This window comes from Musca vetustissima, unplaced genomic scaffold (genome assembly GCF_032173495.1).
Source record: "Musca vetustissima isolate MV318-11 ecotype Yass unplaced genomic scaffold, APGP_CSIRO_Mvet_v1 utg53149, whole genome shotgun sequence".
Classification (NCBI taxonomy): domain Eukaryota; kingdom Metazoa; phylum Arthropoda; class Insecta; order Diptera; family Muscidae; genus Musca; species Musca vetustissima.
In genome coordinates, this window is record NW_026887371.1 from 36,488 (window position 1) to 87,896 (window position 51,409).

Genomic DNA, 51,409 nt, shown 5'->3' on the forward strand with positions numbered 1-51,409 from the left:
CCCGAGAATGGGGGGTCCCCTTAAGCCAACCAAATTAAAATTTGGTACAAAATAAAAGAAGAGTACAACAAAAACAAATAAGGCCCAGTTTCATAGGTGTCAAATAACTCTTTACAAATCTCTTTTTATTATGGTATGGTACTCCACCGTTAATTTTTGGGTGTGTTTCAGATTCAGATTATATTTTCTTTCATCAAATTTATTACACATAGTTATTTATTTAATAACTTGAAACTAACAATATTTCTTATCATCTATTTTATTTTTTTAAGTTTATATCTCTAAAACATAAAAGACATATAGATTTTCTATAGACTAACTCTTAGTTTGTAGGCGAATTTTCAAAAAAATTGTTTTCAAAGGTCCGTCATTTTGTTAATTCTTTGAGCGAAGTCAATAATAAGCCAGACATGTACTCTTTTTAACACCGTTGGAATTTCCGGATTCCGCCATATATTCGGTATATACATTATATACAGATTTCTCTTATTCTAAAAATTGATGGAGAATACTTTTCTCTCTTATACCATCCTTCTAAAACGAAGGATATTTGATCAGTAATAATGCCGAAGACATTATATACCTAAAATGCCATGATTTCAAGAAATTATAATTCGAAAATGATCAAAATACTTGAAAAGGGGGAATATTGACAGAAAATGATTTCGGAGAAATATTCCATAAACAAATCAGTGACTTCACGAATTATAAGGAACATTATTCGTACTGACGAAGACAGTGCATAGCGGTAAAAAATACCCATTTAAGATTTTACCTCAAGAACAGAGCGTGGACGAGCTATGGCAGCAGTCCTACTTACCCGGAAACTATCCAGAAAGCCAGATTGCCATTCGCAAAAGCTCATACTAATTGGAATTCCACTCAGTGGAGAAATATTATGTTATCGGATGAATTAAAGGTTAAAATTAAAGACTCAGACATGAAAAAAAATAACCGTGAGAAAGTCCATAAACGAAAAGTTCATGCCTTTCATCATAGATAGCAAAATCTAAAGAGTTTGACAAACAAAGAGAAATAACCTCTTCCCAAAGGTTCAGATGCGAGGAATAGTATATCCAAGGATTAAAGTGAGCTTTTATAGATTCAATTCCTCTTAGGTGTGTTAAAAGAAAAAGTAAAAAGTTGCTATTGTTTTGGCCAAGCAAAAACTGGGTCAATTTAGTTTTCCATTGAATATTTTTTATTTCAAAATAGATTTTGTGTTTACATTTCTTGTTTTGTTTTTTAAATTACCCATTTATTTCTGAGAAAAACTTTCATTATAAGTTTATTTTTATACCCTACACAACTATGTTGTCAGGGTATTATAGCTTTGTGCAGCCCCAAAAGTTTGTAACGCCGCGAAATATTGGTCCTGAACCCACCTTTAATCATATCGATCGTCATATCTCGACTAGCTGAGTCGATCTAGACATGTGTGTCCATCCGTCCGACCGTCTGTCCATTATAATTTGTAAACACGATAAAGGCCACAGTTATGGACCAATCTTCACGAAATTTTGCATGTAGGATGGGTTCTGGCCAATGAAGACCCCTATTGTTTTTGATAAAGATCGGTTAATATTTAGGGGATGAAATGGACCAAATGCTAAATTTTTGTCGGTTTTTCTGGTCGTTCCAGAGGTCGCAGTTATGGTCCGAACATGTTCGGACCATAACGGGGCTAAGAATAAGCATGCCTGTTTTTATAAAGATCGGTCAATATTTAGCGGGTCAAATGGACCCTGACTTTTGTGTGAAAAATTAAAAAAATTATTCTGGGACGTATATACTTGCTCCTGAAGGATATATATTCGAAATGTTGATAGTATGTCCAAGATGATTTGTTGACCTTCAAATTGATACCAATTATATGGCTGTATGTACTCCGATGCGGGAGTAATACGTAATTAAGTAAAGGTGACTATGTGCATATTATTACTATTACTCCTTTAGAGGACGGAAATGTCGCGCTAATCGCTTTGAAATTGTACATGAAGTTCCGATTATGGTCAAGGAGGACGCTTATATTTTTCGGTGAAGTTGAGATTTCATTCAGGGGATGCAATGAACCGAAAACTTTAATTTTGTCAGATTATATAGTCGCTTTAGAGGCAATTATTATATACAGAACATCATATATTTTACAAGGTAAAGGGGATCTGACCAAATACTTAGAGCGGCTGTTTAGATGATGATCGGTCAATTTTCCGAGGGTCAAATCAACCAAAACCTAAAGTAACCAATTTTTTATTGTATGGCGTAAAAATTCTCTTCAAGAAAAAAACATTTTGGAAAATATTCAAGACTTAGAAACAACAACTCCTGATCTATAATCTGTAAAAGGGTGCAAATATCACGAAATATTGCCCATGCTCAGAATATAGAACCGCCGAAAGTGTGCTTTTCGTGGTAGTTGTGTGGAGTATCATATGGTCGGCCTCGTCCGACTATACTGCTCCGCTCACTGGTTACAGTATATGTATTCATTTTGCAATATGGGTAGCATAAAACGGTACTCCCAATATTCGGTATTTTAAAGCTTTTTTGCACGTTTTCAACAAAATGGCTTCTAACTTAATACTTATTGAGTAAAAAAATCTCCCTACTTAACATGATAAACATTGGTTAAAGTATCCGGGTAACCCCGATATTCGGCATTTGGCTGTACTTTTATATTTTGGATGATCATTGTGTAGAGAATGTCCCTAACAATATTCGCCCAAGCTTCCGAATAGCTCCCATATAATAGCACTCCACATTATTCCAGGCTTAAAGGATTTGAAATGAGCCCACGTTGAATTATTCGAATTTTTAGTTAAAACCCCCGAGGTTACAAAAAAAATGGGTGGGATATTTATATACATGAATCTACCCTCACAATATTTTCCAATGTTGAAAAAATCAATCTTCTGTAAAATAGTCAATATTTTGAATTATAGTAATTTTTATTTAGCTGCTTTATACATAGCTGCACTATGGATTTAGCGGAGAAAACTTTTGGACCTTTTTCTCAGATTCCCTCTCAAATATTTCCTTTATGTGCATAATTCATACTTTCATACCATTCAAGATAACATTTAGCTGCACAGAGAATATCAAATTAAAAACAGACGTTAGGTCTATTGTTTTTAATGCCATAAATGTATGCGTTACGAACAATAATCCCGAAGTTTCATAATATGATATTTATATGGGGATATTAAACACATACACATACATACTGGAGACCAGAAACACTAAATTGCAACCACTTTTGGCGGTTGCAACTTATCCAACTTATCCAAAAATGTCCATCATAGAGTATTGCCATGAGTAAGGACAGGATCATAATAAAGGGAATATACCAAAAGTTGGACCTATACAGACAATTTTAATTTTAACAAATGTTGCGAACTACAAAAAGAAATTTCAGTAACTTTTAATGGGAATTTTATCTACGATCTCAAAACCCACGAACGTAGAGCGATGATATTAATAACGTATGGTACAGTAGAACATACGTCTAAAATCGCGCAATTTAGAGGGCAACGTTAGATGAGGATATACTTATAAATTACACAGAAACACCCCTCAAATGAAAAGTGAACTTATAAAGGCATCGAGATAAAGGTCACAAACGAATTCAAGTATTTGGGGGTTACATTCACCCCTAAGATGAAATTTCATAAGCATGTGCAGAACAGATGTAATGAAGCAAAAAACGCAATAAATGCTACTTGGAACCAATTCATAGGAAGAACGGATGTAGTAATGAATGCGAAATGGAAACTTTTTCTAGCTGTCTGTAGATCCATACAAACGTATGCTGCACAAAATTGGGGGTTCTCTTATTTCGAAGAGATAAACAAATTGCAGAAATACTTCTTAAAGAGAATTTTGCATGTACCAAGTTTTAAACCAAACTATGTGCTGATGCTGGAAACTGGTGTGGAAGACACTCAATTCTACACTCTACGACTTCACCTAAACTATCTAAGCAAAGCTATGTTCCAGTATTCAAACAAAAGACTTCCGAAGCAGCTATCAGAGTTTATACGTCGAAAAAATACGTCTTGGGCAAAAGAATTGAATGAATTGGCTCAACAGTTTAACATACCATGCTCACATATGATGTGCAACATAAAAACACGATTGAAGGAGGAAAGGTTATATAGAAAATAAAGCAGTCAAAGTCTCCGAATATACAAACATTTGAACCCGGACAGAGCCCAACACTACTTAAATGAAAAATGCACACACGAACAAATAGGTTGGATATTCAAAGTTCGCAGCGGAATGATCCCTCTGGCATATAGCACATTTCATTCAAAATCGACATCAAAAGTATGTAAACTATGTAATTTACATGCGATTGAAACACTGCAACATTCCATAGGAACTTGCCCCGTTCTTCGAGAATTCAGAATAATATATTTCCAAAAACCAATATTGGATGAAGCGGAAATAATTAAAATATTGGATGGTGAAGATGATGCCCACTGGGATAAGTTAACAAATTACTTGGAAAAAGCTATAAATATCGCCTCTTTTTATTAAATGAATTCAATTAAATTATATTTTTATATTGAGTGACAGACGTTTTAGTTAACATTGGTACAAACATATACAAGTTATTTATAATTGATGTTAAATAATTTTTGTGAAATGAATTGTAAACATATTTAATCAATAAAGAAGTACTACTACTACTCCTCAAATCCCATAGAATCCCATGTACATAAAGTTTGGTCAAAATCGGCCAGTAGTTCTAAATATGTGCAATATTTCGTCTGTCGGACGAACTTCAAACTATACAGAAACATTCCTCATTTCTCAAAATCGGTGTAGTAGTTTTTGAGTTTAGCGATCACGAACATACACGAGATTTATATATATATATATATATAGAAGAGATAAATATCCCTTTATGCCGAACACGCTAATAACATTAATTTTCGTGGAGACAAATCTGGATCCCTACATTTTTGAACCAGATTTTGAAGAAGACTAAAATAAACTGCAACAGCCACAAACAAAGATATATTTTCTTCTTACATTTTAGAGTTATCAGCAAAAAATCCATACCGTTATAATTCAAAACACCACTTATTGCCAATTTGTCCTTCATGTTCCTTTTTATACTCGCCAAGAGCTTTCATCACCACAAGGAATTTTCTACCTTGCAAAAACTTGTTACTACGTAAATGTAATAATAGAAATAACACATTGAAATGGGGATTAAGGGGACCCCCCCCCATTCTTGGGGTCAAAATTTTTGTTGATATAATTCGAATCTACACTGATTAAAGAATGTCTCTACAAAGTTTCAAGTGAAAATCTCAAGAACTTTTGAAGATATAGCCGATTTATTGTGTCAGCATCAAGTGACGGCTGAAGGGCTTCTCAAACATTAAACGCGTTTTTCTCTAAACCTTTTTTTGCGAATGGCGGGCACTATAACTCAAAAACTAATAATCCAATCGGTTCCAAATTTTGCAACGTTTCTCTGGGAGTGTATAGCTCTGGTATGAACTAGGATAAAGCCAATCGGTGAAGATCTTCCTTATTTTTTTGGTAAAAAATCGGCGATTTTCCAAAAATATTTTTTCAAAGGTCCGCCATTTTGTTAATTTTAGAGCGAAGTCAATAATCCTAGTTCATACGAGAGCCAAACATGTACTCTTTCTAACACCGTTGGAATTTACGGATTCCGATGTTCCAGTGAGGAGTTATAATGCCCGCCATCAAAAATAAGGACTTTTCTTTAATTACAAAAAACAACAACAAAACAATAACAAACATTTTTTGTAAATTATTTTTCTTCTCTTTTAAATCTTCAATTATATATGTATGTGCAAAGTTACAAACCTGAACAAGCATTTGTATTCATTTACCAGCCCATTGAAAATCTTGAAAAATTAAAATCGAGAATGGGTGGGGTTCCCTTAAATACCCCTTTCATTGTGGACAACAGAACGTTTAACCCATGGCATAATTATACAAGGTAGTGTAAAATAAAGTTTTATATCTGGTCTCGATTAATTTTTAGAGCCTTCTTAAAGAAAATTGAAGAATATAAATCGGCCAAAGACTAAATCATGGAAATTGTGTTGACCGTATAGAATCTTTCAATAGCCATATTTATCCTCCGCCGAGAATTGTGACAAGCACCAAGGGCCCGATTCCAATATAGGCTAACATAATCTCCTCGATTTTATGAGTAGCTGGGATTAATGGACAAATTTCAACACATATCATAAAATATGTGGACCAATCGGGGTTATAACTGAGCCTAGGTTTCCTGTGAATGTAGTTTTCTTGAATTTTTATTATTAAAAAGCCTAAATTTGAAGACCATTTTTGAAATGTAATATTGAAAATGTTTTTGACAATTTGCTTTACAAACAATAAAGAAAAAAGTTTAAAACCATGTGATTGTCACTTACACCTTATTAAATACACCTTGGTTCAGATTTATAAAATATATTTTCTTTAATTTTTTGAAAATATGCCAATCGACATACACAAAATGAATTTATGTGGAATTTATTTTTCATATTTGGTCTGTTCCCGTACTGCAAGAATCTACTCGATTGTATTATTTTCTTCGATATCATAAAGGAAAAAAGTGTTATCGGATTTAAAAATAGTAGATTCTTGCAGTACGGGAACATACCAATTATTTAAAATTGATAAATGAGTTCCAAATTAAAAAGGGTTGTTGCCATCATCAAATTTTCAAATGAGACTACCTTCTGTAATTATGCCATGCGTTTTACCTTTAACTTAGGAGGAGAAGTTTTAGAAACATATTTATGGACGTGGGGTAAATTTTACCCCTATACATTTTCTGCAATAACGTTCACAAATACTGAAATGAAGTGAAATATAGGGAAGAGGAACAATTGACCCCACTTCTAAAATTAAAGGTTAAGATCTCAGTGTTCCGGTGCTTACATTGTTGAAAGCCACATTGATATCTATCAGAAAGCTAATGCTTAAATTTCATATAAATGTGCTCTCGAATATTTACAGATGATTTCCATTTTTAAAAGCAATTTCAATATATTATCATAATTATTTGTAGAACCATTCCGACTTAGTAATATGATTATAAAAGATATTGACATCTGAATATATCCGCGAAATTTCTTACTCACAAATACTGAATATTAGTTCTGTTATATAAAGAACATGTACTGTTTACACTTCAAATTAGCAAGAAAAAACTATGAACCCTCTTAAGCAAGTTACATCATTCCAAACCTCAGAAAGTGCTAAAGAGCCAACATTATTTCAGAATTGTATTCAAAGTGTATACAAAGAAACGTATTCAAAAGACACGGAAGTTTCCAATGGACAATAACAATTGTGTGTTAAGAATTTGTCACACACATGAACATTCAATTTTTTACAAAGAGACACACATATTTAAAGGCAATTTTTTTCAACAACTAACAATGTGTTCTCCATTCAACATTTCTTTTTGTCAACTTGTAAATTCCCTGTATTGCAAAGGAATTTAAAAACATACAAACACACGACTAAAGTAATTACCATTAAACCATCATTTAATTGATTTATTTCCAAGACATTTTTTTGGAACCATTGCAAGTTTTTTTTTTAGATAACAAAAACAACAACAAATTATCAACTATCAGCGAAAAATTTCACTTCGAACATAGTTTCAACTGACAACACTGCTCCTCACGGACATATCGCGCGCTAACTCATTCGCATGTTTTAAAGAAAATACCCGTCAGTATGTAGTCAGTGAACAAAAGTGAAATACAAAAATAATAACAAATCTCCATCAATAAATACATTAAACAAAAAAAAATCGAATAATAAAGCAGCTGGTTAAAGAAAACAAAACCAGGAATGAAATGGAAAGCATCATTGATGGATACCAAAATAAAAAAAAAAAAAAACTAAATAATAATTGTAATCATAACACATTTGTAGGTATATAAATGGACAAATACAAACATATTAACACAATATACTTTGTGATTTTGTTTTTACATTTGTGCTCAATAAATTAGCAACATTTTTTAATCAGTAAAATATCACAAATTAAAATGTCTTTATAGGGGATTGGAGCAAAGAATAAGTACTCCTGTTTTGATAAAGATCTGTCAATATTTAGCAGGTCAAATGGACCCTGACTTTTGTGTGAAAAATCGTATTATTTGTATTCTATAACGCATATATTTACTGTTGAGGGACATAGACCCGAAATGTTGATAGTATATCCAAGAGGAGGTTGTTGGCCTTTAAATTGATACCAATTATATTGTCGTATGTACTCGGATGTGGGAGTTACACGTAAATATTTACAGATGCTTACGTATTCAGATATTATTTAGTAATCCATTACCACACTGAAGGGCGGAAATATAGCGCTGATCGCTTTGAAATGTTCCATGAGGTTCCAGTTATGGTCAAGGACAAAGCCTATAATTTCCGGCGATGATCAGATAATAATTTATGGATGAAGTGGACCAAAAACTTATTTGTTTTGTGTTTTTTTTTTGAGTCAGTCTATAGACCGGTCTTCTGCGCAACTCTTTGAAAGACCATGTTCCAATATGTTGTCTTCCACTTGATCTTTCCATCGAATTCGTGGGCTTTCCTTTCTGCGTGAGCCATCAGTTGGCTCGCTTTTATATGACTTTCGTGCTGAGGCATTCTCATACATTCTCAGCTAGTCAACGTAGTCGCTGCAGCTCAATACGTCTGATTATGTCGACGTCCGAGAATAGATGGTACAACTCATGGTTAATTCGACGGCGATATTTACCTTCGACGCAGATCGGCCCATAGATGTTTCGGAGAATTTTTCTCAATGGGTACTCTGCTTGAGCAAGATCCATACAACAGCATGGGTAATATCAGCGTTTTGTAGGGTGAGAGCTTGGTCTGGCGAGTGATAGCATTGCTTTTGATTTGCTTACTTAGACCATAGTAGTATCTGTTGGCCAAAACTATTATCCTCCAGATTTAAAAGCTGATGTTATTGGTTTTGTTTATGGCGGTATCGAGGTATATAAAATCTTTGACTACCTCGCTGTTGTTTTCTAGATCCACAGTTGGTCGAGTCTACTGGACGTCTTGCTCGTTACTACCAGCTTGGTCTTCTCGCCGTTTACTGTCAGTCCCGATTTGGCAGACTCCAATGTTCGGCCCATTATTTTGATGTCGTCGTCTTAGGCGAGTAACATATGCTGTTCGGTGTACAGTGTGCCATTTCTGTTCACATTTGCATCTCTAGCTGGATGTTAAATCGCTCAGACGACAAACTGTCACCTTTATCTGCACACCTTGTGCCAGTTAAAGTTATCCTGCATAGCCGTATTAATTTTGCAGGAATACCAAACGCAGACATGGCTTTAAACACCTCTGATCGGATTGGCAATCTTTGTAGTTAGCGAATAGGTGAAATGTGTCTATGTATTTTCCGTGGGTCTATTTCAGGATTTGGCGCAGTGTGAAAATCTGGTCTATGGTGGATTTGCCAGGTCTGAAGCCGCATTGGTATGGTCCAATAATGTTATTGACCATTGCCTTCATTCGTTCACACAGCACGCTGGATAGCACGTTATATGCGATGGTAAGGAGACTTATTCCTCTATAGTTGGCACATATCGTCTTGTCTCCTTTTTTGTGCACAGGATTCTGAGGTTCCATTCATTGGGCATTTATTCCTCTAGCCAAATTGTACTAATAAGTTGGTGCTTGCTCCTGATCAGCGTCTTACCACCGACCTTAAATAGTTCGGCTAGTAATCGATCGACACCTGTTGCTTTATTATTCTTCAGCCGATTGATTCCTATCCTGACTTCACTCTATACCGTCATATCTTATTGGTTCTGGGTCATCTTCATCACCGCCACTACTTGATACCAGAACCTTTTCAAAATGCTCCTTCCAGATCCTCAACACGCTATCTGTATCTGTCACGAGGTTTCCATCTTCATCTCTACAGAAGGATATGCCTGTGCCAAAGCCTTCGGTTTGGTGTTTTACTCGTTGGTAAAATTTCTGGAGTTCATTCTGACTCCTGTAAATCTTGATTTGCTCACGCTCATGTTTTTCTTGTTCTTTCTAAAAATACGTTTCTCCTCTCTCCGTTTCTCCCGATAATTCTCCATCGCATAACATGTTGTCTGTCTGCATGGTTTCCCTTTACGCTGCGTTTTTCAGATCAGTAGCATTACGTCACTCCTGATCTACCACGGGAATCTTGAAGATGGTCTTTGGTACGCAAGTATTGCTTTTGCTGCCGTTTTTAGGGAGTTGGCAATTCTCTGCCGTTTTGCTTATATACTATTATCGGGACAAGAAGTGCTTTCGTCAAGCAGGGGGGTAAGTTGAGCGGAGTAGGCCTCTACTACCTTTTGTTTTTGCAACTTTTCGAAGTCGAGTTTTCGTGTTACATTAGATCGTAACTTTGCTGCTACATTAAGACGAGTAGTACAAGCTTCTCGCATCGATAGAACGTCAAAAACACTGGATGAATGCCTTCTGTCTATCACAACACGATCGATTTGATTTCTCGTTGTTCGATCTGGAGAAATACAGGTGTTCGATATATACAAGATGCTCGAATCTGGTGTTTCTAACTACCATGCTTTTGCTGCTGCGAAGTCAATTAGCCTCATGCCGATGTCGGATGTTTCTTTATGAAGGTTGAAATTTCCAACGGTGGGGCCAAACATATTTTCCCTTTCAATTTTTGCATTAAAATCTCCTAGCAGAATTTTTATGTCATGGACAGGACAGCGATCATATGCTGTTTCAGGGCGTTCGTAAAATATGTCTTTGGTCTGTTCATCTTGTCTTCCGTCGAAGCAAATAAGACTGATGTAGAAGAACTTCGCTTTAATACGGGTTATAGCAATTCGTTCATCTACTGGGGTGAATCTAGAGACGAGGTCTTTTACTCTCCTATTAACCATAAATCCGCAACCAAATTCATGGCAGCTATAATACCGGGCGTAATCATCTGATTTACTTACGCTAGACCCTTACCATCGCATTTCCTATAAGACAATACTATCGCCTTTGTACTGCTTGAGCGCAAGGTGCGCACATTCCAAGTGCAGATTCGCAGATGACACTATAATACACCCCAACAGAGTGGCATTTTTCATGTTTTCTTCAACACTGCTATAAATTCGAGACCAACTGTAAATGTTGTGCCCAAACCATATTCACCTATTCCATCATTTAATCAAAACACTTCACACATATTAACTGTGTGATTTATTTGTAACAAAAAAATCGTATCGTTTAGAAAAAGTAAAAAACCAGCGTAAATAATTGAAATTTTCGACAAAAAGAGATGAAGAAAATTAAACTTTAATTTACAGAGATGTCTGTGACTGCTGCTGGTGATGATGATAGTGTGGCGGTGTTTTGACGGACGACGACGTCAAGTTTCTTTCAAATAGTTGCTGCCGGCACGACGGCCATATTAACTAATTGCCTTAATTGTCCGATGTTGGTTAGCCGGCCGGTATTATTTCCAAGTGACGGCATGGATGCTGATGGCGATTTTTGTTATGATGGCAGCAGCATCAACAACAGAGACGCGTTTTGTTGATGCTCTGCTCCGGAAGAAACGCAATAAATCAAACAAATGCGTAATGGACATGGTGAATATTCGTTTTAAATTAAATTGTTAACAATTAATAATAGTTGATAGTTTTCTACGACACATTGTTAATTTTAAATTTGTATTATATAATAAAAACATATTATTGACTTTAAAATATTTTTTATCTAAGGAATTTACACCTTCGCTGTTGCCAAGGAAAGTAATTGCATTGTGTGTAAGTTAAGATAATTGTGCTGTTCCAGAGCCTACATGGATCTACACATAAGGAATGCGAATTTTGAAATTAAACATTCGTAAAGTTCTTATGCCATTAGTTAATTATGTTGCCTACTTTTAGGCGTCCTTTATTTTAATGTATGTAGTTATCAAGATAGGTGAATGAGAAAAGCTGTTGTTGGTACAATGTGCTGTCAGTAAAGTTATTCTGATTTGAAAAAAATAAAAATCTGAACCGATTTCAAGGAAACATGTCAGAGATTCATTGATATTCACTTCAGTACATTGGACAAAATTATGCCGAAACCTCTGTGTGGAACAGTAGACCGAAGCCTCTGTGTGAAACAGTAAGCCGAAGCCTCTATGTGGATGTATTTATGTAGTCCTCCGATTTACATAAAATCGGAGGAAAATATATATGTGAGCTATATCCAAATCTGAACCGATTTTGCGCGAAACTTGGCACACATCATCGAAAGATATATAGAGGCAATTACATAAAATCGGACGAACATTTATATGGGAGCTATTTTTAAATCTGAACCGATTTTCACGGTATGCTATGCCATGAGGCAGCTCTTTTTGAGTGTTTGAGAAAAAAAATTCCGAAGCATATATGGGCGAATTTGAGTTATACCATCTATTCTCGGACATCGACAAAAGTATCGATCTGCAGCGACTACAATCCCGCAGCTAAAAAGGCGGCCACGAATTCGATGGAAAGACCAAGTGGAAGACAAAATTTTGGAACACGGTCTTTCAAATTGGAAGAGCTGCGCATAAAACCGACGCGCCTGGAAATATTTTTTAAGCTCGACTTATGGAACAAACGTTCTGTCACAAGCCAGCTAATTAAGTAATAGATTCAAATTAAAATTTCATACATTTTTTCTAAATTTTATATTATTTTCTGACGAACATTTATATAACTCTTAAAAATCACCCTTTGTCTATCTAGGGATCAAAAATTAGTTCAATACAGAATTGGGACATTATCACACGTTTATGTTGTCGTGTATATATGAAACCTTTATAAGCCGTAAAATTGTATTGCCTACATCAAGGCGTCAAATGATATAACTGATGAATGAATGTATAGACTGGATTATTAATCGCTTTTATTGCTTTGAAAATACTTTGAAACCGAAAGTTTTTGACAGAGCCCCTATGATTTTTGTGTACAAAAATAAAGAAATCCCAAAACAAAATCCCCAACAATATTTTAAAATCATAAATAAAAGAAAACCGGCACCAAGCTCACACACACCCGAATAAAACACAATTACACGGCAATTTTTAACGTAATTTCTAAATTGAAATTTCGCTTTTAATTTCCTTCAATCAAGTGTAACACACAGCGCAGCGCGATCGTACGTCATTTCAAATCCGGTTGTCAATGACACTCACTGTGTGACATTGTGTGTAATAGCCGACAAAAATCACTGAAAAAAAGAAAAGTGAAGAAAAACCGGCCCATGGACAGGTGAAAAATGCAATAATATTATTTTAATTGCTTATAATACTTACATACGTTTCGTGTATGCACACACACACGTGTACAAAATGTTATTGTCACACATTTTATTTTTTTGGCAACTATTACCGCAGACCGTTAGGCTATGTCAGGTCTTGGATACATTTCGTATTTTTTTTTAATTTTTTTAATGGACAACTAGTATTTTTGTTTACATATTATGTATGTTTATTGTTATAAGAAAAAACAAAACAAGTGTGTTTATGTGTATGTCTGTTTACTAAACAATAACAACAACAACAAAATAAAATACAATATATAATCATGCACATCTGTACATGAATTATACTAAGAAAAAGAAGAAGATATACAAAACCAGTTGAGTTACTTTCGCTAATTGCAAGTGAATGGATAATTCAGACAACAACAACGTTAAGTGCAAATAACGAAAACAGATAGTACCTTCGACATTTCGAAAATCAGATGGTGCCGTTATATAGCTGTCTAAGTTTGATTCATTTTGGTTCTGGACTATCTCAAAATTCAAAAATGCAACTACTGATACCGGCAGGTGTCGTGACACACTGTTGCAGGGCGGCGTTCTGACAGCTCCTAAAAATTTCAGGGGCATAGTTTTAAAGATTATGCCTAAGGTACTTAGATAGATGTCTTGTACACAGCATGCTGTTGCACTATTATGTTAAGAATCAATGTACTCTTTTGTGTCTCGTACCATCGCTCGTTACCGCGATACTGGTAGCGTAGCCCGACGTCTAGGAAGTGGACGGAAGAAAGCAGGAACATCAGCAGAAATGGTTCGAAAAGTAAAGAAGCGACTTGATCGAAACCCAGGTCGCAGTGGCCGAAAAATGGCTCGTGAGCTAAACATATCGCAATATTCCATTCGACAAATATTAAAAATAATGACCCCGGTGCATAATGACCCAACCAGTGCAAGAACTTACCCGCAACGGAAAGAAAATAAACTCAAAGGAGCAATAATGAAAATAAACTCAAAGGAGCACTTGGCCGAAAGTGGTGAACTGCCGAATTTAGTTTTCTCCGATGTGTTCATCATCGTTGTTGGTGGCCAACCGAAGGTGGCCGGCCATGGTAATGGTGTGGGCCGCATAACAACCGATGGTCGCTTTCCGCTCGTATTAATCGATCGTGGCATCAGAATAAATGCCGAATATTATCGCGAAAATGTTCTGGAGTGTGTATTAAAAACAAACATTTTGGCCACAAACCTTGGACATTCCAACAGAACTCAGTACCATCGCACTCTATGGTTACAAAATGAGGTTCCTCGCTTCATTTCCAGCGCACAATGGCCACCAAAATCTTCGGATACCAATCCGTTGGACTATTGTGTCTGAAGCATTTTGAAAAGCAAGGGCTTCGCCGGGAATGGGCCAAAATACCGCAGAGCAATATTCGGGCAGCTTGCGATGGTTTCATTGGACCAATTCGAACAAATCTAAACTTATTCTAAAACTTGATACTATTTCCGAATTTTTTTTTGCTTTCATTCAATAAACAAACAAGTGAAAAAGCGTTATGTTCGGCCGGGCTGAACTTTGGATATGGGGAACATACCAAAAAGTGTACCTATACCGACATTTCTACAAACCGATTGTGGTTCTAAATATTGGTCCTTGAACCCATGTCTCTTTTGACCAAATTTGTTTCAGAAAATTTTTATTTCATCCCAACTTCGCCCATCTTATAATTTCTTCCAAAACTAGTTCATGTTCGAACATGGGGAATATCAGTCCACCCCTTCTGGCACCTCCTTCACATATATGAATATATATATATATATATATAAGGTTAATTATCGAAACTTACAAACCGATTGTGGTTCTAAATATTTCTATAAAAATTTAAAAATTATGGCGTTTGACTTCGATGCATTTTTTATACCCTCCACCATAGTATGGAGGGTATATTAATTTTATACCCTCCACCATAGTATGGAGGGTATATTAATTTTGTCATTCCGTTTGTAACTCATCGAAATATTCATTCCCGACCCTATAAAGTATATATACATTCTTGATCAGGGTAAAATTCTAAGACGATCTAGCCATGTCCGTCCGTCCGTCTGTTGTAATCTCCTGAAGGAATGGAGATAGGGTGCTGAAATTTTGCATAGGTTTGTCTTTTGTCTGCAGGTAGGTCAAGTTCGAAGATGGGATATATCGGTCCACGTTTAGGCATAGCTCCTATATAACAGTACCACCTATTTTCGGTATTTTGGGGTTCTTTTCAACCGTTTTTCAACCGAATACGCTGAAATTTGCTACATTGGGTACTAAATGTCTCCACAAAAAATTATAAATATAGGTCCACTTTTTCTGGTAGCCCCCATATAACGGTTCCTCCTAATTTTCAGTATTTTGGGGGTTTTAATCGTATTTTTCCACCGAATGGACTGTAATTTAGTATTTTAAGTTCTGAATGGTACCAAATCTCTCCACAGAAAATTATTAATAAAGGTTCATTTTTTCGGATAGCCCCCATATAAGCGCGTTTTTTACCCGAATTCGCTGAAATTTGGTACTTTCAGTTCTTATTGAGTAGTAAATCTCCCCACTAAAAATTATAAATATCGGTCTATATTTGGGATAGCACCCCTATTAGGTTACCCCCAATTTTCGGTATTTTGGGTGTTTTTGTTACTTTAAGTTCTTATTGGGTACCAAATCTCCCTACTAAAAATTATAAATATAGGTCTATTTTTTCGGACCTATATTTAAATTTTGATTTATTCATCAACACAACTATGTTGTCAGGGCATTATAACTTTATACAGCCTTTATAACGCCGCAAAATATTGTATATTTCCGATCTCATATCTCGACCAGCTGAGTCGATCTAGACATGTGTGTCCGTCCGTCTGTTCATTATAATTTGTAAACACGATAAAGGCCACTGTTATGGATGGGTTTTGGCCTGCATGTAGGATGGGTTTTAGCCCATGAAGACTCCTATTGTTTTTGGTAAAGATCGATTATTATTTGGGGTTGAAATAGACCAAATACTTAATTTTTGTCGTTTTTTCGGGCCGGAGGCAATTATGGCCCGAACATCACGAAATTTTACATAGAGAAGGGGATCGGGCCAAGGAATAAGCATGCCTATTTTGATAAAGACCTTGACTTTTATTTACTCCTGAAGGACATAGACCCGAGAAGTTCACAGTATATTCAAGAGGAGTGGTTGACCTTTAAATTGATACCAATTATATTGTCGTATGTACTCGGATGTGGAGCAAAACTTAATTATTTATTGGTCCTTACGTATTCATAAATTATTTAGTAACCCAGAGGGCAGAAATATAGTGATGATCGCTTTAAAAATTTCCAAGAGGTTCCAGTTATGGTCAAGGACAACGCGTGTAATTTTCGGTGATGTTCACATAAAAAATTTGGGATGAAGTGGACCGAAAACATAATTTGTTCTGTGTTTTATGAGTCGATCTATGGGCCACAAGCCGAAGATCACAACACAACCCACGGTGAAGGGAATCTGGACAAGTAATTAGAAGGTCTGTACTAAATATTGTGAATATTCGGAAAATATATCCGTGTAAGGGGCTGTAAGAGGGGGTGTTGACCTCTAATTAACTATCACAAAATATTTCCCAGGCTCGAAATAAAAATCCGCAGAATGTTAGAGTCTGGTGGTAGTTGTGTAGGGTATCGTATGGTCGGCCCCGTCCGACTATACTGCTCCGCTCACTAAATTTTCTAGTACTTTTTGCTTTATTTGTGAACACAAAATATACACTGGTTGCCAAAACTAAAGCAACCAAAATTGCAAATATAATAAATGCAGTATAACTTTTTCAGAAACAAACATGTCGTGTTTTTCAGTTTTAAATCGGATACTTTATTCACTTAAAAAAACCATAAATGCAAAATTTATTGTGAAATAAAAAATAATACATGAAAAAGTGTACGAACAGATGAGCTCTGATATTTTAATTATTTTTATCGTTATAATTACTATGTTTTGATTTATACACCTATTTCCATCCTTGTAGATTATTTTTAAAAGGATTTCATTACAATAACAGATGTCTGGTTTTCAATTATGACTTACCGATAAAATAGCAAATTATCAGTGATTATGAAAATAATTATTACAAAAAATTATAATTTTCATTCACATTTTGGAAATTAATTAGGCGTCGATTATGGAAAGCAGCCAAACTCCAGTTGCGAGTTCAAAAGGCAACGCAATTGAAATAAAACTTAACATTATGGACATGATGCAATAATAAGGTGATGTATACCAACAAAAACCTTTGTTTTTGTCTCGATTATCTGTCAAATTTTTCCATATAATATTTCAAATGGTTGGCAACACTGCACATCGAATTCAAGTAGAAATTACCCACTTTGACATTTAATCAAGACATCAGCTGCACTAACTACCATCAGTTCTGTGAATAGATGTTGACGTTTAGAAAAATGTTCAATCAACTGCTCATATTAGCTTGAAGGCGTATTTTCGACTACCAAAAGATGCCGTTGTGTACATAGATGAAGCCTTAAACCCTGATTTCGGAAAATCCTGGCGGTCAACAGCAATTCTTCCTCTCTTAAAAATGTGTGCAGCTCTGATGTTTTTGTGGAGGGAAGTTTTCAAAAGTCCCATAGCAGTGACTTCAACCTTGGCATGGCTAAACCGACAATGTCAGTGGTTTTCGCCGAAGTTTCGGCGAAACAAAGTTCCAGGGTGTTGTCGGATGTATTGATTATGCACACGTACATATCATGGACCCAAAAGAAGATGTTCGCCACTTTCTGCCATTCATTTGGAATGCGTGTTGGTGGGCCATAGCAGTTAAGGTCTTCTGAAATGGCTTCCACACATCATCGATAGTGGCTTTGGTTTGACACAAAAGTCCGCATGCCGCGTGCTACATTTGGGTGAGCTTCCATCCGGGCAATAAGGACTTCAAATTGTTCTTTTGTAGTAATATTAACCATTATGGGAAGCCTAAAAAGTTCAGTTATTATAAACAGCAACCAGAAATAAATGGTTGCCGAAAAATTATATTTGAAGCAACTGAAGTTGAAAACAGTTGCCATCCATAATGTAAATTTTGCAGGGACCGAAAATAACAGTTATTTTTTAAAATGCGAACAAAAAAATCTTCATGTTAGAGACATGGGACACCAATAGTGTCATATACCAACAGATTCGTGTTGAGGAGCCCATTAAGGATATTGAGTGATCTTGAGAAAACACTCTCAGTTCCCATGTTAAGGATTATTTTTAACGGAAAAAATAAACGTTGATTTTTAACTGTTAAAAATGATTTTTATTTTTTCCGTCAAAAATAAAAGTCTTTTTGGGACTTTTATTTTTTCCGTCAAAAATAACAGTTTTTTTGGGACTTTTATTTTTTCCGTCAAAAATAAAAGTCTTTTTGGGATTTTTATTTTTTCCGTCAGGAAATAAAACTCTTTTTATATAAAGAAGTTTATACAACTTGTAATCAGTTATAAAATTACAATTTATAAATCTCTGTCCTTATTACAATAAGTGACATTTATTATATTCATTTTTTTGTTGACTTAAACCTAACAAAGAACAATTTAGTCAGAATATTGAATTTCTAACAACCGGTACACATACACAAGTAATCAAGATCAAAGGTAAAAAATATTTGTTATAAATTTTTAAAAAATAGTCTAGTGTACCAAATCATGAATATAAATTAAAGAATCATTACCCTGACTATTAGGTCAAAGGTTATATAACTGGTACCAAACTCTATATGTTTATTTACGTAAAAAGACTTTTATTTCCTGACGGAAAAAATAAAAATCACAAAAAGACTTTTATTTTTGACGGAAAAAATAAAAGTACCAAAAATACTTTTATTTTTGACGGAAAAAATAAAAATCCCAAAAAGACTTTTATTTTTGACGGAAAAAATAAAAATCATTTTTAACAGTTAAAAATCAACGTTTATTTTTTCCGTTAAAAAATAAATAATTAAAGTGGATTTTTTTTATTTAGGTCACATAATAACAGTTATTTTTTACCTGATTTGATATAAGTTATAACCGTTACGGTCCCTGAAATTTTGCAACTGGCAACGCAACTAAACTATGGTTGCCAACCGTAATCGACCCATAAATTTGAAGAATTCGAAATATTTTATTACTAAAGCTGTTGTGATAAATACTTGCAATCGAATATACTCTATTAAAAATGAATAGGTCATGGAGTATTTATTAAAAACTATTTATTTCATAAATTAGAGATGGTTCATCGAGCTTGAGGTCGATGAACCATCTCTAATTTATTAAACATTCGAAAGGTCGAAAAATCATAAACATAACTATTTATTTCGCTACAGAGGGGTCTACGATCCGAAACAAGCGAGTTTTACTCGGCCAACGTCTGTCACAACAATAACAACAACTAAAATGCGACAATTTAAATACCCCAATCTTTCTACAGCCCAAAAGTATGCAAGTCTGATAATTATTCTCATTTGTATGTCAGCCAAATATCACTAGATGACGCACATTGTTGTAATAAAAAACACTAACATATATATTTGCATGTAACATACAGATGCAACGGCGCTTCGTTATTTTTATTTTTTTATCCCCTACGTCACCCAGACCATCTCTGTACAGAAGGATATAAGCTGATCCGTAGTTTATTTTGAGAATATACCTAGGAAACACATTTTGAGTGGATTTACGAATGTCCGCTCTTCTTTCGTTATGTCTAAGTGTTTTTTGTAATTAACAGATTTGGCGCAGCTCATTTAATTTGACAAAAGTAGGCCTTTGATTTCTGTGAGAATCGATACAGATGTAGATACAGCTCCCGATTTCATCCGAATTGTGCACAAATCCAATGTTTGTCCGATTTTTGTAAAAATATTATTAAACCAGTAAGGAAAGTCGGACAGGATACCTCTCACCACTTTGGGTATATTCAAGAAATACATCCTAAAGACGTCGCATTTTCGAAGGACCATTATCGTGAAATTAAACGAACTTAAATATGTGATCTTTATCCAATCCCTACACATGTCATTCTGCAAACTATGCTAAATTTTGTAAATCGGCTGCACTGTTAAAAATTTAATATCAATCAGATACCTATTGATTATTTGGTTTACAATCAACATGAATAGGTCGAAATCATATATGGAAGCTATGCTATATCTAAATCTGAACCGATTTCAAGGAAACTTGCCAGAGATTAGTTTACATTAACTTCAGTACGTTGTGTCTATCGGCCATTATTTAAAATCGGACGAAAATATATATAGGAGGTATATGTATATCTGAACCGATTTTCACGAAACTTATCACTCATCATTTTAGACTTAATTCAAAATTCATGCAAATCGAAGGACAACATTTATCTAAAATCGGGCGAAACTATATATTGGAGATATATCTAAATCTGAACCGATTTTCACGAAACTTATGGTGTTTTTACACGATATGTATTTTACATATGTGCTGTCACTTATTTCATCCATATGTAATTCCTTATGTGTGTCAAAATTAGCGGCGTACACAAAACATTTATTTTTGTGTTAAAATCGGCATATGTATTTTACATATGACATAACCTATAAACAAAAAAAAAATCACTTTTATTTTTTCTTAAATCAACATCTTTTTTTATTAAACACCTACAAACGAAATAATAATTTGTAAATGTTGCCTTTTCATCCTTTTCTTTGACTTGCAATTGAAATATTTTCTTCCAACAATGTGTTTCATTCAAACATGACGAGTTCGATTTCCATATGCAAAAAAGTGACAGCACATATGTAAAATATAAATATCGTGTAAAAACACCATTAGCACACATCATTCTAGACTTAATTCAGTTAGATATACGCAATTTCGTGCAAATCGAAAGATATATAGGGAATTTTTTGTTGCACCATTTACATTAAATTAGACGCAAATATATATGGTAGTTATATCTAAATCTGAACCGATTTTCACCAATGGCGATACACCATTGGGCCAAATAAATGAGCTGTACCAAATTTCATCCAAATCGGATTGTAAATGGGACCTGTAGTTTGTTTACAATTTAACATGAACAGACGGACGGACGGTCATGTATAGACTGGCTCTCAAAAGGATCCATGGTTATGCCTCCATCCCTTTGCTTGTTACAAACATATGCACAAAGGCATAATCCATAATCCAGTTTAAAGGTCCCTCAAAAATATTCTTTAAAAATGTATGCCTTGTGATGGTCCCTTAAAAATATGTTTAAAAAATCTACGCCTTGTAATGGTCCCTCAAAAATATGTTTTAAAAAGTCCACGCCTTGTAATGATCCTTCAAAATTATTAAAAATTTTTGGTCGATAACGGTATCCTCTAATTTCTGATATTCTAAGACTTTTTGATATGTTTTCCAACCGAATAGACAATAATTTCATATTTTAAATTCTGATAAAGCGACATACTACTTTTTAGAGTCATGACCTCATATAAAATCCACTCTCAATTATAGTAAATACTAAATCGCACCCAACTATGTCGGTACCGACAACACGACAAAAATGATAACACCACCATTAATTTTTAGTTGTTTTACAAAACATTTGTATTTTTGTTTTCCACATATTAAAGCTAAATAATATTAGATATATATATTAAAATACATTTACAAATATATTTAATATAATGCTTAGTATAAAATATTTATTTTCAATATTTTTTGTATTTCATTGACACTATAAATCTAGTGATGATGACGATGGAGAAGAGTTACAGTTAAGATTTAAGGTAAAATAAAATTGCTACTGTTTGTGTGACATTGCAAAAAAATAATGCCACAGAAAGTCAAAATAAAATTGTAAAGTTCAATGTCAAAATCAGTATTTCACAAAGGTCTAAAAATAATGGTCATTTAAAAAAAATATTTATGTGTGCATATATGTATGTACGTAGCATTGTAGAAGATATTATAACATAACTCTCAACTCAACAAAGCGCGTTACTCAAATTTAATGGAATTGACGCCCATATCAATTTGTCCTCCACGATAACTACCACGCTTCTTCTTCGTTTTTTCATGTTTGAAACTTTTACCGCGTGTAAACTTTAAGTCACGATTAGCTTTGTCGCCCCAGGAACCAGCAGCATTTTTCTGTAAAATTTTAAGGATTTAAAATGTGTTTTGTTTAACAAGCAAAGGGGAAACAATGTGGGCGTAGAAGCAACATGAAATCTTATCATCCTCATTGGTTGTTGGGTCACAAGGAAACGATGTAAATGGTTGACTCTGTTGGGCGCGGTGGACTAAAACAAAACTTAAAAAACTAAAATTGGGATAGGTGGGTGTGTGTGTGTGGTGAGAAGGTGAACTATCTTAAACAATTATGATTTAATCATCGAAGGTGATCTTTTTGTTCGGCGTCGCTGAATTATCAAAAGATTTGTTGAAGGGTTTGTTTGCACCGCCGAAACCACCACGTCCACCTCCACGGCCGCCACCTCCCCGACCGCCTTTGTCGCCAAAACCTCCACGTCCGCCACCACGACCTCCGAAACCTCCACGGCCTCCTTTGTCACCAAAGCCACCACGTCCACCACCACGACCACCGCCGCCGCGGCCACCCTTGTCGCCGAAGCCGCCACGACCGCCACCACCACGTCCACCTTTTCCATTTTCAAAGCCACCAAATGACTTGCGATCACCAAACTTCTTAAATCCACCATTAGCCGCCTTACCACCTTCTTCGCCACCATTTGTATTATCTTCGTCCTAATAATCCAACCATCGACAATCATGAACATGAAAAAAGGAAGAAGGAAAACAACACAAATTAGCAAAGAAATCAAAAAATCAAATTTTCTTAATTTAAAACATAATCTTTCGCTGCTTTAATGAAAGTGCCTCAAAATCATGTAGAATTGTATTAAAGTATGCATAGATATGCAGCTAATTTGTTTGTGTGATGCTGTTTCCTTGTTCCTTTTTTTCGTGTCATGTCTTTGAGGGGCATGATTGGTTGCATGTTGCTTTACACCGCCATACATCTATCATACATTCAATACATTGAGGCACTTACCTTAGCTTCGAAAGACATGTCTTTAACTCTTTCATCTATTTCAACTTCTTCTTCACGCACCCTTCTGAATGGTTCGTTTTTCTTGGGACCATCCACCGACTGTGGGGTTTTTTGATTCTTATTAAATTTGCCATTATTGGCTGGAGTTGAAGCAAATCCTTTGGACTGCTATGTATAGGTTATGGAATATTTCAAGAATAATAAAAACATAGTAAGATATGAAATAGATTTCAAATACACTTAATGTCGAGGGATTGGGAATTGTCAAAAAATATTACATAAATTGATATCCAAATCTCAATCCCTCCAATATGATTTAATACATACTCTAAAAAATATTCGAAAATACTTACATTATTGAATCCACCTTTAACAAAGTTATTGTATTTGTTATCCTTCTTTTCGGCGTTACCATTGGTTTCACTGAATTTTCTCTTTTGTCCGGGTTTAGCTAGAGGAGTCGCAGCAGCGGCAGGTTTCTCTTCCTCTTCCTCTTCGCTGGAGCTATCTTCATCACTATCCTCGGCTGCTTTCTTGGCAGGTGTAGCTGCCTTGGCTACATTAGCTTTTTTAGCTGGTGGTTCATCATCCGAATCATCGGAGTCTTCTGAACTCGATTCAGCTTTTTTGGCAACAGGTTTGGCTGCAGGTTTAGCTGTTGGCTTCTTTTCCTCTTCTTCTTCGGATGAAGATTCTTCAGAACTCGATTCAGCTTTCTTGGCAACAGTCTTGGCTGCTGGTTTAACGGCTACAGCAGGCTTCTTAGCAGCTGGTTCTTCATCATCAGAAGAATCTTCAGAACTGCTACTTTCAGCCTTCTTTTTAGCTGCAACAAGTGTTTTGTTTACTACGGGTTTGACAGCTGGTTTTTCATCTTCCTCACTGGAGGAATCTTCACTGCTGGATTCTTTTTTAGCAGCGGCGGCAGCAACGGGTTTCTTAGCCGGTGTAGCCGCTTTAGGTTTGACTTCCTCTTCTTCGTCGGAGCTATCTTCACTGCTGCTGGAATCTGCTTTTTTGGGAGCAGCCTTAGCTGGGGTAGGCTTTGCAGCTGGCTTGGCAGCTGGTTTTTCATCTTCACTGCTATCCGAAGAATCATCAGAAGATTCTGCCTTCTTTGCTAATGGCTTGGCAGGTGTTGGTTTTGCTGCAGCTGGCTTGGCAGCTGGTTTTTCGTCCTCACTACTATCATCTGATGAATCGTCCGAAGAGGCGGCCTTCTTGGCAGCTGGCTTGGCTGGTGTTGCTTTGGCTGCAGGCTTAGCTGGTGTGGCTTTAGCAGCGGGCTTTTCTTCTTCGCTGCTATCGTCTGAAGAGTCGTCCGAAGACTCGGCCTTCTTAGCGACAGGTTTAGCAGGGGTGGCCTTGGCTGGTGCGGCTTTAGCAGCTGGTTTTTCGTCGTCACTGCTATCATCCGATGAATCATCGGAAGAGTCGGCCTTTTTGGAAGCCGGTTTGGCCGGTGTTGCTTTAGCAGCTGGCTTAGCTGGTGTGGTTTTAGCAGCAGGTTTCTCATCTTCACTACTGTCGTCGGAAGAGTCATCTGAGGAATCAGCCTTTTTAGCAACCGTTTTAGCTGGTGTTGGTTTGGCAGCAGGTTTAGCTGCTGGTTTCTCATCTTCGCTGCTACTGTCATCGGAAGAATCCTCGGATTCATCTTTTTTAGCTACAGGCTTAGCGGGGGCAGCCTTAGCGGCTGGCTTGGCTGCTGGCTTTTCATCTTCACTGTCATCAGAGGAATCATCGGAAGATTCAGCCTTCTTCTTTGCGACACCATTTACTTTAGGTGTTGTAGCGGCTACTGGTTTTGCTGCAGGCTTCTTTTCTTCCTCACTGCTGTCATCAGAGGAGTCTTCTGAACTGGAAGCAGCATTTTTCGCTGCCGCGGCCTTATTGTTCACAGCGGGAGCAACAGTTTTCTTGGGAGTTTCTTCCTCGGAGTCGTCACTACTATCATCTGAGGAATCATTTGCCGTTTTCACATTGGGTATTTTTGTTTTACTATTCTGTTGATAGTATTTCAAAATGTCTTCCAATTTAGGAGAACCCTTACCCACTGGAGCCTACAAAAACCAAAAAGAAAACAAAAATAATAAAAAAAAAACTAATAATCAGCACATGTTTTTTTCTCTATACAACCAGTGGTGCCCCACACACAACACATTTACACAACAACTACACACGGCCATTGGTAAAACGTGTGCGTGTTCTTCAGCACCCCGGCCCGACCACATTGTTTTCATTTGAGAAAAATTTGAATAGCTGCTGGTTAAGTTGGTGTGAATGTGGTGATACATACCGCTTTAGTTTTGTGTTGAAAAACTTGCGCCAAACTTTTGTCTTTTTTCAATAAATATTCGTGCACAATGGCGTCAATTAGTTGGCTATCAACTGCCATTTTTATTTTCTATTTATTTAATACTTTTTTATTAAATTAATTAATATTTTACGTTTTCTTTTTTCACGTAGCGACGACCAACGACTGCACCGAACACGTGTGTTTGACTTTATGAGAGAGCACGATGAAAATCAATCCACTGAAATGTTGGGAAAGTCACTTAGATTCGATAACCACATTGTTATCGATTTTAGTGGGTGACACAGAAATAGAAATAAATTGATCCATGCTTGTGATCATGGCACAATAAATAGGTAGTAAATTTCTACTTGAATTCGATGTGCAATGTTGTCATGCTACCATGTGACAGATGGTCGAGACAAAAACAAAGGTTTTTGTTTTAATACATTACCTTATTATTGCATCATACTTGTGATCTATGCATTGGCAAAATTATTTGTTAATTACTATATAGTGTAAGGAAATTTGTCAAATTGATCAAGCGGTATGTCAACTGATGTCACGGATAGGTAACCCTCTATGGGGGTGTGCTTAGAATAAACAGGGTTATCTATTTTGTGATTTCAAAAGTAAACGTAAACAAAGCTCATATGAAATATTTTTTTTTTTCATGTCATATATTTTTTATTATAAAGTTTGATAGTTGAAATGTATGTGTGGAACAGTATATTCCATGGTACAATTATAAAAGGTAACAGCAAAGCCCAGCTGATTTGATTCCAACGTAATACTAGTGTCAATATGAATATGAAAAGTTGTTTTTAAAAATCACCCAACAGGAAAATTGAGAACGTATACAATTCGAAATTGTTCTTTATTAAATGTCCTCCCTATTCAATTTACTCAATCTGCCTGTTGAGAAAGTTTAGAGAAGCAAATTTTTTTTCATGGAATAACTCGAAATTCCCAGCATGTTCATATGTGTTACACATATAAGTGGCAATGGCTCAATTATAGGAAAGATGTGGAAGCGATAGAAATATCAATTTTATAGATTTTCATTCGTGTTTTTTCAATTTTATTTTGAGGATTCGAAAATATTTCATTTTCAAAATAAATATATGACCTGTTCCCGTACTGCAAGAATCTACTACTTTTTACTACGATAACGAATTTTCCTTTATGATATCGAAGAAAATAGTAAAATCGAGTATATTCTTGCAGTACGGAATCAGACCAATAATTTGTTGATAATTTGTTTGTTTACATTTTTCTGTCAAATGACGTTGACACTAGTATAACTTACAAAAACAAAGTTGTATCGTTTGTTGTACAACAACACTTGCTGTTACCTTCTATTATTATACCATGACTATATTCAAGGTACAATTATACAAGGTGGCACAACTTGAGGTAAATAACAAAAAAAAATTATCATAAAAAACATATGCAACAAGCAGATGTGCTTATTTGAAATTTTTTAACGCACAACTACAAACGGGAAATATTTATTTATTTATTCAATTCATTACATAATACTAAAGCCTTCAAGGCCAATAAATAGTATTAACAATCATAACATTCCAAGTAGAACTTATAAATAAACGACTATCTAAATATAACCTAATTACATATAATATGTTATAATATAATATAATTGGCTCCCCAGCCATAACAAAAAAAAAAAAAAATACTCAAATAGATGCAAGTACTGACCACGATAGCAACAAATATAAACAAGATTAAACAATATTAATCAAAAGTCATGATTTCTTCCCAAAATACCATGTATATAACTGCAATAATTTTAGTAGAACTCCCACTTCCGATTGCACCCCCAGAAAAAATAACAACATCCGTGTAAAAACTGAACAAATACTTGAGCACGCCGTTGCCAAGTTGACACCATTCGGTGTCAATTTCGGAATACCCATTCCATTCCACTCTCTTTTTGTTCCTACAGTAATGCCAATTAAAACTAATATAATTCCTCCGACCTTTGAACAACTTAAATCAGAAGTGTTGATAGTTGTCTCATTGTCTTTCCACCATTCATCGATTTTAGATGGAACTGATATTTGATAATGGCGGTACCGCCTCCTATAGAATGCAAATCTGGTAATTTTTACAAAAATTTGTGACCAGCGGTTATCCAAATAATGATTTTGATGGCATTAGAGTAGATTTTCCTAGCAGGGAATCCTGGGAAAGTGGTTCCTTACCTCTGACCGGCCTGTCGATATATACGACGCTAAAGATGTTTACTGCAAGGAATTGACCATATATAACTAATATAAACATAACGATCTCTGTAGCGTTTTTATGACAGAAAGCAGTTGAGATAGTCAAAACTCTTACTGCTGATAATGTAGGACCGGTGACTATATATATCGATAGTCAAGCCGCCCCTAAGGCACTAAAGTCGTCTACTATAAACTCAAAAGCGATTATTGATTGCTAAGTTGCTATGCATTAAATACCACAGAAAGTTAGATTATGTTGGGATACTGGACATAGCAACATAGAAGGGAATGAAATAGCCGAAGAAGTTCGTAGTCGTCCATCTTACCGATTGATGAAACTCTACAACCTCCTATTGGCTATTTCATTGGAAAAATCCGAATGAGCTACTGTGAGGTAGTCGGCAATAGATGGTCAACAGAACCTGGAACCTTGCTGTCTCTTAGTAAGAGAGATAGATAAACAAATTATTGTAGGGATTATAACAGGTCACTGCAGGATTAGATTGCTCACATCCAAATGGAACATTAACAAAGGGGATTAAACGGCATATACATTTGAACTTTTTATCGGGTTAACCTACTTTATGAAGATTTATTTGACATATATGCAAAGGAATTGATAATTGAAACCCACTGGGTTAACGAAATCCGGTTAAATGTAAACGTACTATTAGAGCCGGTAGCTTCTACACGACCTGTTTAATAGACATTGGAAACACACAAACATTTAAAACAAAATTGACATCTCTGAATTACCCTGCATTTAATATTCAATGTTATCGATAGTTATCGTTATTGGCAACACATTATAATTTACACACACATGTGGGTACGGGGGGAAATATGAGTTGGCTACACTATGCTGATTTGACGTTTTGGTCGAATTACAAAAGCGAACAACAACAAGCATTATGTTATAACAGGTCTAAAACCAAAACAAATAAAAAACAGTAATTTAACTATTAGGATAAATTTTAACATTTAATAAAAAATGAGTGGCAAAGAGGCAGAGGGAAAACCGACTCCTCCAGTTGGCGATGGTATACGTCAAATTCGTACCACAAATGTTTTTCGAGTACTCAATTTTGAGCTTTATACTAGGCCAGTAAGTAGTAAAAAACACATTTAACTCTATAGGTATTGTTAGAATTTTTAAATTTGATTTCTTTTTTAGAATAAAATCATTATGGGCTTGGGTCTTGCCGCTATAACTGGTGTCTTTGGCTATATAACATATATGCGAATGAAATATGAGAGTTTGGGGTATTATGCCGCGGTCCAAGAAGATGGACGTGAAGTTTTCACGAAGAAAAAATCCAAATGGGATTAGATGCTAAAAAAAGGAAATTATATTGTTGTTTTATTTATTTTAGTTGATCAAGCGTTTTTATTCAAATATAGTTTTTGGATTAGACAAAACTTAATTTTAAAAAATTTTTGTGACTATATTTGGCTTGAGTTTAGGGGGGCTCGTCTCTTGAAGTATGTCCTGATTTAGATTTGGTGAGTTTACTTGTGGCAATTCTTATCGTTCTCTGTTCAACTTGCTTCATGGGTCTATACAAGGCAATTCGGTCTAAAAAATATATATATATATTTTTACTTTTTGTAAATGTCTTTTTTATTTTTGTGGAAATTTACACTACAAACAAAATACACAAAACGAATTGCCAGAAAATTGCTGGTAAGAGCAATTTTTTTTCATTTCTGTTCCCGTTAAACCTCTCTTCTACAAACAAAGACTTGCCGCGTGTAAACTCACCTAATCTAAATTGGGACTATGGAGAAAGTCATACATTTTCGTGACCGTATGAAATGAAAATGCTCCATGCTCCATTTTCTAATGCGAAATTCGACATGTAAAATCGCATAATATTTGACACACACAGAACCAGCAAGAATCTACTATGACTGAGAATTTTCTCCTTTAAAAATATAGAAGGTTTTTGGTTGAGCGAATATTTAAAATATTTAATTAATTTGTTGTCAATTAAGAATATTCTAAATTATTGACTGCAACATATATATCTTCATATATGAAAGTCATTTATCCCATATGAGTATACCCAGTTCTCTTTTTGTTATATATGTATGTATATTTAACAAACCAGTTTTGTTAAAAAAACGCATGTGATGTTGTTTTTTTTTAGCAAAATGTGATCGTTTATTATCGTATTGTTCCTTCGAATTTTGTGGGAAATTGTTTTTGTTGTTTTCTTTTTATTTTCTTAATCGCATTTGTTGTAAATATAAAGTTGTTGTTTATAATAGTTTTTGTTTTCTCATTTAGGATAAATCACAATTATTTTCGTTCTGGTAATTTTTTGACTGATGTTTTTTGTTGTTGTTTTTAATTAATACGGTTATTGTTTTTAAGCGCATAAAATTAAAAAAATATAATGTATTAAAAAATAAAAAAAAATATTTTGGAATCTGTATTTTTTAATAACAAATAAAAAATATACATGTAATATATAAAAAAATAAAAAGATAGAATTGCTAGAGTTGTTTGTTTTATGATGATGGGTTTGGTGGCAAAGTAAAACGGACTCCTTTCCAAACAAAATCGCGGAGCAAATTCTACTGATAAAGAAATGCCAATAGTTTGTATAGGAGTGGTGGAAAGGTTGGTGAGATAGATATAAACGATGATAAATTAAAAATTCGAAATCGAAATCACTATTGTAACAAAAACACAAAAGGATCATATCAAAACCAGGCAAACATGCAACAAAGCTTTACGGATTTGGATTGGTTTTCGGATGAAAAAGGGTTTTTTTTTGGGAAAAGAATATTTTTTTGTAATCTCCATATTGGAAGCGTAAGTGTGGTTAAGTTTGATGAATAATTTTCATAGTTAACCTCGTAGCTCGATTTAGTTAGACAATTTCAAAGCTTTCAATTCTTCCAAAAACTTGGCTTCCATAGCGATTTTATTGAGTTGATTTAATTCCAAGACTTCTCCCTGTTCTTGGCGAACCTTCAACTTTTTGATATCGGACAATTTTTTGGCAACATTACGGATTTTCTTGTCTTTCTCCGGATTGGCAGCCTTTTTCGATGGCTGTTGTTGCGGTTGGGCAGTTTGTGGTTGTTGTTGTTCTCCGCCTCCTCCCTGATTTCCTGCTTTGTCTTGGTGTTGCTCCGAAACATTGTTCTCATGGGATTTCTCATTATTGGTAGCATTGTTATGCTGATTGTTGTTTGGTTGCCGTCTTTGTTGATATTGTTGTTGATGTGGCTGTTGGCGACGATTGTTAGGATTGCGCTTATTTTGTGGACGCTGTTGTCCATTTTCATCTTGTTGTTGATTGCCTTGAGCAACAGTAGCCTCGCCATTTGAGGGCGATGATGCAGCAGCACCAGCATTATTTTGATTCAAATTAACTTGAGGCGATTGATTATTGTTACCAGCGGCTCCTCCTGCTCCTCCCTCACCTTTGGATTCCCTTCTTGCCTTAGTTCTATCAAAGTTATTACGTTTCTTGTTTGCCTGATTTTGTTGTTGCTGCTGCTGTTGTTGGTTATTGTTATGTTGTTGTTGTTGATGATGTTGTTGTGACTTTTGAGCACCTTGTTTCTTATTGTTGGCTTGTGAGGAAGAATAACCTAAAACAAATAAAGAAAACGGCAAATTAATGATTTGTGGCTAATTTTATTTATAACTTAAGATTTAAAATTATGTTACTGCAATTCGTTTTCTTTCGCCTTGCTTAATTTTGTACTCATCACAAACAAACAATGCTATTGACGTCTCTTATGCTGTGAATAATCACCACCACCTCCACCACTACCGCCATATGGTTTATAGCGATTTGTTCCTTTATTAAATGTATGTCGTTGACGCCCAGCATTGTCATTCGACAATTGCTGTCGACTACTACAATCATCGTTACTGCGATGTTCCCTCCATGAGCCTGGTCTCATTATTGGTTTATCTAAATCGTATTTTCTTTGCCAAAATTGACGTTCTTTACCTGGTGGTAGACCTGGTATGGTGCTTTGTGGCTGTATAATTTTGTCAACATTATTGCCACCACGCAAATGTGGTGGTGTATACACCTTTTTGCTGGCTTCCGGTTGACTTGATTTGATACCCTCCTGCTTGGCCTTGGTTATGATCGGTTCCGTAAAAGTATTCTCGGCAAATTGTTGCCATTCAACGGCCAATAACTCCTGACCTTGAGGCCAAATTGTTTCGTGCATGAGGGCCCCCGAATAGTGGTAGACTTTGAAGCTGCAATGAAGAGTTAATGGTAAATAAATAATATTTGAATTATTTGAAACGACAATTAAAGTTTGTATTAAATAAATCATTCAACCGTTTGGACTCACCCATTTCCTATGCGTAGTCTAGGAGCAGTTGTGGCTGTTACAAAATATTCTCCATTAGGACTCCATTCAAAATGAGTAGTATCGGGACATTTGATATTGGCTATCATTTCCTTCATTTTAACATCCCAGATTTCCACATTGCCAGGTAAGTTTCCAAAACCAGCTAAAACGACTAGTGCTAAGGAGTTAAGGAGAAAACCACAATACAAATGCAAGGAGAAATATAACATAAATTTGAACTATTTTTTGATAGATTCAAACACAATCAAATGAGCTTAATATAAACCCATAATTTCTGACTGAAATTATATCCTTATATTCATCTCAAAACGTTATTTGAACCTACAAAAATTATTGACAAAAAAGACTTTGTTGTAAAAAGGATATGATTTCCAAATGGATTGAAATAGGCACAATTGCGTGGACCTTCCTTGAAATCGAATATAACATCGCATTTCAAATTGTACAAAGCTGCCTTCGATGGCATATAACCATAGACAACGACAAATTCCGTTGCTTTGGGACTCCATTTGACGCAATGCACTGGACCTTCCTTGGCTAAAATAAAATACCGAATAAATTAAACAATATTTTTCGACAATTAAACAAAACTTTTATACTTACACAGTGGCACCGAACACGAATCGCCCTTGGTATTCAAGAAATGCAAAGCTTGATTACCATAGTACGATGCGCCGGTCTTGTCCACCTCGGTACTGGTTAACAATAGCAGACCGGTTCCACGTTTATTCCACATCATTTCAACGCGATCCGCATTGAAGAAACTTTTGCATGCCAATGTTTGATTTTGTGCCAATGCCGGATACTTGTACAACTTGCACATGGATGGTGCACCTTTGGCTCCCGGTGTATATATGGCAATAAATGGTGGACTACTACCGGGTCCCACCGATAGTATGCCACCTTTGCTACCACCGATTTTCTTGGTGGTAGCATTAAAGCCTTCTACACCCTGTGACAAATCATAGAACAGTGATTCCCCACCCACAACGATAGCGAAAATGCCCTCGTCCGATGACCATGAGGGTTCCCAATCAGTTTGTTTTTTCTGCACAATGCTGAATACTTGCTTGCCGGTGGCTATTTCATACACGAACATATTCGGCGATCCCTCGGGAATGTCCTTGGTAATCACATACAGTTCCCATGTACACAGATAATTGCCACGCGGTGAGAATTTTAAATAGAATGCCTTGGGACGTGGCAGCGTGCACTGCAATTGCCAGTTGGCGGTTTGCAATACCTTAACCTCCTGTCCATTTGAATAGGCAAAATAGCGGCCATCTGGGCTGAATGAAATTGATCGAGAATTTTTCGTCTCCTCTCGTGGTAAATTCGACTTGTGCTCGTAAGGCTGTTTCGAGCCAGACGAAGCCCACAGTTCTATTCCCACGCTAGAGCGAACTGTAAAAAGACAACAACGAAACGAGAAAAAAGAAAGAAAGAACAAAGAACACACACAGTCACATTAAAAAAAGTGCCAAAACAACAACAAATATGTGATGAATATGATGGAAAACACTTGAATTTCAGAGAAAGCAAGCACACGCAAATTTTACGACCGAGGATGAGTAATGAAAAAATTTTCAAGACAGTTTTTCGTTAAAAATTCGCCCACATTAGCTTTAACTTTCTATTGTCCCGTATAAATCTATGTTCATTCTATCTACTCGTGCAAAATTTAGCAGATTTTATAAATTATTATTTATTTAATTTCATTTATTTACTTGCAAGGGCAGGCGAATCTACAGCCATAGCCAATCAAAATCTAACCTCAACTAGTCAACCTCATAAAAAAGCGCACCATGATACGTTTCTGTAAATGTTTGTAAAGCTGATTGGCCATATGTCAACAATTTTGACGGGTCTTGGCGTACTACAGTCAGTGCAGGTTATATGAAACCTGTATGAATGAACAAATGTTTACTACGGAAACATTTTTTATTTATTGTAAAAGAATAAATGAGAAAAAAGGTAGATATACAAGGTAGCCGCATCGGCGAATTTCTATTTTGATATGTCAAAAATATTTTGCCAAAACAAACAGATTGACAAGTTTTTTACACAAATTCTTGTAGAAAATGTTAATAAAAGTATTGCCCAAAGAGCTTTTCGAAATTCGGAGATTTTCATTTATATTTTTTATTAAATATACCTTGATGAGAACGGGGCCCAAAATCAAGTTTGAGGCTGATATTCTTTTATAAATTCACATTTCGTACAAAGCCAAAGCCAGGCCTTAATCCTCATATGACTTTCCATCATTAGGCTGAAGGTAATTAAAAACAAAGGTTTTTATTTTGATTTTATTTTTCGATGTTATTATTTAATTAATAATTAAACAACAAATGTGCTTAAGCATTTTTGACATTAAAAGCGGATTTACATATAACATTTTATCATGATTAAAGGCTGAATCAGGGTTCATTTTCTTTATCATACAAACTTAAATCATCGTGCGGCAGTGTTTATTATAACTCATAATCGAAATCATGATACTAATAAGATACCTTTGGGCATGGTTGTATCTTGAACGAACCAGGTATGACATTGGACCAACGCGTAAAACTAAGGGACTATATATCACCAATCCTGAGATTTGTAGATGTCGTTATTCCTAGTAGAAACGACTGGAACCGCAGTAACCCTCCTCTGGACGGTCTGGCTTTCTATACATTCAGATCAAAGATGGAAGAAGGTACAGGCGCTAGCGTCTACAGTGAAAGGCTAGGCCTTGAGCTTACCTACAATCTGGATAACAACTGTAGTGTTTTCAACGCTGAAACACAGGAATCATTACTGATCATTGCAATATCAGGACCTTTACCAGTAAATGGGACCTTGATGTTACTGATTACTGTAGACTCTGTGTTGAGAGGGAGAAGACGGAGACAATTGAGCATCTCCTGTGTCGTTGCCCAGCCCTGGCTTACATACAGCACAGACAAGTGGGTTCTCACTTTCCACCGAGTCTTAATTTCTTCCAACAACGGAACCTGCTCTAATCTACAGCATCATTAAAACCCTAAAGTGGTTGGGAAAGTGCAACCTTGGCACGTAATATATTTCCTGTCCGATCTCTATAGCCATCGATTCTATCTTATACTTACCTTCTAACGCTTCCTTGTAAGCTTCTCATCTCTCTCTATCCCCCCTTCTTTTCTCCCCCCATATATCTCTCCATATCTTTTTCTTTTCGTGGATGTTCACAATGGACCTGACTCAGAGTTCCTCATTAATGACTAGCATAATTACTTGCAGATGAACGCCATAAAATCATTTAATTAAATTTTAAAATTTAAAAATATTTCATTTACTTAATTTGCATGTTATTCAAAACAATATACACACATACATAAAATATGTATTTGGATTTGATGAACAAGCCACAATTGGAATTGTATTCAGCTGGTAGCTATGCTGCACCTTGTAATAATACCATGGATATGCATAAACAGTTGGAGTGTGTTTCTAGATTTCGTCAATCGTGTTGATTTAAAATCGTATACGTAAATGTACTTTAATATCATATTAATACTAGTCTAAACAACTAGGATTTGGTACCTCGATTAACGAATCGAGCCAGGTTATAGTACGTTTACATTTAACCGGATTTCGTTAACTCAGTGGGTTTCAACTGTCAATTATTAGAACTTTAGAACTTTTTACTGGGTTAACCTACTCTATGAGGATCTATTTGGCATATATACAATGAAATTGACAATTGAAACCCACTGGGTTAACGAAATCCGGTAAAATGTAAACGTACTATAACCCGGTAAAAAGTTCTAATGTATATGCCGTTTTATAAATGAGACTTTTCAATGCAAGTAAAATCGACTTATATATCCCTAATTTTATCTGCTTATTTTCACTTTTGCCCGTGTCCCTTTCTAAACATTAATCTATTTCGCAGCTATGTATCACACTCATTCGTAAACACAATGAGAAATACGACGTTTTGTTTTGAGTCACTGTTTATCGGATATTCTGTAACGTCTCCCAATATTCACGGCATACGGATCGTTTACAATTAACCGACCCGATTGGTTAAAGTAAGCTAATTTTTTTATACAGAATTATATATATTTTTTAGACATATTGTGAAAAAGGTGAGTAAAAGTGAGACGCTCTTCGCTCTTTTTATTCATGTGAAGCTTCGAGTTACTCTTAAGTTCTATTGAATCGATTGGATCAACACGCCATTTGAATTTTTTGGCGATCCTATGGATGCAAGTCAAGCGGTGTGCCAAGGTATACTACAAAGTCTTGATGCTAATTTGTAATGTCAAAAGTGTTTGGTGATGTGACGGAATGCTGAATAAAATTTAGACTTATCAGAAAGCAGAATGAGCACTGCAACAGGTTGCGTTGTTTTAGAACGGGTTGGACCCCTTGCCATCAGAGCACGAAAGCCTCATGTTTGGATGCTCTAGCCGGGAACACCATTGTCAATTTTATATCGAGAGCTCTGTGGAGAAGTTAGTGTTTGGTGTATGATTTTTGTTCGGTTTTTGGACTGAAATTCAAACACATAACCACTTGCTATGACATTCCGATCCGAAATCGTAACATAAATTTTCGAAAAAAAAATATAATAATAATAGAAATCGCTTAAGTAGGGTTAGAGGTCCATGTTATGAGCATATTAATTTTAAACTGCAGAGGTCTATAACACGGAAAGTTTGGATTTCCCCCATGAAAGTCACATATATTGATTTTCACAGCTACCCCAAGTATAATATTGGTAACCTGTGAACGCGTCCGTTATCATTCTGCTCTCCGTAGGCGAACGTGCATAGAAATCGTAATGTATGCATATGATTGTGTATAAGCTCCCGATGTATATAATGGTTGATGGGGAACTGATTCTGACCGAAAACTACCCCAAGACACTGCTTTAGGTGATAAGTTGAGAAGTAGAAGCAATATCCTCAAATCGCTAGTCGGCAGACATACCCTGGAAAGAACTCTCAGCCGGTATGGTGGTCACAAAACATGGCATCCTTGAGAAAGGCTGCTACGAAAGCATATAATAAATCTGTTAAGATGAAACTTAGTACGTATTGGGACGTTTATAGAGAACAATTCAATTCAGGTACAAGAGTGAAATCAAGAAGGCTAAATGTGAGTCTTGGGATGGTTAAAGTGAGTTAATCGAAGGAGTAAACGATGCGGCCAAATTCCGCAGAGTAATATCTAAAGATCCAATATCTATAAAGATCCAAAATCTATAAGCGAAGCGACGGGACGTGGACAACATCCCACTTCCCTGGTTGTATGGACCATAATGACGAAGTGTGGTGTGCACATCGGCATACGTTTCGAACCAAGGAAGATAAGTTGATGGATAACGCTACCCAAAACTGGTATGGGCAATAAATAGCTTTCAAACCTACAAGTCCTCAGGCCCAGATGACAGGTCATTTTTAGGGCTTGTCTGCTTTTATCGTACATACCAACACTATGGATAGAGGTAACGGTGACCTTCATCCCGAAAGCTGGAAAGCCGAGTCATACGCTACCTAAGGACTATAGACCTATTAGCCTCTCTTCTTTTCTACTTAAGAATTTAGAAAGGTTACTAGACTCTGAATTTAGAAATACTATCAACCCTAATAGAATTAGCAAATACCAACATGCCTACATCAAAGGCAAATTAGTGGATACTACTTTGCATGAGGTGGTTGGACGTAATGATTCTTCATGGAGACCTCCGGTTATACATTGGCTGCGATCCTTGACATCGAAGCAGCTTTCAATCTCTCCTAACGTATTGGATTTTATAGAATGCTGGTAAGCAGAATTCGTCCATTGGGGAGAGTTCCGTGAGGAACACATCACGGAGGAGTATTATCTCCTCTACTATGGCTTCTGGTGATAAATGAGATACTGTAGAAATTCGACCACCTTAAAATAAAGGTTGTTGTAACAAGTTCTTTTCTGAAAATGTTGATAGAAAAAAAGCAATGGAAGAATGAAAAGGGAAATAAATAAATTAATTATTAGGAAATCGGGTTTGAAGAGTGTAGCCGGAGAAATTGTGCCACCTCTATTGGCTTTAGCCATAAGTCTATAGGCAATAGACTTGTAGTCTCGGACGGACAATTGAATATATGGTGTGTGTAATGAGCGCTTTGCTGGCAGTAGGGGCACCTGTTTAATGCTCCGGGGACAATGCGCTCTCCATACGAGTTGAGTACATTGCTGTATCCGGACCTTAGTTGTGCCAGAATTAACCGGGTGTGCCTAGGAAGAAGCGTCTCTCCGAAATTACAGGAGGATGTTGTTGCAGGACTTTATTGCATCTGTTGCCATTTATCTGATTGAATGACGTCTTGGATGCCATCACGATAGCCTCTAAAGTCCTGCTGGATGTGTCGCGGAGGTGGATCTGCTATCACTTTGTGATGGTTAGGATGACACGGCAGGTAGCATGCCAGCAGGAACTGTCTCCTCATGGAGGTGACCGACGCTCGTCATCTGGACACAGCCGCTCGCAATTCGGAGTGCATTATTTTGGGTTGTTTGCAAGGATCTCCTTTGTGTGTCGCTAAGTAAAGAAGTCCAGACTGGGGCAACAGGAGGTGCCAACCAAAGCTTTCAGAACTTTATTCCTAGCATTCACCTTCTGGTTGATGTAGTTCGAATACGAGGAGAAATGAAGTAGGCTATCGAAGACCACCCCAAGGATTTTCGGATTAGGGACGGTGGGGATGTGCCTACCTTCAACGGAAATTTCAAGTTCTAGATTGTCTTCTCGCGTCCAGGAAGTGAAAAGTGACACAGTAGACTTTGCAGTGGATAATTTTGGATTGCGCTCCCGGAAGAAGTTGGTGATGGTGGCTAAATAGTTGGAAATTCTTGCACTTCGTCGTCAATGTTAACGCCGGACGAAATAATCGTACGGTCATCGGCGTACGACACCACTGAAACATCTGGTGGAGGAATGAGGAGTTTCGCAAGATAGATGTTGAACAAAATGGGAGATAGGACACCACCTTGCGGTACTCCCATTTTGGATCATGCAATATTTGGATTTTTGGCCACGGAACTCAATGAAGCCCTGCCGCCCATTAACGTAGTTCGCAAGCCAACGCTTGATATCACTCGGAAGGGTGGAATTTGTGATGTCGGATATCAGCTCGGAATGATCGACCGTATCAAACGCCTTGGGCAGATCTAAAGCTGCCACAATGGTCTGTTCAGGTGGTCATCGCTGATTGAGGCCTTTCGCAATCTTGGAAGTAATTTCATGCAAAGATGTCGTTGTGCTATATGATTCGCTGAAACCGTGTTGGTGGGAAGCAAGAACGAAATGCTGTTTCAGGGACGGGAGCAAAAGAGACTCTAAAACCTTGCTCCAAGCTTCTTTAACATGAACATGGATATGCCGTCAGGACCAAGGGCTTTGGATGGCTTGGATTTGGAGATAATTTCCTCTACCTCGCTGGATGTAAATGATAGTGGCTGCAAGTCTCTTTTAAGATTCTTAGATCTCCGGATAACTGCTCGTTTGGTCCTGTTCTGCGAAGATGGATGCTCAATGAATTGGCAGCAGAACTGGAATGCACATTTTTTTGGCATCAGAATGTTGGATGTTTTTGAAAGAAATAGCAGGGAGATTTTTATTATTATTTTTAAAAATAAAGGTTGTAGCATATGCTGATGATGTAGTCTTGCTAGTCGGTGCCCTTTTAACATTGAGGAACACACTAATGTTGAGGTACGCGCTAAAAAAGGACTAAAATCAATCTACTACTGCAAGAACTCTATAGGTAAGAGTTGGGGACTAAAACCAGAGATCATACACTGGCTGTATGTAACGGCTGTATTCCCCATTCTAACATATGGTTGCCTTGTATGGTGACAAAGGGTCAACAAGAATATACTGATGGTTTTACATATTTTTCCTTAACATCAGCCTAGAAATTTCTAACATTGTAAAAATTAGCTGTTCTACGACCGCATTAAACATTAAATTATTTAGGTTAACATTAAAAATATAGTTTGCCACAGAAATATGTAATAAATAAAAAATCCACATTCAAACAATTTGGTTTTAATGAGCACATATTGTGGGCTAGGCAGTGTTTTAGCATCCGCCAAATTCTATAATGGTTATATACGCGTTATGCTTGGTTGACAGTTCATGTTTTGGCTGTTAATAATTATAATAATGGAAGCGTTTGAATTCCACCTAATAGTATTTGTATGTTCTTCAATGGAAATTGTTTAAAAAACGAACTCAGAGAAAAGTCGACAGAAAATTTTTATTACAAATGTATGTACATAGATTGCGTGCCATCGTCAAATTGTCGTAAAAAGTATGTTCTGGACCATTTCCTGAAAGTGATGTCATTGATATCGAATATCAAATATTTAAAACAAGTGGCATTGATAATAAGCAATTGTATTGTATTTGTATTTGTTTTTTGTTATATTTTTATACTATTTACCTTTGAATACTATATATGACTGGGTAATGCGCAAACAGGCGTTATATTTTTGTTTTGTTCTGTTTTTTTCTTTCCTCCACTCAGTTAAGAGGACAGTGTTTATTGCTTAACACTTAATAAAATATTAATTCTACAAAAAAATAAAAACAACCTTATTTAACCCCACATTACTCCCATTTTACAAATATCAGCAGCAGCACAAGGCAGGCAGTTTGTAAAATGCGACAAAGCTTTGTTATTGTTGTTAAGTTTATAAGTCATTGCATGACTGTTGTGGTCTCGCATGTCATTGTGTATACTAAAGGTCTAGTTTTATTTCTTGTCTTGTCTTTTGTTCCCTTTTTTGTGACAACATTAATACCAGCAGGATGACATGGATCAATGGGTATCGGATACATTTTATTCCTATTTTCCCGGTTTCAATAATGAATATCAAAAACGTCAATTGTATTTGCAACAAAAACAACGTGAAAATCAGGAAAATTTTTTAAAACATCAACATGTAAGTTATATCATTATTAATTCAGCACATATGAAAATGTGTGTGATAAATTTTATTTTTATTTTCTCCAAAACAGATGTTTAAAGCTTCCCGAAGTCCTCGTAAACAACAGAGAGAACCATTTACAAATAGATCATGGTCAAATAATTCGGAAACATCTAGCGGTATTGATGTCATTAAAAATGACAATGGCGACTTATCGAAAAGAACGCAAAACGATGATGAGGGTGCCCTTTCGCCGGCAAACACCATACGTCCCGGTTCTACACGTTATAAACTATTACAAGATTTACGTCATACAAGTCTGTCAAATGAAGCATCGTTGGATCCCCCAGGAATTATGAATACAAATCGTAAATATGCTGAGGTAAATTAAAATTAGTAATACTGATGTTATAATTTCAATTCGTTGGTCATATCGATCTCAGAACGGTTGGGAATGTTGAGAAAGCTGTGAACTATGAATAAGGTTCTTTAACATACCCTCGTCGGAAACTCCCCCAAAACAATTAGGTTTTTGACAAGATAGCAATTCCCATTAATCAATTCGAAAATTACGCACATTTTACTCAAATACATATAAAATGTCAAAATTTTCTTCTCAAAAAAGTTCAGAATTTTTTATCAGCATTAGTAAGGATGTACGTAAAAATAATATATATTCTTGAAAATAACTATATATGGTTATAATATTGAAATAAATGACGTTTACTACATTTTAGTATAGTATATGACGTTTTCGACGTTTACAACTTTTTGACAGTCGAAAACCTAAAAATACGTCAAACGGACCATCCCTGCACTATACTCATCGACATATGTTTCGGACCAAGGAGAGGAGAAGCTGAATAAAGGTACAAAAGCTTCCCAAAACTGGTATGGACAATAAATAGCTTTCACCATACAAATCCCCTGAGCCAGATGGTATAATACGACCATGTTGCAGCATGCAGATGATCGTATATTGGTCACGATGCAGGGGATTTTCAGGGCTTGTCTCTTTTTATCGTACACACCAAGTCTACGGACAGGGGTAACTGTGACCTTTATCGAGAGGTTGGGAAGCTGAGGACTATAGACCGAGTGACTTTCTACTCAAGAAATTCCGGTTACACATTGACTTTAAAGCTGCTCTACGTTATATACGACAGAACGCAAAATTTTATTGGGTTCCTGGACAAAGTGACTTGATGGGAGTGAAATAGCTGAAGAACTTGCTCGAGGCGGTTCGCAGTCGTCCAGTTTACGGATTGAGGGATCTATACAACCTCCTATTGATTATTTCATTGGCAAAAATGAGAAAGCCGACAGCAGATGGTCAGCAAAACCTGGATGCAGAATTTTAAAAACTGTCTGGCCTGAGTTCTTACATCATAAAACTACTTCGCTACTGTCATAACTGGCCACAGTGATCACTCACTTCCAAATGGGACATTAATGGGGATGAGGTAGAGTTAGAAACCTTTAAACATATACTATGCACTTGTCCATGGCTAAGAAGCAGAAGACATCGACTGGCTCTATGACGAGTACAAATGTCTCCGAGAGATAATGCCGCAGGAACTACTACAAAATCTAACCTTAACTGATGATGAGTTGGACTCTACGTTGATACCGGCAAAGTCTGCACAGAAAGATTGCTGTGGCTCCAACGAATGATTGTTGTTGCTACTGCAGTACAAATTTACCCTATCGAAATTCTTTTGAAATATAGTCTGAATACAGCTGGATGACCGGTATGGCTATACTGTCATAGTTTCAAACCGAATGACAATATTAAAGTATCCTCAATATTATAAAAATAAAAAATATAAAAAAAATAATATAAAAATCTGGTTACTTTGGTGGAGTAAATTTCCGCCGGACAGTCCGAAAATGTTTATTTAAGAACGCTTTTCATCGAGAGCTCCAGATGGAGAGGATCTTCCTCCCGAAAAAAATAGATGCTTCATCAAAATCCTCTAAGGAGATTCCGGAAACGAGCAGAGTTGTAGAGTATCGTTATATGAAAGCTACTGCAGTACAAATTTACCCTATCGAAATTCTTTTGAAATACAGTCTGAATACAGCAGAATGACCGGTATGGCTATACTGTCATAGTTTCAAACCGAATGACAATATTAATGTATCCTCAATATTATGACGGGGGTTATAAAAATCTGGTTACTTTGGTGGAGTAAATTTCCGCCGGACAGTCCGGAAATGTTTATTTAATTTGCAATATACATTTATCCGAATTAAGATCTGCTATAAAAATCTGATATAAGAGTCGTGGCCATGAAAAAAACTTTCAAAACCCGAAAGCGAAAGCTTTTCAATCTAAATTGATCACTTCCATTACATATTAAAACTAAAGTTGTCTATGCTATTATTATGCCAGTGATTTTGTATTGCATAGAAGTATACTCTGGGACAGTAGGTATTGTCATGAGAAAGTTACGTGGGGTGTTGAATAGTGTTGTACGGTTCATATATTCTGTTAAAGGTCGACAACACTTGTCCGGCTATATTATCCAGTTTTTAGGGTATTCTTTTTTCACTTATATTAATATTAGATTGCTGTTACATTTTTATAGAACACAAAAATGTATGAAACCTGAATTTGTGTGCAAATTATTCAGTTTTGGAAGATCTGTTAGAAACCCACAGATCATAATTCCACGCCTATCCTCCTATTTAAGTCAAGCATTTCATGTCAGAGGTGTGCGTCTTTATAATTGTTTACCATATTCATTAAAGTCTTTTTCGTTATGTACTAAAAGTTATAAAAAAACTTCTGGATCATTATTTAACTCTATAATACATATTATACTTTTTAATATTTACATAACTGTAAGTGTTGTATAAGATATCAATATGTTTTGTATGTTGTCATCTCTTAAATATATGTATATACTTTTATCGGTTTTAATTAATAAGTGATAATAAGTGTTTTTAAGAGAGGACGATATTATAGTAGTACGAATCAGGTTTACTTTTCGTGAAGCATATATATGTTTTTATTTGCGTAATTGGGATATTAATTTTAATTTTTAGGTTTAATTTTAATTATTAAGATTTAATTTAATGGGCTAGATAGCCTGGTAACAAGTCTTTGCAAATAAATAATAATAATAATACGTCTGTAAAGAGGACATTACTGAATATTGTTGTAATAAACAATAAAACACATTTATTGATGATTACAGAACGAATCGATTTCGATTAATGAATAGCGTTATTGCAGGACGAGGCAGCGAGAAAAAAGGCCTATCAACGTGAACTTATACAACAGATAGAAGATAAACGACGTAGCATTAAATTACTCAAGGAAAAAGAGCAGGAGCAGGAACAAATTCTAACACGGCGCCTACAGGAACAATTGAAAACCATTAAACTGGAAGAACAATTGGAAAAGGAAAGAATGAAGGCAACAGAGGTACACTATAATTCAAAAATAAAATTCAATAACCACTTTCAAATTTATGTAAATCGCAAATCGTCAAATTCCAGTTACGCTATAAAGCCGAACAAAATCGTTATATGAGAAATCATATGTTGGCAAAATTAGAAAACGATACAAAACTATTACCACCCGAACGTGTAACACCTCCAACGCCACAAGCCGAACAAAAACGCAACAAAGAAAATATTTCCTCCAATTGGGATGACAACAAGGTATACAAATATTTTAGTAATTCGGCCAAAAATGAATATAATTATCGCCAAAGATCTCGTCGTATGCCAGCCAATATAGATTTTCCCAAAATCGAAAAAGAATGTTTTCATTTGAGTGAGAAAATATGTCCGATATGTGACCAGCCGTTGAGGGAATATCAACATCATTTTTGTCTACGCTGTCAAAGTCGCATGACACTGCCAATAAATGAGACGGAGGCGGCGGATACGTCCACAGCATCATCCTACAACAGTCATGTGGATCGAAATATAATATTGGTTTGCAATAATTGTGAACGTTTGTATACTCTATGTCCCAGTTGTTTAGATAAAACCGATACATGTCGTGCTTGCCAGAATACCCGTAATGTTTGTATGCATTGTCGCAAGAATTTGTGTGCATTTTGTTTAGAAGAAATATCAACAAATAAAAATATCGAAAATGAACACGTAAATGATCGAGTGGATAATGTGGTGAGTATCATGGGGAAGATAGAGGTGGGTGTGTGGTGGAACTCAACTCCTTCCGAATTTTTTTTATTATTTTTGTAATATTTTTTATTTTTATTTGATATCGAAACGAGTTCCATTGCACATCTAAAAGTTTTTAATATGGAATTAATTTGCATCTTTCTTAAATACGATTTAAAGATGAAAACTCCACTACAAATTGTCACGAATGATGAAATGGAACCAAGTGATGATAATAAATGTTCACAAACCGGTAACAATTTAAATCCAAATGTGAAAGACCATCAACCAACACATGTTCGAGAATTTGTTTCATTTGGATCGGATCACAATATACCCACCAGCACCACTAATAACAATAATATAAATAATGATGATATTGAAAAACCATATGCAAAGAACGTAAATAATCTACATAAACCCGAACACAACACTGACATTTTTATCGAAAGTGAAGAAAATATTGAACGATTACGTCGACAAACGGATAAACGTTTAATGGGCTATTTTAAAAATTATGGCGAACTTGCATCCAAATCACGCGGAACTCAGACTACCCCAATGACAACTGCTCGCCGGGATATTGTCCTAAGGGGTGGTAATAATTTCTCAATACCAATTTTGTGTGACATGCCGAAGATGACACGAAGAGAAACAACCACAACCAAACGTGATAAACAAATATCAAATGAATTGGAAAACTTGAAATATCGATGGGATGTAAGTTTGGAAATTATATCATCTTTTGTTTTTTGTTTATGTTAAGAAATTACTCGATTTTAGAAAAGTTAGATCGAGAATTTAAAAGACTGTAGTAAATTCACTTTTAAAGAATATTTCCAGAAATTTATTGATTAATGCAAATGCCAATTGTATTTGCATATGTTCAGAAAAATGAATTTGCTGGAAGTAGAAGAAAAGAATGGTTGGTTAGTGAAATACTTGCTGCTGCGATGTTGTTCGATCTGGAGTTAAAACAGAAGAGAGTGAAAAAGTATCAGCGCAAAAGTGTAGAACCCAAACTATTTTAACTCAAAGAATTATTGAGTTTGAATGCTGTGCTGATTTACCCGAAACACCTGAGCCTCAATTTATGATGTGCTTATTTTTAATAAGTTTCATAGTAGTGACACACTATGTTAACAGAGGCTCAGATGTTTACGTGGGGATAAACCCAAAGCAGAAACAAAAAAAATATTTTATGACCCCTCGTTGTTGAGTACAGTCAAGACGGCGCGGCTGGGGCAGCGACGTAACGCGGTCCAGACAACTGAGCAAGTAACACTTATTCTTTTCTTCTACTTGTTACAGCGTTGATTAATATTATAAGTACATGAATTGATTTTTATAAATATATTAAAAATAATAATACAATGAATTTATATTTAATTTCAAATAATATTTCCACAACATACTCCCCCCTTATGAACAACTGTTCATAGATGTGTTGATATAAAGGCGGCCAATCGATGGGAGTGTTATTCGAACTTTTAAGTTCAGCTATGCTCCGACTCACAGCTTAAATACTTTGGCTCCACCTTTCAGGAAAATACGTTGAGGGAATGTTTTTTTTAATAAGACATTATGAGTATTTAATTACAGCACTTTGATTTCGTCCTGGGAATCACATTCTGGAAGGAAACAAATTTTACATCACTTCCAGGATGAACATCGGTAATTCGTCCAAGAAGCCATTGCCCTGGACCACAGCGTTCATCTGCAATAAGCACCAGATCACCAATTTTGGCATTTCGCTTCTCATCCAACCATTTTGGACGGGACTGTAGTCGATTTAGATATTCGCTATGCCAACGTTTCCAAAAGTGCTGCTTCAATCTTTCCAAACGTTTCCATTTATCCAGTCGGTTCTCATTGACGTCCATTAGGTTTTCTTCTTGGATACAATTTGTAGGTTCGCCTATTAAAAAATGGGCTGGAGTCAGAGCATCGTAGTCCGAGGGATCAGATGACAAAGGACATAAAGGTCGCGAATTTAAACAGCTTTCAATTTGAGATAATAAAGTAGAAAGTTCCTCAAAACTTAGTACTCTATCGCCAACAATACGTTTTAGGTGATATTTGACGGATTTTACGCCTGCCTCCCATAGTCCTCCAAAGTTTGGTGAGGCAGGAGGAATAAAGTGCCATGTGGTACCATTTTTATTTAGAATATGGCGTAGTTCTTCTGGCAACGACTTTGTGGACTTATGGTGCAGAACTCGGAGTTCCTTAGACGCACCAACGAAATTTGTTCCACAATCTGAGTAAATGTCAGTACATTCACCTCGGCGAGAGATAAAACGCCTGAACGCTGCTAGAAAAGCTGTTGTTGTGAGATCCGATACAGCTTCCAGATGTAATGCCTTGGTTACCATACATACAAACAAACAAAGGTAACCTTTGGATATCACAGAGGACCGAAGAGTAGAATTCTTTATCATTATTGGACCAGCATAATCAACCCCGCTATGCTTAAATGGCCGTGTAGCATGTAGGCGAACAGATGGCAGATTTCCCATAATTTGTTGAGAAGTTTTTGCAGAATATCTAAAGCACTTCAAGCACCGTGAAATTATATTCTTTGCCAGTTGGGTCCCGGATAATATCCAAAACGATCTGTTGACATAAGACATAGTAAGAGTAATGCCGCCATGTAGTGTTCTTTCATGAGCATCTCTGATGATCAGAGTAGATAGAGGATTACTTTTTGATAAGACAATGGGATGCATTGCGTTGAACTCCAAACTAGAGTTTTGTAGTCGGCCACCAACACGTATAATACCCTTATCGTCGAGAAAAGGCATGAGTTTTAACAAAGGACTTTGTTTTAAAGGCCTTTTTGTAGAAAGAAATTTTATTTCTTGCGGAAAATCAGCTTCTTGTACTTCCTTTACAAAAAAGTGAAGAGTGTTTCTTTTTTCGTTAGCTGTTAAGCCTCCCATTTTCCTTTTTTTTGGATTTCTAATATTAAATATAAACCGAAAACAGTAAGATATATTTCTCAACAATCTGTTCAAATCTGAATACATATTAAGCCAAATGTTATACTCCTTTTTAATCAAATTATGTATTGATATATTCGGTTTCCTTTCTTCCTCATTGGTACCAAGATATGGAAGAGGTTTAGGCCAGGAGGAAGGTGGCTATACAAAAACTGTGGTCCAGACCACCACATTTTATGATTTAATTATTCCTGAGCTGATATACCCCTTGACGCGCAGTCAGCGGGGTTAAGGGCGGATGGTACATAATTCCATTGAAGAGGACTACTAAATCTTTGTATGTCTGCTACTCTATTACCCACGTATACTGACCACTTTGAAGGGGGTTTTCTAATCCAGCTCAAGACCGTAGCACTATCGCTCCAATAATAAATGTTTTGGATGTTATAGTCTGTTAATGAGTTTTTAACACTATCGGTTAAATGCACTAGTAATTTTGCGGCACAAAGCTCCAATCGTGGGATAGTCACTGTTTTAATTGGGGAAACCTTCGATTTTGCTTGCAATATTGATACCGTTATAACATTAGGAGACAAAACTCTAGCGTATACAACAGCGGTATAAGCTTCTGTAGACGCATCACAAAAACAGTGAAGTTCAATTTGAGACTGTCGAGACCATTTTATCCATCTGGGGATTTTGACCTTTGTTAGATCTCTCAAAGAGTATCTATGTCTCGTCCAAGCTTCTTCCAACTCTGTCGGTAATTTTTCGTCCCAGTCTATTACATGCTCCCAGAGTTTTTTAAATAGAGATTTTGAAACTAATGTAGTGGGTGTAAGCCAACCCAGGGGATCGTATAATCTAGCCGACTCAGATAGGATTGATCTTTTGGAGATATTTGGATTTTCATCCAGATTTACTTTGAAAGATAATGAATCGCTACGCGTATTCCATTGGACTCCAAGAGTTTTTATGACGTTGTCCTTGTCAAAGCCAATTGTCAAGGAAGGATCCCGACATAATTCTGGAATTTCATGTAGTAGTTTTTCAGAGTTCGAGCTCCATTTTCGAAGGTTGCAGCCACCTAACTTTAGCAGCTTGCATAAGTCATTATATAAAACTTTGGCTTCTTCAAGAGTTTCAGCCCCAGATATAATGTCATCGACATACGAATCTGTTACTAAAACTTTGGCAGCCTTTGGGAAATCATGTTGGAAGTCTTCGGACAGTTTATGTAGGACACGGATAGCTAAATAAGGTGCACTGGTAGTACCACAGGTGACAGTGTTGAGTTCATAAATAGATATTTGATCAGAAGGATTGTACCTCCACAAAATCTGTTGAAATGGCCTATGTTCAGAGTTTACGTCAATTTGACGGAACATTTTTTCGATATCTGCACTAAATCCGATTTTGTGAAAACGCCATTTTGTAATTATCGAAGAAATTTCGTTTTGTAGTGCAGGACCTGGAGCTAGTTCATCATTAAGAGGTTTACAATTCGGAGAGTGGCTACTGCCATCAAATACCACACGAAGTTTGGTTGTGCTACTATCTTCTTTAAAGACCCCATGATGAGGGAGAAAGTAGGAGTTTTGCCTTATATCTTCAGGATATTTACCGACTTTGGTCATATGACCTAACGTTTCATATTCCTTCATAAACGTTTTATAAGAATGTTCAAACTCAGAACGCTTGGAAAATGAAATTTCTAAGTGCCTCAACCTTTTGAATGCATTCAGAGCATTATTTTGTAAATTGGGAGCTTCATTTGAGGACAATATGGATTTGAATGGCAAATTCACGAGGTAGCGTCCGTTTTCTTGTCTTTCTGTCGAAGCTTTAAAATAGTTGTCGCATGCTATTTCCTCCTGAGTAAGATTTCTTTTTGAAGACACTTCTTCTTGTTCCCAGAATGATCTTAATATTGTCTCTAAATTGGTATTATGTATATGAATCTTATGAGATGATGGATTATCACATGTTCCCGAAAAAACCCAGCCGAAGTGAGTATTTTGAAAGAAAAGTCCATTGTGGACAAACGACTGAGACGGAATTTTAATTTTTGAGCATATGTCAGATCCTAGGATAATATCAATTTTATCTGCTTTATAAAATAAAGGATCAGCTAACTCTTCAGAATTTATTTTAGGCATAGACACGTAGTGGAAGTGATGCAAATGTGGTATAGGTTGGTAATGTGGTATAGTCACTTTTTTTTGTAAACTGAAAATTTTTGAATAACTGAAACATGTTCTATAGTTTGCTGTTCTCAAAAAAATAAGATAGCAATGACCTGTTTAATTTATTTAAATCACGTTGAGAATCAGTACCAAAAATAAAATTTTTCGTGAAATTGACTTTTTTTCGGTTGAAGTTTAAAAATAATTTTTTGTTTTACGGATGTACTTTAATCGTTATTACTAACGCATTAAAATAATCAGTATGAACTAAAAATCAAATAATATGCGCGATTGCACCACATAATCACCAATTTGAAAAAAAAACTAGACATTTCTTCAGTAAACACAAGTGTAGGTAATGTGGTATACCTTGATTCTGCATGAAAAAAGGCCAGCACTAGACAAAATCTCATTACTATGTGAAACATTTGTACTCTACGAGAGTCGACCATGAATCACAAGGATGAAAAACAAAGGCTATGAGTTTTAACAACTCCATACAACAATTAATTATTACCATGTGTAGACATTATTATATAATAAAAATTAAAGTTGCACTCAACGTATCCGTTAAAAATCTTAACAGCCATAAATCTCGAGCTAATTCGCATTCATTAAAAACAATAAATTATATAAGTTATCAATTGGAAGTGAAAATTATACTACACCACATTAACATCATGTGGTATACCACATTACCTGCACTTTTTTTAAAATCAATTTTTATGGGATTTCAAATATTTTCTCAAATATCTCTTAAATTGTTAGAATAATATTATTTTCAAATTGATACATGGAAAGACAACACATGTAGCATGTTAAGTGCAAAATTTCAATTTAATCGGATAAAAAATAAAAATTTGGCAATCTAAAAACAAATGGGTATACCACATTTGCATCA

The 51,409-nt window shown here is 35.8% G+C and overlaps 5 protein-coding genes across 5 annotated transcripts; 2 read left to right on the forward strand and 3 right to left on the reverse strand.

Annotated features, from left to right (window-relative positions):
- Nucleotides 1-22,705: 22,705 nt before the first annotated feature.
- On the reverse strand, nucleotides 22,706-25,814 carry LOC133334949 (nucleolar protein dao-5). Its single transcript, XM_061543259.1, has 4 exons — nucleotides 25,693-25,814; nucleotides 23,717-25,456; nucleotides 23,394-23,561; nucleotides 22,706-23,086 (listed from the first exon to the last, which is right to left on the reverse strand). Exons 1-4 carry the CDS (start codon nucleotides 25,789-25,791, stop codon nucleotides 22,706-22,708), a joined length of 2,388 nt encoding a protein of 795 aa, XP_061399243.1. The 5' UTR covers nucleotides 25,792-25,814.
- Nucleotides 25,815-28,926: 3,112 nt separating this feature from the next.
- Nucleotides 28,927-29,265, forward strand: LOC133334950 (small integral membrane protein 8). Its single transcript, XM_061543260.1, has 2 exons — nucleotides 28,927-29,040; nucleotides 29,110-29,265. The coding sequence occupies exons 1-2, from the start codon at nucleotides 28,927-28,929 to the stop codon at nucleotides 29,263-29,265; spliced, it is 270 nt and encodes an 89-aa protein (XP_061399244.1).
- Nucleotides 29,266-30,810: 1,545 nt separating this feature from the next.
- On the reverse strand, nucleotides 30,811-34,125 carry LOC133334951 (eukaryotic translation initiation factor 2A). The gene is made up of 6 exons (XM_061543261.1): nucleotides 34,019-34,125; nucleotides 32,895-33,695; nucleotides 32,658-32,828; nucleotides 32,271-32,445; nucleotides 31,913-32,172; nucleotides 30,811-31,544 (listed from the first exon to the last, which is right to left on the reverse strand). The coding sequence occupies exons 1-6, from the start codon at nucleotides 34,044-34,046 to the stop codon at nucleotides 30,811-30,813; spliced, it is 2,169 nt and encodes a 722-aa protein (XP_061399245.1). The 5' UTR covers nucleotides 34,047-34,125.
- Nucleotides 34,126-39,273: 5,148 nt separating this feature from the next.
- LOC133334952 (uncharacterized) lies at nucleotides 39,274-46,172 on the forward strand. Its single transcript, XM_061543263.1, has 7 exons — nucleotides 39,274-39,372; nucleotides 41,115-41,276; nucleotides 41,329-41,619; nucleotides 44,479-44,670; nucleotides 44,745-45,383; nucleotides 45,561-46,100; nucleotides 46,164-46,172. Exons 1-7 carry the CDS (start codon nucleotides 39,274-39,276, stop codon nucleotides 46,170-46,172), a joined length of 1,932 nt encoding a protein of 643 aa, XP_061399247.1.
- Nucleotides 46,173-46,976: 804 nt separating this feature from the next.
- Nucleotides 46,977-48,184, reverse strand: LOC133334953 (uncharacterized). Its single transcript, XM_061543264.1, has 2 exons — nucleotides 47,086-48,184; nucleotides 46,977-47,011 (listed from the first exon to the last, which is right to left on the reverse strand). Exons 1-2 carry the CDS (start codon nucleotides 48,182-48,184, stop codon nucleotides 46,977-46,979), a joined length of 1,134 nt encoding a protein of 377 aa, XP_061399248.1.
- Between the last annotated feature and the right edge of the window lie 3,225 nt (nucleotides 48,185-51,409).

What these genes read in the sequence shown, in the direction of transcription:
- LOC133334949 (XM_061543259.1), bottom strand. Translation starts at nt 25,791, where the DNA reads ATGGCAGTTGATAGCCAACTAATTGACGCCATTGTGCACGAATATTTA. An exon ending in TTCAACACAAAACTAAAGCG is followed by an intron (nt 25,457 to 25,692) that starts GTATGTATCACC and finishes TGGTTTTTGTAG; the next exon opens with GCTCCAGTGGGTAAGGGTTC. An exon ending in ACATGTCTTTCGAAGCTAAG is followed by an intron (nt 23,087 to 23,393) that starts GTAAGTGCCTCA and finishes TTGGATTATTAG; the next exon opens with GACGAAGATAATACAAATGG.
- LOC133334950 (XM_061543260.1), top strand. Translation starts at nt 28,927, where the DNA reads ATGAGTGGCAAAGAGGCAGAGGGAAAACCGACTCCTCCAGTTGGCGAT. An exon ending in TTGAGCTTTATACTAGGCCA is followed by an intron (nt 29,041 to 29,109) that starts GTAAGTAGTAAA and finishes TTTCTTTTTTAG; the next exon opens with AATAAAATCATTATGGGCTT.
- LOC133334951 (XM_061543261.1), bottom strand. Translation starts at nt 34,046, where the DNA reads ATGGCTGTAGATTCGCCTGCCCTTGCAA. An exon ending in AGATTCGCCTGCCCTTGCAA is followed by an intron (nt 33,696 to 34,018) that starts GTAAATAAATGA and finishes GTCTTTTTACAG; the next exon opens with TTCGCTCTAGCGTGGGAATA. An exon ending in CATACCAGGTCTACCACCAG is followed by an intron (nt 31,545 to 31,912) that starts GTAAAGAACGTC and finishes TATTTGTTTTAG; the next exon opens with GTTATTCTTCCTCACAAGCC.
- LOC133334952 (XM_061543263.1), top strand. Translation starts at nt 39,274, where the DNA reads ATGGGAGATAGGACACCACCTTGCGGTACTCCCATTTTGGATCATGCA. An exon ending in CAAATCGTAAATATGCTGAG is followed by an intron (nt 41,620 to 44,478) that starts GTAAATTAAAAT and finishes GCGTTATTGCAG; the next exon opens with GACGAGGCAGCGAGAAAAAA. An exon ending in AAAGAATGAAGGCAACAGAG is followed by an intron (nt 44,671 to 44,744) that starts GTACACTATAAT and finishes GTCAAATTCCAG; the next exon opens with TTACGCTATAAAGCCGAACA.
- LOC133334953 (XM_061543264.1), bottom strand. Translation starts at nt 48,184, where the DNA reads ATGCCTTTTCTCGACGATAAGGGTATTATACGTGTTGGTGGCCGACTA. An exon ending in TATTGCAGATGAACGCTGTG is followed by an intron (nt 47,012 to 47,085) that starts GTCCAGGGCAAT and finishes GTTTCCTTCCAG; the next exon opens with AATGTGATTCCCAGGACGAA.